The following is a 67,523-nucleotide window of genomic DNA, read 5'->3' on the forward strand; positions in this document are numbered from 1 at the left end:
GCTCCGTGCCCTCTGCTCACCAAGCACCATTAGAGTACTGACTGCCTAACCTGGCAACCTAAGAGAGCAGGACCTCACCAGCCTGATTTCTGGGGCCAAGGTCTCTGGAAAACACGCGCTAGTGCACGGATACATGATACCCTCTGCAGTCCTTGAGACTGGGCTTCAGTTTCAGAACCTGGAAAAGAATAAGTAGAGTTCTTTTATCAGTTGTGCTGCAGCAGTCTTGGCTGGTGCCGCTAAAGGGGAGCTGGTCTTACTTGCTATTTTTGTGTGTACTTAATACTGTCTGGAGACACTTCTCCACATCCCTGGTAGATGGGGACTGTTTATTCCCTGAGCAGGGACAGAAGGAGCAGCTGTAAGGTCCTGGTTCATCTCTCCAACCCCTTCTGCCTAGCCAGCATCATCTTTAAAAGCTGGTGAGGGAAGAGTCCAGCGTGAGGGCCAGTTCAGGACCTGGCTTTCCTGCTGATGAGGATTTCTACTAGACATTTCAGAGCATTAAGGCTGAACTTTTCCGGAGTAGCTACTAGCTTTCTGCCTGGCCAGAAACAGTGAGGTTGAGTAAACTGAGCTCACTAGGATTTCCAGATGACCAAGACAACTTAAAAATTGCACTTACTCGGGTCTTAGAAGGCAGGCTGCTGCCTTGTTACTCCCCCTCCCTCAATTCAGGAACCATGAATGCATGCCTAGAACTTGGCTCCAGGTAGGGTCAGTGCCAAAACCCTCCACCAAACCGAGTGTTTCTCAGCAGTCTGAGCACTAACCAGTTCATCACAGGCAAGGCTCACATGCCTGTTGCTCCTGGCACCTCTCCTGCAGGCTGCCCCTTGTAAAGCTTCACCCCAGATTTCTCCTTTAGCCCACAAGCTTTCTTCCTGAATGCAAATTGAGGGCTTCCCAAACAACATCCTGACCTCTTGCAACTACTTCCCTGTTCTTGGACTGGACTTAGATGAGGGATGGTTGATGCCACAGTGCCTGGCCCTCTCAGAGATGGTCCTGGGTTATGTTCTTGCACCTTTAGGTCCTGGTCACTCCCGGAAATCCGGGCCTGTAACAGCAGGGCTGAGTTACCCTACGTATCACCTTGCTGACATGAGGGGAAAGTAAACAAGATTCTGCTCAGCACTGCAGAGACCAATTGCTCCAGTGTTGCCTGGCAGATGGGGCCCAAGAGGGAGACCATCTGTTCCTGAGCGAGATCCTAAATTTCTCTCTGTGAGATCCTGGGCTGAAGATGTCCAACAGAGTTCAATGGGCGCAGAGGCACAGGGGAGCAGCCGTGACCTTGATTGCTGCTTCAGTCCTTGGTGAGTGGGCATCCTGAAGAGCGGAGCCAAGGCTCAGACCTCAATTCTGTGGGCTGCTGGATGCCTGAAGCGTTCCTATTCCCTACATGAAATTTGCTTCTTCTGTCCACATCTCCACCCTCTTTTCCTCCCTGCAGTCCTTCCCACATGTGTGCCATGCTTTACTACAGTACGTGTTCCCTGTTGCAGAACCGGGCAGAGCTGTGTAGCTCCTTTCCCTGCAGCCCTCACTAACTCTGCCTTCTACTCACCCTGCTCTCCTTGTCCAAAAAAGCGCAGCTGCCCTGTGCAGAGGCCATTTGCCTGATACCTGTCTGTTGACAGTTCATCTGGCTCCTCCAGCACGTTCTGGTGACACTGGAGGAGGTTAAAAAGAGGCACACTGGGGAGCTTGTGGAAATGCTGTTAGAGCTCAGGGAAGGGGCTGGCATCTCAGAGAGAGAGAGAAGGGGATGACATCCAAGGAAGGCTGGAGAAGGAAAGAGCAATCTGCTGATAGTCAGCATGTCTGAGAAGCTGGGAACATATTGCATTAAACCGATAATAACACCTTGAACAGCAGGGTGGTAGTTTCCATCTGGCCTCGTGCTGAGCTTGGTCTCTCTCATTTCTTCCCCCCTGCAGCCAGGGAATCTGAGGCATAGGGTTGGCCACAAGTCACCCAGCAAGACTGTGGCAGAGCAAGGATGAAAGAGAAGAGCCTTATAGTGAGAGCAGGGCACTGAGGAGCAGCAGCACAACCTCTTGACTCTCCTTTCACCACAACTAGACCCTCCTTAGGCTTAGGAGGTGGGAAGGCACTAGAGCTCTTTGCTTAATTAGTAGCAACAGCTGAAGCACTTGAGAAACAAAAGCTCCTCTTTCTCTCTGCCCCACTTTTACTTGGGTGCCTGGGGTGGGGAGCAAATTGCTTGGAAGCCAGAAAGCGCCCTGGATCTTGTCACCATGGCTGCACAGACACAGCCTCCCGTTATCTCCAGAGGAACAAAACCCTCCTCCCACCCTCTCCTGTCTCAGCTGGAGCTGATAAAAGAAGAAGAAATAAACAAAACAAATAATAATAATAATAAATAAATAAAAATACCCCAACCTAAACCAGCAAATAAATATCCAGGGAATAAACCATCCTTCTGCAAAACGTATTTGTTTCTGCAGTGGTTTCTGGGTTGCTGGAGAGCTGAAGGACTCAAATGAGCATTTCAGGTTATAAAGTCCATCTCACTAAGACTGGGATTTACAAAATCACAATTCAGAAACATCCCTGATCATGCCATTTGCTTCAGAATAATGATCTCTAGCTATAGATACCTAATTGTATGGTTCTGATTTATTTATATATATGGATGTGTGTACTATTAACATGATTATATATAATTTTTATGTCTTCTTGTTTGGAACCCACAGGGATCTTATCTGTAAGTTTTCTGTAAGAGCTGGAGTCTTGCCCTTTCTGTCTCTGTATTGCAGCCTGTGCAGGGAGAGGCACCAGAGGTAGCAAAAAGTCAGCGGAGTAACGTAGCAGAACAAATCAGATAATGTAGATTTTTGTGCTACCACAGTTAAACTGCTTCTGGTATCTGGGCACCTCCAGTCTTCACTGCAGTGTGGACAGGCGCTTTAGAAAGTAAAACAAAATGAAAAACAAAGTGGGACTTGGTTGTTGTGTTGTTTTAGTTGTGTTCTCACAACTAAAAGGCTAAAAATATGCCAAATAGCATAGCAGTAGAGCAGTGAAAACTAGCAACCATGTATTTGTATTTTGAGAGAAATTAGGGCTATTATGGTTGCTCCAGACGGGCTTCCTACATAAACTCGGTAGATAATTTCACTTGGTGCTTCATGCATCAAAGCTCTGACCATCTGGCTGAATGCGAACATACCTTTTAGCAACATGTCTCAGTTTGGCTTGGTGCCTTCAGGGCCACCTCTCTACAACAGGCACTATTTCAGTGCTTAATTGCACTCACTGTTAAAAAAGGACAACTTATTTTTAGTGTGTATCTCTCCAATATTGGCTTCTGGCCACTGAATATTCTACTGTCCGTGTACGCATATAGGCAGTGGTATGTTTAAATCAACCCGTGAACTGTGTGGGACATCAGGGGTCAGATGGCCCACAGAATGACTCTAAGTTGTCTTGGGTCTTTCAAAAATCATTCATATGTGACCAAACAAATGAAGAAGAATAACTGATAATTCAGAGTTTAACCTAGTTTTCTCTTTTTGGCACTGGCTGGCACACTCAGTTCTTTGGCTCAGCCACCTTCTTACTATCAATTCTAGCAAGTAAATTATGACTTTGTAATGCAATAAACATTTTGCTTAAATAAGTATTGTCTTTGTTTACAACTTATTCTTGCAACTGCCAAAGAATATATGATCGTTCTTTGATTCAAAAAGGCTGAAGAATGGCATAATAAATGGCTGATTATGTCTTTCAACTTTTCCACACGCCCATTTTCTCCCATCAGTAGTTCTTTGGCCAACTGTAGCAAAGTGTCACCTGTACAAGTACAATCTGGTCACAAAAGACCATTCAGTGTGGAGGTTTCTGCCTGGGAGACTTACAGGAGTGAACTCTTGCTTTTACACCTACCTGACCTTTCTTTGCATATCGACTTACCTGGATAAACTCATCTAGACCATGACAACAGCTTGCTCAGCCCATCCTGAAAAGATCAGGCTCTTATTGATAGCTCTGAGCACACAGTTTTTGTTAAAGAAAGCATGCTGCTCTCATGTTCTTCCACTTCCAGATAAATACGAACATTGTAATATCAGCAATGTGAATATTAATGATAGATACTAGGTGAGAACTGGGACTAGTCTCCAGTGCTTATATTCTTCTGGGTAACTGTCACCAGGACCTCTGAAGGCAGGCAAACACTCAGATGTCTTTGAGAACCTGGGTTAGGAGATCATTTTCAAGGAGTTGCTGATTTTTCCCCAAGCTCACCAATCAATGAAGAACTGAGTGTAGGATTCACATGTTCAGGTTAGATGTGGACTTTTAATGAAATTATGAGGGAAAAGAAATTACAAACCCTGGTCAACACTGGGGATTGCAATCCAGGTCTCTGGGGATCCCTCATACCTATCATACCCTGACTTGCTCTGTGCTCCAGAAAAACTACTGTCCCTTTGCATTTTTATTTTTTTTTTTCCAAGAGGAAGAGCAGTATTTCTGGGTACAAGAACTAAGTCCCTTAGTACAAAGGCCCCAGAGGGTCTCTGAACCTCTTTTCCCTTATATGATCGACAGGGCTTGTGCGAGTGCTCAGGGAGGATGTTATGGTTCAACATCATTGTCACCTTTTGCCTCATAACCAGTTATGATTAAAGACCAGTTTTGAAGGATGCCTGGCTGTGCTCTCGCACCCCTTGGTGTGGCAGAACTAGCTGATAATTTTGTTTCTGCAGAAACAGTGTTTGACCTCTCTGTCCCCTGCTGACCAAGTGCCCCCTTTTATGTATTAGCATCACGCGCTGGTTGGAGTGTCTGCCCCGCCGATATCACTCACGTACATACACCCCTCATCTCCCAGCACCCACCAACTCCTAGCATCTGTGCCACTTGCTTGGCCTCTTTTCCTTTATGCTGCTCCCCTCCACAGTCGTGTGACTGCTATTGTGTGGTCCCTGCCACACAAAAGCTAGCCTGACCTAATTTAAATCAGTGCTATTGAAGCCGTTCTTGTTTTATCTCCCAGCACAAGGGCTGTGCTCCCCATTTCAGAGGTAGCAGGAATGAATGGCTAATTGGGGGGGCATTGTGCAAGGCGTCGTTGTCTCCCGGCCCTGATTGTCAGCTCTCCTGCTCCACAGTGCTCTGAGCTCCCCTCCCTTGTAACAGCCATGCAGGCTGTTTAGGGAGTGGAAGGAGGAAAAGGGGAGAATGGGACTCTGTAGCCATCGCAGCGTGTCAGGCAAACAAAGCAGAGCATGGCCGCCTTCAGCGCACTGGTGAAAAGGCTGGCTGGGGGAGGGTTCCCTTGTTCAGAAAGGGCAGATGCTGATGATAATAGGAGAGAATATCCATCCTTCACCCTGCTTTCTTTTTCCTGGGTATTTATGTGACAGTCCTTCCTAGCGCTGTGGAGACTGTCCTTGGGGAGGGGGTGAGGCAGAGGGGGGTCTCATACGCGAGCAGTGCCGCAGGGGTGGTAAGTGTTGGGAGCAGAGGAAGTGGGATAGGTCAGAGGCTGGAGGGGAGGCTGAAATGCTGCCAGGCTCTTTGTCCTGTGGGGCAAAGTTTGAGCAGTCACTGACAATGGATCTTTGTGAGAAAAGCGAGAACATCCCTGGGAGTCTTTCCAGCAAGAGGCAACCAGCATGAAGAGGGAACATTGTCTGGACCCTCAAAGGCAGAGTTGCCCATGAGAGGAGGATCTAGAGCCCACAACCTATCTACATGGTATGTCTCAAGACTACCAGAGCCCAGTGCTGCCTTAACAAGGGACCACAGTAATATTTTAACTGTGCAGGTTTGGGAGTTAACACTGGCAGCACAATGGCTTTTGTCTTATTTCTCCCTCTGCCTCCCACAGGTACCTTCCAAGAGCCTCTTCCCTGGGGCTCTCCAATCTGCAGCTCTCCTTTCTCCACCGATCACCAGACTGAAAGAGATCTGTGGAAGAGAAGAAAACCCAAAGCATTTGAATCTTTCCATTGATGATCTCGAGTCACTTACAGATCCACTTCCTCCTGCCCTAGAGAGAAGACTTTGTCCCCAGCTATTCATTAGGTTTGCCCCTCTGGTGCACAGTGCAAAGGTTGCTACCAGAGTCCTCTCCTGTAGGCTTTGCCAGCTACAGGCAAAGAGAGGGCAACACCGGGATGTTTAACAGCAACATGAAGCAAACAAGTCTTCCAGTTTGTCATAGACTTTAATGTAATGTTATAATCTTTATTGCCAGTCAGATCAGAATAAAGTACTGGCAAGTCCTGGAGTTAAAGGACATGTGACAACTTCCCCTCCATACCTATTGGCACCCAATCAAGAGATTAGCTACAAAATTGTAAAATTAAAAGTAAGTTTTATTAAAGGTTTTAAGAAAAGAGAGGTTCTTCTTGCTTTCATCTGAATTTATGATTCATTTCTCCCTTCTAAGCTTATCGCTGCAGCCAGCAGAGCAGAAAACACACTTCAACAACAAAACAAACCAGGAATAATAAGTCTCATATTACCACCTGATTCAAAGGGCCAAGGTTTTACTAAAAAAAAGAATGATTGCCATGGGTGTATGAGTTGCTAACATTGCATTAAGATACAAGAAGAGGAACTAGTATATCTTGAACTAGACCATCTGGGATGGTCAACAGGGATTTTACCCAAAACCTCAGTGATGGGAAACTCACAACAGTGTAATGTTGGCATTACGTCACCTTGCTCTGTCCCATCCGCTTGCACAGCTCCCACTGCTTTGGAGAGGGACTAGTGATGAGAACAGAATCTAGCCCGTTGTGCATTAGAGAGGCTTCATTTGCAGGGAGGGAAAACTTTGCCCCAGCGAAAGGTGACCACCAAGGATCTACCCTTTGGTCAGAAAACAGCCAGTCCTCTCCCAGCTCCTGTCCCCTGGGCTGGATCCTCTCCCTCCTGAGCAGCTCTGCAGGGAGTTCCACTCCCTGTTGCCACTATTCTACCGACATCTGGTGGCAGCTGCTTCAGGAAGAAAAGATATTTCTTCAAAAACGGCCCAAGCTCTGGCACATCCTGCTCTGCTCAACCTCCGCCTGGCCCCGGGCTCGGCCGGTGGGCCCAAGGGACGTGCGCGGGCCTGGAGGGTGCGGCCAGTCCGGGGCCTGGAGCGGGGTGCAAGGCCAGGCCGGTGTGGGGTGAGCCCCTCCTGCTCCGCCTCAGCAGCAAGCTTCGTGGGGGGCTGTCCCCTTTCTGAGGGAAGCGCTTCCAAAACGCGGCCGAGCACGTCGCGGGGACACACACCCCAACCGCCTTCAGAGGGCGAGCGGGCCTCTGGAAGCACTAATTACTCATTAGCGCTAATCACCTGGAACACCGCACGGCGTGGCGCGGTGTTTGGGGTGGGTTTTGCACGGAGTTGCCGTGAGGTGAGGGGACGCGCTTGTCCCTCGGCGCGTCCCCTCAGCGGCGGAGTGGCTTGAACATCAGGTGCCGCCCGCCAACCCTTGCAGCGCGGGTTTCCGTAGTGTAGCGGTTATCACGTTCGCCTCACACGCGAAAGGTCCCCGGTTCGATCCCGGGCGGAAACACCTGTTTTTATTTTTTTTTTCCCTTCCCTTTTGTCTTTCTGATTAATATTCCTTTTCCCGCCGTCCTCCGAGGGTTCGGGGTCCCGCCGCGAGCTGGGAGGGAAATAACGGCACCGTGCGCCCCACCACCGGGCAGCGCCCGCTTCCCGCCGCACCCGGTTGGCGACCGCCGGGGTTCATAGGGGTAAAACGCAACCGAGTGGGGCACTTCGCGTGCAGGCGCGTTCTGATTAGCTTTGGAATCGGTGGGGAGCCGGAGAGAAAAAAAAAAAAAAAAAAAAAGTAAGCGTTGCGTTGGCCGGGAATCGAACCCGGGTCAACTGCTTGGAAGGCAGCTATGCTAACCACTATACCACCAACGCCTTACGATTAAAGTTTTCCCGACCTCCCTCAGCAACCACAAACAATTGGACCCAACCACTTTCCATAACTGGTTGGGGGTAGCGAGGGCCAAGAGCAGCACCCCAATTGCTCCCCGGCGGAAACAATGCTGAACTGGGGGCATGTCTTGGAGGCTGGATGGGGTAAGAAAATTCTCTTTGTGCTTTCTTTACCAGCCAGCCAGCCTCAATTCTCTCTCTCTCTCTCTCTCCCCCCTGCCTGGGGAGAATAGTTCCGTCCTCCCGCAGGCATTCCTCCCTCCCACGCAGTAGTTCCTCCCAGTCCCCGCTCTCCCCGCCGCCTCTAAGAGTTGGTACTTCCCCCCGCACCCCCCTCCTCTCCCTGCGCGCTCCCGCCATTTCCGCCGCCGGGTGAAAGGTCCCGCTGTGCCAGGCCGCCGCCCCCGCTCCCTCCCCCCCCCCCCCCCTCCCTCCCGTCCCTCCCTCCCCCGTTTCCGGGGCTGCCCAGTGTCCGGGACATGGAGCGAGAGTGACGGAGACGCCGCCGCCCCCCCCTTCCCCCCCCCGCCCTCCCATAGAGGAGCCGCCCCCCCAAACCCGTCAGGGGGAGGTCGCCGCGCCCCGGGGTGAGTGGGGTGGGGTGGGGTGCTCCGCTCCCTGGGACCGGTGGGATGAGGGGCTGGGGGGGGGGGGGGGGTGCTGACCCCGGGGAAGGAGTGTTTGCCCCCTCTGTGGGCCGCGTTCCCCCCTTCCCCTGGGCTGAGGGCGCGGGGAGGGGGGGGGGCCCTTAGGGGGCGAGGGTTGTATATTTGGCCCCCCGCGACTTGTATCCCCCGCCTCCAGGGTGTGGGGGGCGGCCACCTCTTGCTCTGGGAGGGTGATTGTTCTCCCTCGGTTTGCCCCCCCCCCCACCCCAGGCGTGGGAAGGCTGCCGGGCCCTGAGGGGGTTGTTTGCATTACGCTCCCCACACACACACACACACACACACACATGCCCCCCAGGAATGTGGCGCTGGGGCAGGACGCCTTGCCCTGGGAGGGGGGGGGTTGCTCCCCCACCAGCCTGTGCTCTACCCAAGCAGGTAAGAAGCTGCTCGTTCCTCTTTTTCCACAGGCAAAGAGTGGTCTCCGGGTCCAAGGAGGTGGAGGGGACAGGGTGCTCCGTCCCCTGGGCTCCCCCCTCTCCTGCTAGCCCGGCCTTCCCTCTGCAGCAAGGGCAGGAGCTCCCTGTCAGGGCTTTCAGCCCCACTCACAGTGCAGAGACGGACACGGGCTGCTGGCAGCCTTTGCCAAAGCTCGTCCCTCTCTAGAGAAATCCCCAGGGGTTTGTTCCACACTCGGTTGCTTTTATTTTTGGAGGAGGAGATCTTAAAGCTCCCAGCCATGACAGGGACATGTTTGTAAGGATTCCTCTAGGTGACTGTGTTGCTTTGGCTCTTCCTGAATGCACCAGCAGGCCCCTTGGGGTCTCACTGACAAATGAGTATCGTGATTCATGCCGGATTTCTGATCTCTCGTGTCTGTTTTGTTCGGTTTCATTTTTTCTCTGGGTTCAGCATCGAAGGATCTTATTGTTCCTTTTTTCTGTGAAATGTGTGAGCTGTGGCAGGTGGGATGAGGGTGAGATGTTCCTCTGAATCATTAAAATCACAGAATAACCGAGATTGGAAGGGACCTCGGGAAGTCTCTAGTCCAATCCCCTGCTCAAAGCAGGGTCAGCTGTGAGATCAGACCAGGTTACTCAGCATTCCTGAGCATCGCTCCTGTTGCCCTTTGTGCTTGCATCAAGAATTGCCCTAAAATTACTGGATCCTGCTACTTCATTCCTCTCTTTTCTCCTCTGTAGTTTAGGAGCTTCGCTGCTGGCACTTCTTTGTGATGCTTTGTCTCTCCTGTTCCTCTGTGAGTGGTTTTGGTGGCTAAATGGCTGTTTGGACAGAATAGAGGCCTTGGCAAAAGATACTGGCAGGTCTCGGGTGTGTCTGTGATTCAGAGCTCTCTTGAAGAGAAGACAAAGATCTTTATACTTTATTGTACTTGGGTAGAGAGGACAGTAGTGAAGGTAGCACCTTATGCTCATGGAAAATGGGCTTGTGTGGTGAGCCAGGGTTCCTCTGTGGCATCAGGCTGAGGCAGAGGGAAGTAGCAGTCTGGCTTAGAGGACAAATGTGGATTTTATGTCCCAGGTGGGACTGTGACACTGTTGGTAGTGGGGCTGCTGACCCTCAGTCTGACTGTTTATGGTGTCCTTTGTTTGACTCTTGTCTGTAAGCGTATGGACCAAACATCTGTTTCCTCAGTTCTTGGTACCTGATACTTACAAGAATTTCAGGATTTGGGGGAGGGGAGTGAAAGGAAGGGTCAGTACTGAGGGTTCTCAGATTTTAAGAAGAATTTTTTAGGAAAGAAAGAGACAGGCCACAGAGTTCACTGAGTCTCATTGTTCAGGTGAAGAAGTCTCTCAGATTTATCTAGGCTGTTAATACCCGACATGTGCTGGCAGAACAGATTTGGACTGTAAAGTGCAAACCAAGGATTTTGTTTGTGCCTCCCTGCTCTGTTGGAAATGTGACCTATGGAGGATGCTTTTATACAGCCCAGTTTGTATGACAGGAGAAACTGCAGTTATATGAAATTTGCTCTTTTGTCTCTTCCTTCCTAGTTTCCTGTCCTGCCCAGCTTGCTGAGTAGTTAATGCAGAAGATAAAGAGGGTTCGTCTGGAAAACGAGACTGCAGGAAGTTGGAGAAGGTATGTGTCCTGGTTACTCCCAGGGTCTTTATTGACCTTTAGGTTGTGTGGGACAGAGCAATAATCACCTCTGGAAGCAAATGAGATTTCTGAAAAATCCCAGGTATATAACTCTTCCTGGGGAGCTGTGTGTCAGGATCTGTGGGTCAGGAAGATAATTTGTTTCACTGACTTCCAGTTCCAAGCTTTACATTTTCCTTCCTGTGCTGGTGTCCCACCTGTGCTTGCTTGTTGTCTTCAGACTAATGTGTTTCTCCTGAAGGAGGGCTTGGTGGATGCGTGCCTGATCCATCTAACCTGGCCAGGAAGGGCACAAAGAACATGATAAAGACCTCCAAGGGACAGCTAGATGGCTTGGGGAGTGAGGTTAGCAGTGCTTCTGCAACACTGAATCATCTAAATAAATGCCTCAGCGTGTGAGGACTGTAACAGACAGTGTTTTTTCAGTAAGATGTAAATCTCAGATGCATTATATTGATGTTGAAGTTTCAAGACTGTCTAAGCTTAAGATGGGTAAAATTGGTGTCTTGATCCAACTCACCTTTAAATAATTTAATCCCAAAATTCACTCTGCAATTTCAGTTAAAGTACTCTGTATACTTGTTTACTGATGCATATAGTGTTGCCAAATACTTGCTATGTTTTGTCTGAGAGATGGTTGCAGCAATGGATGAAACAAGTGGATTTCCTTTTTACTCTTTATCACGTCAGTACCTAAGTTCCACCACACCCCAGCTGTGTTAGTGGTATTTCCCAACACTTTCATGTAACTGTGTGATGGCTACTTTGCCCACTACTCCACTCTTTTTCTAGTGTCAAAATCACCAGGATGAGAACAGTACCAAGCTAAAAGCTGTGCCTTTTGCTTCCCTGTGAATCATAAAATCATGGCAATGCAGTTTGAAAGGGGTTCCAGCCTCAGGTTCAGTTTGGGACAGTTACCATTATTAATTTGTGAATTGTTTTGACCCCTTAGAGGTGCAGCTTTCCCTTGTAAGGAATCAAGCTGGCTGAGTAAGACGGTTTCACCAGCTGGGTGAGAGTAACTCTAAGGGTCAGGCATCTTCAGACAAAGCCAAATTATTTTAATTGACTGACTTGACCTGCAGTGGGATTGGGTTGAGAGAATTGTACCCAGTTTATGGGGTTTTGTGGCCTCCCTTTCATGTGTTTCTGATAGGCAACACTTTTGGCTTCAGATGTGATTTTAGTTGCTGTAATGGAGATCCTGAATATAGACAGTACAGGCCACAGATACACTCACAGTCTTAGAACATCCCGTCACGCTCTCTTTTGTGGTTTTACTTGGGCTTCCTGCCTGGCTTTGATTGGAAAATACTCTTCTGTATTCATTTTCAAGCTGTGGATTTACTGCTGGGCAGTAGGTACCAGAAGTACCTACAGATTTATTTTGGGAGCTTGTTCTTGTGTTATTATTCGCACATTTTGTACAATTTAGGGACTTAGCAGTTTGAGGATATGGTTATATTTGCAGCCCTTGTACTGTGTGCCTGTAGTTTAAGGAAGTCCAGATGTACTTTGGTTTAGATTTTCTCATCTCCTTCTATAATTTCATAAGATGTTAAATTAGGTGAGAACTTCCTTTCAGAGAGTTTGTTAGAAGGTGCAAGCTGGTGGGGAATCTTCAAGATTCAACACTTGGGGTTCTCCTGAAGAATATTCATGGTAGAAAATGGACAGCAGCAAGTGTTTTCTTATGGTGATACAAATAACCATACTTCTCCTTTCTGCTGAATCTCTTCACTGCAAAAATAATTGATTGTGCATCTTACTGAGACCAAAGTCTTCAAGATTTGATTTATGTGTAATTCTTGCTTAATCCTTAAGTATGACAGCTACATCTCAGAAGCTGTTCTCCTGTCAGAATGCAGGTCACTGTCCCGAACCACAGGCAGCATTCAAGAAATATCTAATTTGAAAATGCAAATCTTGGGGCTCCTGAGAAGGCCTTTTGTTTTGGTGTAATTCTTAGTTTGCTGTCTTGGTGCTATGTCAAAGGTAGTGATTCTGTCTCCACAGAGCAAACTTCTCCAGCCTAATTTTTTCAGTAAACTGAAGTTCTTCTGAAATTCTTCGTAATGTTCTTCCAGGTACCCCCAAAACAACTAAAATGTCCTCATGGAGGGAAATGCAGCTTCTTGAATGGGGTGACAGAAACTGGTTTCCCTAGTCCTAGGCTCATTCCTGCTTTGCAATAGATTACATCATTGACCTTGGGCAAGTCTGTTAGTCCACCTCTCCTCAAATTAACATTTGCTGTAGTTGCATGTGGAGGCGTTTTTTGTAGACTCTTATTCAATAACTGCTAGCTTGGAAAGGTATGAGGAATGTGTGCCACATTTTGCAGGATATGACCAGGGTCTGTTACTGCTCTCTTCTTTCTGTTAGCAAAGACAGTTGCACAGTTTTCTTCCTGTTTTACCGTCTCTCCTACTTCATTCCTGGCTGCAATAGCTCTTCAGGTAAGTGAGGTGCTGTGCTTGGGCTTAAACCTCTCTAAGTGATGAGCAGGCTTTCCTTTAGAACAGGAAGGGCACTTCACTTTTGTGGTCTTCCAGGGCAGAAGTTTATGTGCCTTTACGACAGCTCATAGCTTTGATGACTTATCCATCCAAATTCCTGAGGTGGTTTTCCTTTGAGTCAAGCTGATTGTTTTCTGTACCAGAATCTGTTGCTTGTACTTCCTTTAACAGCTTATTTCTAGAACTAGTCCTGGGAGAGTGAGTTTTCTGAGGTTAATATCTTCATTTACAGGACTCAGTATGGGATGGGAGATGGACTTTTCCTTTCAATACATCGATGTACGTCTAAAATGTAATCTTTGAGTGCAGAGAATAGTAGTATCTGTAGTTTAAGGACTGCCTGTTCTCTTAAGCTTGTTGCATGCTTAGAGCTTTCTCTAAGCAACAAAATGAACCTGCTTGATTTTAAAGCTTGATTCTCTTCCCTCAACTCCTCCCTCAGTTTTTTGTCCAGTTCTGAAGGGGAAGAGAGGATGACTGCAGTGGACACGCTATCAGACAGCTCTGAAGTGGTCGAGATGGAGGATGTGCCTTCCCAATTCCAGGTGCAAAAGCATTCTTGGGATGGGCTGCGTGACATTATTCACAGCAGCAGGAAGTATTCGGGCATGATAGTGAACAAAGCTCCCCATGATTTCCAGTTTGTCCGGAAAACAGAAGAGTCCAGCCCGCACTCTCATCGTCTTTATTACCTGGGTAAGCCAGCATGCCAGATGCCGGGTGTGAATATGTTATGGGAGAGCTTCCAATCTAAACAGGCAAGGAAAAGGATGAGAGGCATCTCTATTTGAGATGGGGGAACTGAGATTAAGTAACATTGCTCAAGGTTTGCATGCTCAATCTATGGCAAAGCCTGGAACTGAGGAGAGACCTCTCCAGTCCCAGACAAGCACTTTGACCGCTTTCTGCTCAGTGACAAGGGGAACGGTTGGCTATCCAGACCTACCTGGTGACAGAGGTGTGAATGCAGTGTCCTTTGGCAACCCAGGTCAGTCCAGGTGATGGGGCAAGAGCAGGGATGTTCCTCAAACTCAGGACTAATGTGCCTCTGTAGCTTATGAGAAATGGGATTTACTTGATTGATCAACCAGACTGACTTTCCAAGGAGTTTGCTGGCAGTAATTACTTGCTGTATGTTGCAAGTTCTAGGTATTAATGGTGGGGTGATGGGTGTCTCTCTGCTTCATTAAGCACCATGTAGGTGGGAATAAACTATTAATGGTATTCGCAGGGAAATATCCCCTTCCTTACAGTAGGATTGAAAGACAGCAGAATGCTGTGTTGTACAGGTCCCTCGTTATAGTTGGAGCCACAATGTAATTAGTGACAGAGTGGTTGGATTTTAGTAACTGGATAATTTTGTGGTTGGTAACATGGGAAGCTTTATAGACTATAAAGAGTTTGTTATGCTCTGGGGCATGAACTGATCATTACTGGGCCAGTAAAGAAATTGCCTGATGTGCAACTCCATACAGCGACTGCTTTCCTGAAGTGACCCTGCTTCTTTTTTTTTATTTTTTCGAGTTGTTGAGCGTAGGGCACTGTAGGACATAGGTTGCTTGCTTTGTGGGACTGATATGTTTTGTCATTAAGCAGCTACTGTGTGCCAGTGACTTGATTTGTTATAGTTCCTTATACATTCTTATGACACAAGTGCTACTATAAAGGGCAGTATCCAGAGTTAGCATATCTTTCTTGTTGCGTCTGAACTGTGAGACTTCATTTAAAGCTGAATGTGTTTCAAGGCCACGTTGACTTTGATATTTTTTGATCTAGATGACTAAAGAACTAAGGATCTAAGTGGCTAATTTAAAAATTTTTTAATGTTCTTCTGTTGTATGAAATGGCAACCAGACCAGCTACTGGCTGATCAGTGTTCTGCACGGGTGTGACTGTTATAGGAGCCAGAACCAGGAATGAAGATACACGAGTGTCTTTTCAGTGTTCTCTTCCCTAAAGAAATGTACAGGGCATAGAGCAGATTGAGCCATCATCTCAGATCAGTACCTGCCAGGGAATACTGGGGTACTCAGGCATTCGTGATACAGGGTAAATCTTTTGCCATAATGAACATCTTTTGATTTGAATACTGTGTGCTGTTGTTAAATATTCAGAACCCATTTCAGCGGTTCATAAGTGTTTAACATCAGCATGCTATTACTATCCCAGCATTAAATAACATTTTAAAGTTTTTATGTGAATACTGTTAGTGACTGGATGCTGAGGAGTAGGATGAAGGCTTCTGAAGTATTTTACTGTAGGGGTTGAATACTTGTTTTTCACTTGGGAGCAAAGTATAATGTCTTTTGGTGAGGAAGGTAATATTTTTCTTGTAAATGCTGATTGATTGTAGTCAGCCTGAGGTTATTGTAGGAAGTACTAATATAAGGAGAAAGGAAGTTCAGTTCACAGTTGCATGAGTGTCAAATGTGTGTATAAATAGTAATTTGTTGCTATCTGCAGATTTTTCTGTTTGGACATCTTAAATCATTCATGGGCTGTCCCCGTAGAATTTTATGTTGTATCATGGCAGATGCTGCTTATATTAAACACCACATGCTCAGCACTTTGGTGTTTCTGTATCTCTAAGGATTATATGCTCACATATTGCTTTGCTTCCTGAGCACTTATTAATATTTCAGTTTTAATTTTAAGTAACTGTACTGCTGGGTTAAGCGGCTCAGAAATCTTTCTGTTCTGCCCAGAACATGTGCAGAGTAGACAATCTCAGGGCATGTTTCCCTGTGCGAAGTTCTGATCTAGGGAGTCTCTACAGCATACGTAGAGGGGAAGTTCGCGCTCTTTGATATTGTTGAAACTGCCAGAATCGTGTGTCAGGATATATTTTCTTTTTCATGGCTGTTTTGGAAATTGGATGAAGGCCAGTGGCTTATTTGATAACCAGTCAAAGGCTTATGTAAAATGACAGTCTTTTGACTCTGTAGTGTACTGTTTCACATTTGAATGGGCGCTGTAGAGCTTCCAAGCTTTTTCTTTGCCTCTTGCAGGCTGCTGCGTTGGCCTGAATGAGGTCCCTGTAGCAAATTTCTGGCTGAGAAATGTGGAGAGTAATGTTGAGTCACCCATTCAGGGAGTGTCTCTTTCAGAGTGGATCTAGGGCATGGGTTGAACAGTCCATAGAGAGGAAAGTTGGATGTAACCAGTTGTGAAGAGGTTGGTTAGTGTTAAATCTTGCTTAGGGAAATTTCTAAATAAATGAATATCTAAGTTTAAATAATTTAGGTATTACTCTGTGATTGAACTGTGAGCTGCATGGGAATGACAGCTGGTAAAAGCCTCTCCTCTGGACAGCCTCAACTGCTCTGCTATCAGGATTTATTTTTTTTTTTTTTTATTTCCCAATTTGATCTTGGTCCTGTTTGTCCTGGGTAACTAATCTGCAGTAGGATGATGCTTTTGTCCTCCTAACAGGAATGCCGTATGGTAGCCGAGAGAATTCTCTTCTTTACTCAGAGATTCCCAAAAAGGTACGGAAGGAGGCCTTGCTACTCTTGTCATGGAAACAGATGCTGGATCACTTCCAGGTAAGCCTGAGTGTGAAGAGCCTGGGTTGACAGTGCTTGGGAAAACTGGATGGTGGTAGGGCTGGTCTGGTGGGTACTGCTCTGCTGACCAGTAGAGATAGAGACGTGGCAGCGTATAAAACACAGAGATTGGTATTTGTAAGAATGTTGTATCGAGAATTGCTTTGCTTCATAATACAAGATAGTCACTTGTGTGTGCAACAGAGCTGGCAGTGAGTGTGAAACAGCAGTTGATGGGACAAGAGAAGGGCTGACCTAGCAAAGAGGACTCTAAACTAGCACGTAGTCTGCCTCGGATTATAAGGTATCAGGACAGTGCACCTTTCTTCTGGGCATCTTGTCAGGGCTCTAGCCGTGCTCACTGATGTGCTCAGTGAAACGCCTGTTTGTCATCTTTCCTGCTTTTAAGGAAGTCAGGAAGGTTGAATTTAAACTGCTGCTTTTGCCCTGCACTCTGTTGCAAATGAACCAGAAAGGGGGGGTGAATTTTCCCCTCCTTGATTTCAGTATCTTAATGTTCTTTGTCACTAACAGCATTGAAGAAGAAGGTGGAGGGTGTTTGTCTGTCTTTCCCTACTAAAAACGTTCCTGGTGGAAAAGAATTTAGCTGTCTTGACCCCGTTTGGAATGCTAGTCCCTTTCAGGGTAATTCAAGATCCCCGGAAGAGCTTTTGTTTGCAGTGTCTGACATGGAAACTGTTTGTGAAGGCTGTAGATAACGTCATTAAGTTAATTGGTTACATCTGATTTGCATAAGCAGAGCAAGTGCAGCTGTCCTCAGTTCATGCTGAAGTGCCAACTGCGGAAATGATAGATTCGCAATTCATCCCTCTTATGTAGGGGGAACTCTGGGGCATGTGGTTGGTTTAGTCCTCCTGGACCGCACCCCTAGCCTAGCGTACAGTAGTTACAGACCCGTGTGGTAAGGTTGCTGGCTGGTTTTGGCTGGTGTGTTGTATTACGGGCATTCACAGACTAGCTGGTGCCAGTCTTTGGAGGATTCTCGTTCTGTGAGTTTCTCTCCTTGCAGATTCTTTCACATTTTCCTTTCCTTCAATACTAGGCAACCCCTCATCATGGAATGTATTCTAGAGAAGAGGAACTCTTGAGGGAACGCAAGCGGCTTGGTGTCTTTGGTATAACATCTTATGATTTCCACAGTGAGAGTGGCCTGTTCCTCTTCCAGGCCAGCAACAGCCTCTTTCATTGTCGAGATGGGGGCAAGAATGGTTTCATGGTGAGTCTGTTAGGGATTTTATGAATATAATCTGAAATGGACTTAATGGTTTTGGCTGGAGATGATGGGAAGAACTTCATCTTGTTTGGTTATGGTCATTGCTCTTCTGTCCTCTCAAGGCTATGCTTGCCCTCATTTCATGGGCTATACTGTGTCTGTGGTTTAGGCTTTTTAAATAAGAAGCTGGAAGCTGATTTGGTACAGAGCTGTTTGTGTGTTGGTTGCTGCAGGTGTCTCCAATGAAGCCTCTGGAGATCAAGACTCAGTGCACTGGGCCACGAATGGATCCCAAGATCTGCCCTGCTGACCCTGCCTTCTTTTCATTCATTAATAACAATGATCTGTGGGTAGCAAATATTGAGACAGGAGAGGAGAAGCGGATGACATACTGCCATAAAGGTAACTGGTGCCTCTTGACAGATTCAAAAGGAAACTCCTTCTGACAAATTTGGGCTGGGAGGGCTTATGTCTTCATGGCTTATTTCTTACAAGTATATTCTTCTTTTGGCTCAGCTTTTTCCAAGGAGATGTAAATGCGGTGTTCTTTGTTCTTCTCCAGGCTTATCCAATGTTCTTGATGACCCCAAGTCTGCTGGTGTAGCCACTTTTGTCATTCAGGAGGAGTTTGATCGGTTCACGGGCTATTGGTGGTGTCCCACAGCTTCCACAGAAGGTCAGTCAGTGTTCTGCTTATTGAATTCTGATGCTGTAACTGCTGCTGGCCTCTGCTATGAATGATATTTTGAGCAAGGTTTTCCTTTGGCCTGGGTTTGGTCTGTTTCTGGGGAGGCCATCTGAAGGAACAAAACACTGAGGGATTATAAATGTGCTCTGAGGAGTATTTGGAGGTGGTCACTAGGGGCTGTGGCTGTACAGGAGATGTACACTCCGTACCAGAGTGTTCTGCCGCAGTGCTCCAGGCAAGTCAGAAACAGCTGGAAAACACTGTGGCAAACGTGATTACTGTCTGTCTTAGGTTCAGAGGATTTAAAAACACTGCGGATCTTGTATGAAGAAGTGGATGAGTCAGAGGTGGAGATAATTCATGTTCCTTCACCTGCCTTGGAGGAGAGAAAAACAGACTCCTATCGGTACCCCAGGACAGGTAAGTGAAATACCGCAGGGCTGCTAATGCAACTCTTGACTCCTGCTGGCAGCAGCAGTGGAATTTGTGCTATAAACTTTGCATGATTAATCTGGGTACTTAGTGGGATGTAGAAGCTGGTTGTAAATGTTGAGACCTAATTGAGTCTCTGAGCTGAAAATCTACTGCAAGAAAGGAGTGGGATTTAAAGTTTAGCTTAAATGAAAGGATTGCTGAGAAAATGGAATGTATCTGGTGGCATATCGTGGAATACATTTTAAATTCTGTCTTTCCTTTCCCTTCTGAGAACATGCATAGCCAACAAGGCAAGGCAAAAGCAAACTTTTCCCATACTTAGAATGACTCTTGTGATTACAGTGGTGTTTGCTCACATATACAACTTGATATTTGTATGGTCATGCACAGTCATTTTAGTGGGACCAGGGTCAGTTCTCTAGAAGCTGTATTCTGTATAATGATGGCATGTTCAAATTGGTCATCTTGGTATTCTTTCACTCCTCCTCTGCAGGCAGCAAAAACCCCAAGATTACATTAAAACTGGCGGAATTTAAAACAGACAACAAGGGTAAGGTAAGTGATAACGATTCAGAATGGGATATTACACAGGAGCTTCTGAAGCTCCCTAGAATTAAGACAAGGTCACCAAGAAATCCTAGATAGTATTAGCCTTTGTTTTCATCTTCTTGTAACAGCTGGATCTGTAATGTGTTTATCCAAGAAACAGAAAAACTTTAACACGCTGAAAAGTATTGCTCTGGTGGAGAGGCAGCTGGGAGAGGGGAGGGAAGCGAGAAGTAGGATTAGCCTGGTATACCACATTGTCAGTAGCAGAGCGGGAGGGCTGAAGCCCAATCTAATCCTGGGCTTCAGTCCCTGGCTCTATCCTTTTCTGTGGCTCAATGCCAAAATCATTTTGCTTTGAAGCTTGTTTTTCCCTTCTTTTCCTGTCCTTTGTAGAAAGGCTTGCTTCTCCCAGCCTGAGCCTTGCCAGCAGTTAAACTTCCTTATTCTCCCAATCCATTGAGCTTCCAGAGGCGGAGAGGTCTGGTAGCAGTCTGATTTGATATTGGACCTTTCTTTTGCTGCAGATCATGTGTGCTCAAGACAAGGAGCTGGTGCAACCATTTGCTGCATTGTTTCCAACCGTGGAGTACATTGCCCGTGCTGGATGGACCCGAGATGGCAAATAGTACATACGTTTTTCTTCCAAACTAACATTTCCACGGGCTTTCCTGGCTGAACCATGGCAGGCCCTCGACATGCTTCATATTGTAGTCGTGACCTGGTTTTAAAGCCATGAGTGCTGGAAATGGCACATGAGTATTTGTCTTCTTCAGTGTTATTCTGAAACTAGGAATTAATCAATTGTAGACCAGAGTGACAAGCTGTGGGGTTTAAGTCACAACCACAAAGCTAAATGACACTGATATGTTAAGTGGGCAGTCCAAGGGAATTCTTCTGAGTTGAAGATAACACAAGTACAATATGCTTCCTGCTGAAAATGAGAATGTACTGTAAGCAGTTTTACCATTGTTCGTTGGTCCAGTTTGTGATCAATGCTGAATATATCATGGGAAGGCAGGCAGTTTGTGTGGTGCGAAGTCCTTCGTGCAGCGTGTACAAGGGGCAAGATTCTCTGTGACCAGTGTGCTCCCATAGCTCGCTATTGCTCCAAATGTGGTCCACAGTCTTGTGCTGGCCAGCCTTGCCTGAAGAGTTACAGAATTCACACTGCTCTGATTGGTTTGAAATTTGGAAGCTCTTAATTTTTTTATCCTCAAAAGCTTGCTTGACTGTTAGCTAGTTTCTGTGCAGATTGAGCTAAGGTGACTTAATCTTTGAAGATTGCATTCTGTAACTCATCATTAATTTTCTGCTCTGGAAACTAAATTCATACAGCTTTACAGAAAGTAATCCCATAGGTGATTCTTGTGTTCTGCACCAGAGCTTATCTAAATGTGCTGAATATATCAGTTTATGAAATCCAGTCACTGAGATGTTAGGGAGAACTGGCTCTTTTGAAAGTCTGTCTTAATGATGAAACTTCCCTTGATGCACTTCCAGGCCTTGAGGTAGCCGCACTATGCAGCGGTGGCTTGCCATCTGTCATGTTGAGAGGCCTGCAGTGCAGCACCACTTCAAATGACTCTCCTTGGAGAGGAACAAGGCTGAGACTGAAGCGACTCCTTCACTTGGCAGTTGTCTTAGGTCTGTGCCTTTCCCTGATAGTGCAGTGTGCGATGAGGAAGTTACAAATGGATCACGTTAAGAGTGATCACTTCAGCTGGTTAGGAGCTTGCTGGAAAACAAACAGTGCTTCCTGATGGAGGGGCTGTCCAAGGCAGAGTTACATTGTGGAGACAGGGTTCTGTTAACAGGGCTCCCTTGGAATAGACACTCTGGCAAATCTGTCAGACATCTTGTCTGAACGATACCCCTGTGAAATACCAGAGCTGTCTGGCAATACATGTTTGTTGGCAAAGCTTTCAGGAGATTAGAAAGCAGCAATGATGAGAAAGGCTTTGCATTCAGATGCCTAAACCCTTTCTGCCAGCGGGGGGAAAAAAGGTTGCATGTTCTGAGTGTTATAGAGAGACATCTATTTTGTGGTACTGACATTCACCTCCAACTTCTTTCCCCAGTGCCTGGGCTATGTTCCTAGACAGACCTCAGCAGCGGCTGCAGCTAATCCTTTTGCCTCCAGCACTCTTTATTCCAGTCCCAGAAAACGAGGAGCAACGCGCTGAATTTGCCAAAACTGTGCCAGAAAATGTCCAGCCATTCGTGATCTATGAAGAAACCACTGATGTGTGGATAAATGTAAGAGGCTCAGGGCTGGGAGGAGAGCACAGGCTGCCCCTTCCTCCCCCACAGTTAACCATTTTCATGTTGGCTGTGTGTCCAGTTCAGTCCATGCTCTAGCAGACTGCTTTGCTACTCAGCAGTGCCAGATTTGGTGTTAATTCAAGAGGTTTGATAAAGCCAAGAGAATGACTTTCCATGTACTCAGTATTGGAAGAGATGATGATCCTGCCATCTCCTTGCAGTTGGAACTGTTAATTTAATTCTTGGTGAAGACAGGCACTTCAAACACTGACACTTTTGGGTGTAACACCGTCATTCTTTTGGGGGTGTTTTATTAGAAGATTAAATGGCTTCTTGAAGCATGAGCAACCCTAATCCCAGGAATTTGTTGTACTTTTTTAGGTAGGTAATGGACATAGGAGACAGGGAATAAACTTCAGCCTCTAAGATTAAGCATCTTGGTACTGAAGTGACAAATGAGCCTGGAGTTCGCACTGTGGCATTCCTAAGGTGTTTGAATAGCGACTACCTAGTGGAATTCACACAGCTGAGATACCCAGCTCAGAGGCAAGACTGGTGCTGGTGTCGGTGGCAGCCATGGAAAGCCCAGAGCACATGGTCTTCTGCATGGGCCCAGAGTTTTTGTGGTAATAGGGAAGTATGGAATGCCTTTTTCCCACTAGCTGCTCATCTGAGATCTTTCTTCCCCCTCTCCTTTTCTTTGAAAGCCCAGTAGTTCAGCACCAACTCCCTTGCCCGTGTCTCTGCTGTCTCAGTACAAATCACTCGTGGGTCTTTTGCCTTGTGTGACAGGTTCACGATATCTTCTATCCTTTCATCCAACCGGAGGGAGAGGAGGAGGAACTCACCTTTATCCGAGCCAACGAATGCAAAACAGGTTTCTGTCACCTGTACAGAGTCACAGCTGTCCTGAAGCAAGGCAGCTACGACTGGGTGCAGCCATATGTGCATACTGAGGGTAAGAGCCGCACTTTGTCGGCGTTTCAGCTTTGGGAGCTCCCTCGCTGATTTGCTTGTGTTGCCTTTTGGGAAAGGCAGTGATTTATTCTCATGTTATTTCTTCTAGATGATTTCAAATGTCCTATCAAAGAGGAGATTGCCCTGACTGGTGGGGAATGGGAGGTGTTGGCAAGGCATGGATCGAAGGTAGTGGTTATTTTTATTCTCTCGCAGTGTTACAGCTCCGCATCATCTGCCCACAGTCCTGGCCTACGCCCTCTGTTATGCTTGGGACCAGCTAGAACTACTTAAGCTTCATTTTGTTTCTCTTTATTGCTGCCTCTGCTTTCCCCAGAAGTGCTGTAGCCCAGTGCACATTGAACTGATTGCCTTTTTAATCAGACTTCAGATTGCTCTTTAGGTAAATCCCATGAGTGAGTCAGGCCATAAAAAAGGATACAAGTCTGAGGTTCAAGAGCAACAAAGAACTATTTTGTGGAGAAGCTTGGGATTGCTGCCTTTGCTGAAGCATTTTAACCCCAATGAGTACTTGTGAATTGGAAATGTCCTCACACTTAGAGTGAACTCTTGGTCTCCAGCTGATCCCTCAGTAGAGCCTTTAGGAAGAAGGCAGCTAGGGAGTATAAAGCAATTTAGAATATGGAGAAACTGTATCTGTTATTGGTTGCAGAATAGCCAGAAATGAATTTTTATTAATCTTGTAGAAACCTAGTTCCATTTTTGCTTCAGGAATTAACTCTGAGTCTGATCTTTAATGCTCCCAGGTGATTTCTGTCAAAATAAAGACCTTGTCTGTTCATTTCCTATTAATCTGGATTTTCACTTCTCGCTTTTTAAAAGGCCTACAGCTCTCTGCATTTGGTTTCTGCTGCTTTTCCTCAATCTGCAATTAACCTGCTGTCCCTCCCCATGTGGATTCTCACTGTACATGTTGTTGATTTTGGCCACAGCTCTTCCCTGCATGTGTTATGGCTAAAATTGTGTTAGCAGCAATTATTTTGATGCATTTGTTGCTCCACAGGGCTCTGCTCGGTTTTTCTGGCCAATTGAGTTGGATATTTTTTTCCCTTTGCTGTCCACGGTAGTCTTCAAACTGTGGGTTAGCCAGAAATAGCATTTGAGCTTTAGCATTTGGAAACTATAAGGTGGAAAACAGTTCAGTTACTGTTGCTGGATCAATGCAGTATTTAAAAGATGCAGTCTCTATTCCTGGCTGGTCAGGTGGTTTTTAAAGCAGCTTTATCTGGACATTAAAAACATATTTTAATGTGCCTTGAAATTTGGTACTGTTAGAGCTATTAGACTGATCCTTCCACAGATGGGAATTCATTATCATGATTGCTGGAAAAAATACACGTATACCCTCATAATCCAGACATACTACGGGAACACACCGTATTTAAGCACAGAATCTTCCCAGTTTCACCTATGGGGAACAGAGCCCAACTTTTTATGCTCATTAGTAAGCAAATGCTTTGAGTCTCTTAAAAAGAGCTGAGCGACTGCTTTTCATTACTTCATTGGACTATATGCAGTTCTCCATAAGTGCTGCGTGTGTGTTCTCCAGCCTATCATATCAACAGGCATTGTGTACGGTCCCTAAGGCCGTGAGCAGTCTGTCATGGTCTATTTGTGTTTTAAGCTGACTCTGCCTGGGGACAGACTGTTTGAACTGGCAAAGGAGCAGTAGTTGTCATCCTTCTGTCACTGAGCCCTCTCTTCTCCACATAGATCTGGGTCAATGAGACTACGAAGCTGGTGTATTTCCAAGGCACAAAGGACACCCCATTGGAGCATCACCTCTACGTAGTCAGCTATGAGTCTCCTGGAGAAATTGTGCGACTCACCACTCCGGGCTTCTCCCACAGCTGTTCAATGAGCCAGGTTTGTTGTTTCCTAGATACAAGATGCCCTTGTCTGCTGACTGACGGGGATCCTAGCTAGGAATGGTAATGAATCATGACTAGTAATGAGTCCTGAGGGCTGCTTTGTCTTGGTTGCTTGAGATGTGGGAGCTCTTGTCTGAGAACTGCTTGGAAGAGATTAGATGTGGGAAATGAAAGACCTTGTTCCCTTAACTCTTCTCTTTCTCCCATCTGTAGAACTTTGACATGTTCATCAGCCACTACAGCAGCGTGAGCACCCCACCTTGTGTGCACGTCTACAAGCTCAGTGGCTCCGATGATGACTCGCTCCACAAGCAGCCCAAGTTCTGGGCTAGTATGATGGAGGCAGCCAGTAAGTTCCATAGAACGTGTCAGTACTAGGTTACGTCTCTGATACACTTCCTACTAGCAGTAGCCAAAAGTGATGGAGAAGTGGCCTAAGTAACTTCACTCTAAGGGAAAATTAATTGTCTTATCTTGCGAGGGGAGATATCGGGTAATGGCATACGGACTTTTAAGATGTTACTATTTAATTCTTTGAGTGAAAGCAGTGCTCCAGGGTGCAAGGTTTACATGACAGTGGGTTTAGGTGCTTGTTTATTCATTATTTCTCTGAGGAAGGAGGGGACAAGTATCTGGGATGCAGTGGTTACTTCATTCTAAGTCTGTAGGCTTTATAAAGTTTTACATACAGCTCACAGGAGCGTTTGAACCCCTCCTGCAAATGTTTTCTCCATTTGACCCATCTCTGTTCTTAACCTTCCGCTTCTTGCTGTTGTGGCATAGAGTGCCCTGTCTGAGAATACCCCCAGCTGATGATGTTTTCTTGCGTGGTCACTTCACTCTTTATTTGCCCTGTTGCCCTTTGCAGGCAGATAGAGACCCTGTGTTTCACAGTGAGGGGCTTCTCTGAGAGGCACTGCCAAGGCTTGGTATGGTTTGCTATTGAAAGAGCCCTGACTAGGGTCAAGTTTGAACAGAATGAGCTTGTTCAGGCAGGGTAGGAGGCAGAGCCTGCTGCCAGTTACTGCACTGCTAGTGTCTGAACTTCCTTCTGCAGGTTGTCCCCCGGATTATATCCCACCTGAGATCTTTCACTTCCGCACTCAGTCAGATGTTGAGCTCTATGGAATGGTCTACAAACCTCATGATGTCCAGCCTGGGAAGAAGCATCCCACAGTGCTCTTTGTGTATGGAGGCCCTCAGGTAATAATCCAGATTAACTGCTAGTGTCAGTCATGGGACTGCTGCCCAGGGCAGAGCTCTGTGTAGCTCGGTCACGCATCAAGACTTACACTTTAGTTAGCAATGAGCACTGGACCTCTGCTTCAAACCTCAGGTGATTTTTCCAACATTTAGTCCAATTTGCATGGCTCTGATAGCTTGATTAGTGGCTGCTGTCCAGCTGAGGATCCTACACAGTGGGGCAGACAGAGGAAGGTACTGGAAGGCAGCTGCTCAGCTCTGAAACTTTTCTTTCCTCCTCCCGCAGGTGCAGCTAGTGAATAACTCCTTCAAAGGAATCAAGTACTTACGGCTAAATACGCTAGCGTCCCTGGGCTATGCAGTGGTAGTGATTGATGGAAGGGGTTCATGCCAGCGAGGACTCAAATTTGAAGGCGCCCTGAAAAATCAAATGGTGATGTACTTACTTTTGTTGATGAATCTCTGCTCATTTGCTCTTTCTAAGGTTGCCTGGCTGCGTGTTACCTGTGTGGGTGTTGCTCTTGTCTTTTCTGTCTCAAGTTTCTAGATTTAGAAGGCCACTAACTCGAGCTTCATTGTTGCCTTTTAGGGTCAGGTGGAGATAGAGGACCAGGTGGAAGGTTTACATTACGTAGCAGAAAAATACGGGTTCATCGACTTGAGTCGGGTGGCCATACATGGCTGGTCATATGGGGGTTTTCTCTCCCTCATGGGTCTTATTTGTAAACCCAATGTCTTCAAGGTAAGTCTGGACATGGAGCTGTCATCTTGGGACACTTAGCACTCAGCTTCTGTAACTCTTGGCATCTGGAGCTGGCTTTTCTGCTTGATGTTTCTGATGGACAGGTGAAAATGTCCCTCAGTCCTGCTTGTAGCTCCTGGCTACAGTCCTGCATTCTGCTTACAGATCATACCTGTCTGATGCTGTTGAGGCTGGGCTGGGGTCGCTCCCAGTGACTGGCAGTGGAGGCCTTAGCCTAGCATCCAATGAGATAACTGATGCACTGTTCCTAGTCCCCTTCTCAAGTCCCCAGCTGAGTTTCTGGATCATTCCCTTCTTGAAAAGGGGAAGCTCTTAGTGCTGGTATGCAGGAATTTGTCCCATTGTGACCATAAGAGGAAGAGTCTGGGTTTTACATGGGTTTGCTGTAGAAGAATCCCGCTCTGAGTGACAGTACAGTCCAGAGCCTCTTTTTCCTGCCTCTTCAGGAAAATGGGGAACACTTGAATTCTTTAGCATGTGATAATTGAGGCTATCTCCTGCCACCTATTTGTTTGACAGATTGCTATAGCAGGTGCTCCTGTCACAGTTTGGATGGCATATGACACCGGGTATACTGAGCGGTACATGGATATCCCAGAAAACAACCAGCAAGGTTATGAGGCTGGCTCTGTGGCATTACACGTAGAAAAGCTTCCCAATGAGTGAGTACTGTGGGGTTGAGTGATCTGCTAAAAACCTGCTCCCGGGTCCTGCTCGGTGCCACCGGTTGCAGCTCTGCTGAGTCCCAAAAGAACGGGTGGATTCTGATCCCATTTAATTTTAACTCGCGTGGCTGGTCGCTGCCTTCTGCAGCAAGCTGGGGCGTTGTCCCCCATTCCCCCTCTGCCAGGGAGGGGTTGAGGACCATGTCCACAGCCTTACGCCATTCTGACTGCTCATCCATTGCTCGTTTTTGGCTTGCTGACTGGTAGCTCTTTGCTCAGACCCACTACAGAGCTTTTTATGTAGTTTCTTCATCCTCTCTCTCATCTCCAGGCCAAATCGTTTGCTGATCCTCCACGGCTTTTTGGATGAAAATGTGCACTTTTTTCACACCAACTTCCTGGTATCACAACTAATCCGGGCTGGAAAACCTTACCAGCTGCAGGTAGGAGGAACAAGAGTGAAGTGGGAAGGCCCCTTAAATCTGAAAAGAGGAAAAGTTTTCTGCTGTATGTTCTGAGGGTGGGAGGAGGCAGATTCTCCCACACCTTGTTTTGCAATGTAGGTGACAGTAAATGCCTAGTTTGACTCCAGGAGGTGGCCGGGAGGTGGCACTGTGACTGTTTCATTGCTGGCAAATGTGGCCTGTATCTAAAAGCATTTGCAAACAGGGCTCCTGCCCTCAGGCCTGGAACTTTCCTTCTTCTGTGTTCCTTTCCTCAACTGTCTCACTTGGCTGGTGGCAGCAGAGGTGGCTGACTCGCCCGGCGGACGAGCAGCGCACGCCAGCACGTTCAGGGAGCGGGGAGCTGATGTTCTAAACCTTCCCTGGCACCTCTTTGTCCCGATGGAGACTGGGTTGAGGGAAGAGGGCTGATGTGAGGGAGGCTTGTCCGTGCTGAATGAGCTGCTCCTGGGTAACTGCCCTCTGTCTCTGCTTCTGCAACAGATCTACCCCAACGAGAGACACAGTATTCGGTGCCCTGAGTCAGGAGAGCACTATGAAATCACGCTGCTGCACTTTCTACAAGAATACCTCTGAGAGCACAAGCCTCTGCAAACTGGACACTGACAGCTCACCTTCCCCCTCCTGTGCCCTGCCACTACCACCTCCCTCGACAGCCATCTAACCCAGAGCACAAATGGCTGAGTGCCCGCGTCCGGGCTGGGTGTCCCCCCGCCTTGAGTGAGGGGGGAGTGTGGAAGGCACCTTCCTTTTGGACAGTGCCACCTTCTTTCACTTTCCAAGCTGGAGGTCTGCCCCTGCTCGGCTGCTCGTCCTGTTCCTCTCCTCCGGCCTGGCTGTTAATGCTTTTTTTGCTGCTACTCCCTCTATCCTGGGAATCAATGGACAGTGGTCTGTCTCCCGAGGCTGAGGTTTGTGTCCATCTCTCTCTCCCCCATCCTTTTCCCCTTCCACTGCACCTCTGCAGTTCCCATACTCTTACCTGCAAGAACTCAGTGCCTGTGTTGAAAATGGAAGAGCTGAATCAGCAAGCTGCCTTAAGCCAGGAGCGGGAGGGGAGAGAGAACTACCTACTGTTAAGCCCCAGGGGAGTTCATCGCTGCTGCTGCTGTGTCCTGGCCCTGCTGCAACAATGTGGAGCCCTGGGATGTGAAGAGAGCTCTACAGAAGCATGCAACACTAGTCTTTTCTATTTTTCAGTTTAATTTTGCAGAGCAGATGGAGGAAGTGGCTGGGGTCGGTAACAGCGTCCTCTGATACCTTTCTCTAATGGTCGCTCACAAGCAGAGTTGTGCCAACAGGTAGCATGGCAGCTGAAGCAGCTGGCTACAACCAGAGATCATCTCTCCAGAGATCACAGCAGCATTTGGGTTTTTGCTACACAAGATGGATGATATTTATGCAAATCCTCCCTCCCTCCGTTCTCTGTGCTGCCTCCTGATCCCACCTTCTCCTTCCCCGACACCCTGAGCTTTCAGATGTGCACTGAAATTGGCTGTGCTTCAGTTCTCTGCGGGTCAGTGACTGTTCCCCTTGCCCGTCTACTCAGCAAAAGCTCTCTTCTGGTTTTTATTTACCTGGTCAACAGGAACTGCAGTTCTGGGGAGGGGGGGATTGAGCAATCGCACCTCAGGGGAGCACATACCCCCCTCAAGCCAAGGGTTCTGCCAGGGGCAAAAAGGTAAAAAAAAAAAAAAACAAAAAAAAAAAACCACCCAAATGAACCACGTTGACTTGCCCTGGAGTATTTTAAGTGCGTATTATGAAAAGAAAATATTTTTATGGATTCTTATTCTTTTATAATTATGAGTGTAAGATGTAGCGACTCATTAAAATATTGGAAAGAGACGTGGTGGCTGGCGTTTGTGCCTGTTCTGGGAGCGCAGGAGAGGGCTCGGGAGGAAATGGCAGCTGGCTCACGATAGCCAAAGCTGTGTCTGTGGTAAAAGCAAAGCGCTCTGTTCGGTTTCTGTGCTGAGCAGTGGAGAGAATATTAAATCCCTCATGGTCCTCGGGGGAAGCATGATCCAGGCAATTGAAGATGCAGGGTGGAGAGTTGGGAATCCTGGACTGTGTGCTTGGCTCTGCCATTAAGGCGCTGCATGACCTTGAGCAAGTCAGCCATCTCGTGCCTGCGAATACCAGCCTCGGCGCCCCGACTCCCTCCGATGATTTTTTTTTTTTTTTTTTTTTTTTTTTTGGGGGGGGGGGGGGGGGGATGCAGCTGCTCTGATCCGAGCACTTGCAAGCGCTCGCAGCTCTGATCCCACGCTAGGACACGCAGAGCTGCTTTTGGCAGGTGCTGGGCCTGCCTATGCTCGCCCTCTCTGGAGCTCAAAGCTCACAAAACCTGGCCTTGCTGTTTTCCTTTCCATAGGAGAGCCAGGCATTAATTAAGTTGCTATTAAATGCCCTGAGGATGCAAGCTGGAGGCTTCTGTTTTAAATGAAAAGCATCTTACAGCTGGAGCGTTTGGCTTTCTGAACATAGATGCGAGTGTATTTGTTGCCCCTCTCTTGTCCCCACGCCCACATAATTGTCCTGACTATTGCAGTTGTGTTTTAGCTTCTACCACGCACCCTGTTAAGTAACCCCTGGTGCAGCTTTTGAGGTCGGAGGGGCGGAAGGGGAGGAAGTTGCACATCTCTGAAGTTTCCTTAAGAGAAATCTACAGACAGAAAAGTCGCTCCCCGTTCTCCCTGCCTTCTTTAGAGCCAGGTTGGTGCCAGTGGATGGTAAGAGGCTTTATTTTGCAAGGTTTGTTTCTTTTCAGTCTTCATTTAAACTGCTTTTTCCTGTCCCAAAAGAGCAAGTGTTTATTAAAATGTCTGCAATGCACTCTTAAAACGCTTTTGTCTAGGAGAGTTTACAAATGTCAGCTCCTTTGATCCCCCCAAGCTTGCTTCTGAAGCTGTAGGATTATTTGACGCCATAGAAAGGGGTTGGCTTTCTTCTTTTGGGGATTGAGAATCCCGAGAGGCATTAACCAGGAAATCACCTACCCAAATCCTGAGCTTTTCAATATGTAACAGGCTCTGTTGGGGATTGAAAGACAAATAATGTGGGAGGCCTCCACCCAGCTGTCCTGCGGGAAAGGTAATGGGAGTGTGAAGGGTGGTGCAGCTGGGTTGGTGGTATCTCTTTCGGATAGAGGATTTGCAGCTGTAGCCTGAAGTTGAGTTAATTTCCTGAGCGAGCAGTAACGGCCGGAGGAAGCAGCGGGTGCTGTAACTGGTGCTGGGGAAACCGAGCAAAAATGACTGTTCCTCAAGAATTGGGATTAAGCATGAGAGTGGCTCGGGAAGCATCTCTCCCACAAAAAAACCCACATGTGGGGCTTTATTTTTAGGTGAAGGATGTGGAGGGAGAACAGATGTTCTTGATGACTTATTTTTAAAACAAAACCACTGCTTGAGCTACAAAATTAACTCAGAAAAGCCACTGCTTGCTCTGAAAGATGCTCGAATGGAAAACTTTTCAGTATCTCCATTCCCAAAGCACGTGGAATAAAGGTGCGACAAGGGCTCTCGCTCTTGGAAAGCCACGTCAGTGGAAAGTGTGTTTGGTGATTAGGGGTGTCTCGGGCATTTGATCTCTTTCCTCTGCAGAGGCCCTGCTGTGTGCTGCGTGGCTTTGCAGAGCAGCACCCCCAGAATAACTGAAGTTACTCAGAAATACCAGGGTCCATCAAAGGAGGCGCAGGGCGTGTGACGGCGATGTGAGGAAGACAAATGGCTGCAGTGGAGGGGGGGCTGGTGGGGGCAGAAGCCGGGCCGGGGCTGGGGGAGGGCTGCGTGCGTATGTTGGGCAAAAGAAAGGGTGTAAATTGATACTGGAAAATCCTCACGGAGGGATTTTGCTGAAGCACGTACGCACGGGCAATCCCGCCTTTGTGCTGGGACAGATGCGAGGCTTCAGTCATTGCCGTGGAGCAGCGGCTCCTCCGCCTCCCCACCTCTGCAGAAAAACCTCTTATCTCTGGTTCCAGCTCGAGCCCCTTGCTCTGTGGCTGGTGCGGATTTCTGCTGGCTTTCAAGGGAAAACTGCTTTGTCCTGGCCCAGTGGCTGCAGCTTTTGCTTTGCCTCTAGTCCCAAAGCCACTCTGGGTTGGAGCTGGGAAGCTGAGTTGGCTCCAGCGAGCAGGCAAACCTTGCTCTGCGGGGGTCCAGCTATGACCCTGACTTCCCCACTCATCCTTTTGCTCGAGGCTCGATCCTGCTGGGTGCTGAGTCCCCGAGCAGGGGCAATTAGCTGTGTGTTCTTTGTGGGTGGTGCAGGGATTACTGCTGCAGAGGGAGAGATGCTGCTGTGGGAGGGGGAAGAGAGGGATGGTCCAGTGGCGGAGGAAACCAGCAGGATTTTGCAAATAAAACGAGCGGGGAGAGGCAACACCATCCCTGCTGCTCTTGCTGCCCTTTTGTCTGTGTTTGCCTCCTCCTGCCATCCAGGCTCGGCAATCTCGTGAAGTTGCTTGTTCCTCTCCTAAAAAGGACAGTTAAATGCCACCCAAAGGACAGCTAAGACCTCCTAAAGCTCCTGTCAAAACAGCAGTGTGGCCACGCAAAAGCTGATCCAGCTGGAGGCGCCGACATCTCTTCCCTCTGGCTTGGCCGCTTTGTTTGCATTTCTCTGCCTCCTCCCTCACCTCTAATCCAGGCTTGGAAGGGCTCAACCTGCTCCCAGCCCGTGGCCCCGGCTGGTAACCATGGGGCTCAGCCTGGGGCCCCCCCCAACCCCGCTCTTGCTGTTTCCCCCCCCCCCCAGCTGGGTGCCATGGCCATGCTGCTGGGGCTGCTGCTGGCCCTGCTGGGCTGCACCACGGCGCCGGATCCTGCCCTGGAAGAAGCCTGGGAAGGGTGGAAGAATCTCCACGCCAAGGAGTACCCAGAAGTAGGTCCTGCTTCCCCCCAGGCCTCCTGACACATGTGGGGATGGCTTTAGGGGCCGGGGTCTAACACCCCATCCTGTGTCCCCATGCTCCCCGGGGACGTTTCTGATCCTGCCGCCGTTCTGGCTCGTGGCAGGAGGTCGAGGCCACTCGCAGAGAGGTTTGGGAGAAGAACCTGCGGCGCATCCAGCAGCACAACTGGGAGGAGTCGCAGGGGCAGCACGCCTTCCGCCTGGCCATGAACCACTACGGGGACCTGGTACCCGTACCTTCCCCTCCCTGCACCTGGGGGCTGCACACCCCTCTTTGCGCCCAGGGCCTGATCTGGGGACCAGGGACCTCCCGATGAGCCCAGGGCCTGATTTGGGGACCAGGGACCTCCCGATGAGCCCAGGGCCTGATCTGGGGACCAGGGACCTCCCAATGAGCCCAGGGCCTGATTTGGGGACCAGGGACCTCCCAATGAGCCCAGGGCCTGATTTGGGGACCAGGGACCTCCCGATGAACCCAGGGCCTGATTTGGGGACCAGGGACCTCCCGATGCGCCCAGGGCCTGATTTGGGGACCAGGGACCTCCCGATGCGCCCAGGGCTTGATCTGGGGACCAGGGATCTCCCGATGCGCCCGGGGCCTGATTTGGGGACCAGGGACCTCCCGATGCGCCCGGGGCCTGATTTGGGGACCAGGGACCTCCCGATGAACCCAGGGCCTGATTTGGGGACCAGGGACCTCCCGATGCGCCCGGGGCCTGATTTGGGGACCAGGGACCTCCCGATGAACCCAGGGCCTGATTTGGGGACCAGGGATCTCCCTGTGCGCCCAGGGCTTGATCTGGGGACCAGGGACCTCCCGATGCGCCCAGGGCTTGATCTGGGGACGGGCTACCCCCAACCCGTTCTGCTGGGAGCTGCAGGTGCCCCTGGGGCTGGGATGTTTCCTGGGGGTCAACTGGTTGGTGGGGAGCCGCGTTTTGCCAGCCGGGCGCTCGTGGTATCACATGAGTTTTCCCTCGGTGACCTGCAGACGGATGAGGAGTTCAACCAGCTCCTGAATGGCTTCACCCCAGCGTGGCGGGAGGAGCCGGCGCGGCTCTTCCAAGCGTCAGTGGCCCTGAAGACCCCAGCGGAGGTGGACTGGCGGGCGAAGGGCTACGTGACACCGGTGAAGAACCAGGTGGGCACAGGGTGGGGGCTGGCCAGGGCTTTGCGATGGGTGCCCAGAGGCTGGGCAGCAGAAAACAAGCAGCATCATCCTCCCAAGCACCAAAAAATCTCTGGGCAACCCGGAGAAGCAGCTCCCATAGTTTTGGCTGCTGCCGTTTTGCAGCTGAGGTGCTGGAGAGCAGCACTGGAGGGTCACTGCATCCTTCTCCAGCAGGTTTCAGGTCAAGGCTGTGACCCTCCTGCTGTCCCCATCTCACCCAGGGGCACTGCGGGTCATGCTGGGCATTCAGTGCCACGGGAGCCTTGGAGGGGCTCGTTTTCAACTGGACGGGGAAGCTGGCAGTGCTGAGCGAGCAGAACCTCATCGACTGCTCACGAAAGCTGGGCAACAACGGCTGCCACGGCGGCTACATGACCCGCGCCTTCCAGTACGTGCGTGACAATGGTGGCTTGAACTCGGAGCACGTCTACCCCTACGTGGCCACGGTAAGGGATGGCAGGTGGCCCCGGGGACACGGCAGAACGGTGCTGGTGGGTCCCAGCCCCGGTGTCACGCTCTCCCTTCCCTCAGGACACCTCCAGCTGTCAATACAACCCTCGGGACAGGGCAGCCAACTGCTCTGCCATCTGGCTGGTAGCCCAGGGCAGTGAAGCGGCGCTGGAGCAGGCGGTGGCAGCCGTGGGCCCCGTGTCTGTGGCGGTGGATGCCAGCGGCTTCCACTTCCACTTCTACAAGTCGGGTATCGTCTCGTTCTTTGTGGTGTGGAAGGGCAAACTGAGGCAGGGTTCCCTCGCTGCAAAGGGTGGGCTGCTGAGCCCTTGTTGAGCCCCAGAGTTTCCCCAGCATAGGATCCACCACCCTACTTTCACCCAAAAAAGTGATCAGGGCTGGCCCGCGGCTCACCTCAGCTCTGCTCTTCCCAGGCATCTTTAGCAGCATGTTTTGCAGCCAGCGGGTGAACCACGGGATGCTGGCCGTGGGCTACGGAACAAGCCAGGAGCTTGGGCGCAACGTGAGTTACTGGATCTTAAAGAACAGGTAGGAGCTAAGGGTGGCCCCCAAACCTGCTGCCCCTTTCACCCCACAGGCACAGCCTGTCCCCCCTTTCCTGCTGCGTGGCAGGAGCATCCCTGTCCCAGGGGGTGCTCTGGCTCCCGTGCCCGTCTCGCCCTCCCCAAGCAGGGCCGGTTCTCCGTGTGTGGGAACGTGGATGTGCTCATTCTCCATCTCTTCCTCCAGCTGGTCGGAGGTTTGGGGCGAGCAGGGCTACATCCGCCTGCTGAAGGGTGCCGACAACCAGTGCGGGGTGGCCAACCAGGCCAGCTTCCCTGTGCTGTGAGCCGGGACATCCCTCCCTCCCCGGGGGCATCTCTCCCTGACCCTGGCTGCGGATCCACGGCTGTTTCCTTCTGGAAAAGGGCTTTTGTTTGTGTGCGGTGAGGAGCAATTAAAAGTGGCACAGCTAATCGCTCTGCGCCTGCAAATGGGTGGCCAGGCAGGGTTTGGTGGCGGAGGCGAGGCTTCTCCTGTTCCTGGTGGGGAAGGCAAAGCTCCCTCCACAAGATGCTCGGCGAGCGGCGATTTCTCCACGCCTTTCCTCCCAGCCTGGCCCTTTCCTTCCCCTCCTGTGGCCCCTTTTCTTTCCAGCTGAATCCCAAATGCCACCAGTCAGGGATGGATTTTCTGGCTGTGGCTGCAGCTCTATCCGACCCTGCAGCGGCCGAGCCCCTGCACATCTAGCTCTTTAAAACAAACTAACAAACAAACAGGTTTTTACCCCATTAAACCTGCGTGACAAGGCAGAAAACGAACCTTTCGCCCTACCCTGCTTTTTATTTCCTCCCCCCCACCCCCCCCGAATAACTGTGGGGGGGGTTTGGTGCCCCGCACACACAGCTCCGCAGCCTCGAGGGTGAGCTGGGGCAGGAGGCGCTGCAGGGACCTGGGACCCCGCCTGGGCTCCCCAAAATGCCCCATGGCTACCCCGTAACCCCCAGTGGGAGCACCCACACGGCAGAGCGTGGCCGCCGGGGCCCGGGCTGAGGAGGTGGGCCGCGGCCCCCGAAGGGTTAATCTGCCCGGGCACCTTGCCCACACCCAAGATGGCCGCCGGGGCGCCCGCTGAGCGGCCGCTGCCCGCGCTGACCCCTCCCGGCCGCCGTAGCCCGGGCTTCCTTCCCAAGATGGCGGCGCCCAGCGGGAGGAGCGGCTGGGCGCTGTGGGCCGCGCTGGTGCCCGCCGCCCTGCTGTGCCTGGCGGCCCGCGCCGCGGAGGAGCAGAGCGCGGCCGACTTTGACGTGCGGCCCGGCGGGGAGGTTCACTCCTTCTCCCGGAGCCTGGTGAGGGGCGAGGAGGGAGGGAGTGAGGAGAGGGTACGCGCCTCGCCCCGACTGGCCGCGGGGCACGTCGCTCCCGCCTCCCGCCACGGGGATTGGCTGCCAGCGAGGGAAGGCGGGACGAGTTGATGGAGGTGGCGTGGGGGGGGGGGTGTCGCTAGGGACGGGGATCCCCAAGGGCAGGAGGCTCCCAAGGAGAAGGGGGAGCCCCCGCGGAGAAGGGGGTCCTCAAGCAGAAGAGGGTCCCCAGTGTGGGGCGGGCGTGTGTGTGTGTGTGTATGTCTTCGGCAGAAGGGGTCCCCGAGGAAAATGGGCCCCCCGAGGTGGGATTGTCTCCGTGGTGGAGACCCCCAGGGAGGGAGGCTCGCCATGGAGAATGGCCCCCGGGGAAGGGGATCCCCAAGGGGGTTTCCAAAGGGAGGAGGTGCCCCAAGGGGAGGGAGGGGTCCCCCTGGGAAGGAGAACTGCCCAGGGGAAGGGGCCCAATGCAGAAGGGGACGGTGGGTGCCTGGGGTCCCCCAGAACAGGAAACCTGGCCACAGGGTCCTGTTGACACCCCACGGGGGATGAGGGTCGTGGGGTCCCTGGCTCTGCACTCTGCCGGGGTCCGGACGCGGACGTGGCCCACGCTCCTCCTTGGGCACCCCTGGGCGAGACCGCGGGGGGCTGCACTGTGCCGCAGGCCTTGTGATTCCCTCGGGTGTCACCAGATCTCACGTTACCGCCGAGAAGCGGCTGATGGTGAACAAAGAGAAGATCTTGCTCGAGTGAGGTTGCTCATCATTTTCTTTTCTTCCAGGGGGATTACACCTGCACCTTCACATACTCAGCTCAGGGAGGAACGAACGAGGTGAGTTGGGCAAACCTCTGAGCGTTTCCCTTACATTTGCTCTCTACAGCTTGCACAGCGTGAGAAGCTGTTCAGGACAATTTCGTTCGTGACAAGCTGATTCCAGGGACCGGGAGCTGTGAGGAAGGAGGGTTGCACCATTTTCAGTGCTGTATGTTTGCAAAAGTAACTTGTTGGATTTGCTCCCTGAATGGAAGCGTCCTTCGCGTGTTGCAACGATGCAGTGGTTCATGAGGCTGTGACATTTGTAAGGCTTAAGAGATCTCTGGGCTGGATGTCTCTGGAGAACAGGGAGTGACATTTTCATACCCCAGTTGGTAGGAAGGACCTCATAGGAGTAACTCTTGCCTTCTTTAGGAGGCTTGAAAGTTTTTTGCAGCTCGTATTGCTGCTGCAGTAAGTACTGTGCAGATACACAGTTTGTACTTTGTTATCTGCAAGTCCTGTTAGAATCAGGTCCTTTTCTTTTAGCGTAAAGGGAAATGAGATGTTAACTCTTTTCCATAACTGTACTGATGAAATTGTGGAGAGAGGGCAACTGCACAACCTTTGTGCAATGTAAAGTAAAAGGGGCCATTAGCCAGGGTTGTGTACTTAGGGTGTGTTATTTTAGAGTGGTTGAAACTTGTCGTGCCTGCAGCTGGGAGGGGAGGTGACTGGCCTTGGGAGTGAGCAGGAAGACCGAGGCTTTTACCCACATTAACTCTTTGGACCTTTCCCCTCTGCAGCAATGGCAGATGAACATTGGAGTCAGTGAAGACAACCTGCTTTTCTCCTGCTCCATCTGGAGGTGTGTTCTTTAATCCCAAACTCTCTGAGGCAAAAGCAACCATAAGGCAGGTGGGATCTGGGCCAGGGACCCTGCCTCCGGCTTGGTTTTGCCTCTCTGCAGGGCAGCACCGGAGGGCTTTCCTCTCCCGAGAGACGCTGTGACTTTGGGTGGGCTCTTTAGCCAGGCAGTGGTTTATAAATGCTGTGTTCCCCCCTCTCCACCCTCCTCACTAGAAGGAACTACAAGAGAGATAGAGGTGGTTGTGGGAGTAGGAAGCCACGAATCCTGAGCTCATCTGCACCTCTACCCTCTCTGCCAGTGCCAAAGACTCTGCTTTCTTGTTTCAGGCCCCAGGGGAAGTCGTATCTCTTCTTTACCCAGTTTAAAGCTGAAGTGAAAGGAGCCAAGATAGAGTATGCCATGGCTTATGTAAGTCCCAGCTGATCACTTGGAAGCAGGCATGTAGGAGGCTGCTATAAAACATGAATTGCACATGGAAAACATTTATTAGACATCTGTGCAATAAAACGTCCTCCATCGCATCCCTAATTAGAAAGTGGTGGCAGTCAGGAGAGTGGCTGCAGGTAGGCTCCTGTGCACCATTTTATTTCTGCTCCCTCAACACCATCGGTTTGTTGCTGGCTTTGCCAGCACCGGTGACTCCAGAAGACACCATCCTGCCAAGGTGTACTGCACCAGGGGTCTTGGTTTACCTCAACAAATTGCATGTGACAAAGTAAATAAAACCTCTACTGGTGCTTTTGTCTGGTTCATTCTTCCATTTCCCAGTGGTGAGGCCTTCAGTCACCTGAAGGAGACAAGTTCATGGTTTAATAGGAAATGGAAAAATAGCCAGAGATTTTCCTTCACATTTCCTTTGTGGATTTAATTCTTTCACTCCATGTTATTAAAACACAAATTTGTTCTTTTTCAAAATCTGCTGTTTGTTTGTTTGCTTTAAATATAGTAGCTTCTTGGATTGCCTCAACTGCTTAAACCTTCTTCCTTCCCATTTCAGTCTCAAGCTGCAGTGGGTGGACAAAGCGACATCCCCTTAAAACAGGAAGAATTTGAAATCACCGAAACAACAGGTCTGTGACCGAGAGAACTATGTGAGAAAGGGGCTGGTGTGGGAGACAGGCCTGGCTGTCTACCAGGAAATGAGTATTCAAGGTTAATGCAGATAGGAGGACAGTGCATGTTATGGAATCAGGGGTATAGTGTTCTTGATCCACAGCTGGCAGCAGGATTTTGCAGGTCCCGTTCCAGTGTAAATGTTAAATTAGCATGGGGGAAGAACGGGATTATCACAACATGCTTGTCGCATGCATAAGAAGGAAGTGCAATGCCCGACTCGCTGGCTTTATCGTCCTGGAAGGGAACCAACAGGGCTGTTTTGTTCATGCCTTACCATCTGTTTATCCTCTGCTTGTTTTCTCTCTTTCTAGTGTCTCACAGGGACGGCAAGTTCCGTTTTGAACTGTCCAAACTCATGATTGTAGCAAAAACACCCCGTGACGAGCTGTGACCCCGAGGCCAGTGTTGGGGTCGGGTGTTTTGGCTGGAAGAGCATGGCAGTTAGAGAGAATTACTTGTTAACTGCGGGTTTTTTTGGTTGGCCAAACCTTTTATGTTTTCCATATTGAAATGTGCTCGGGTCCAACACAAGTGAGGCTTGGAGGTGTTAAGACAGATGCATTCTGTCTTGTGTCAGAGTAACAGTGTGCTTTGCAGCTGGAAACCTCCTCTGAGACTCCTGATCTGCAGCCAGCCATTCTGTCACCCGCTTTCTGCTTGGTTGATCTGCTGAACATGGTGAAGCTTCCCTGAATGGGGGCTCCTTATCTCCCTTGCTAGGAAGAGCAATGCAAAAAGATAAGTGGCTGGATTTAAACATGGTTTGCTAAAGGAAAGTTGTTAACTCTGTAGTCTCTGGAGGGGAGACAGGATTTCTTTCTCTGCAAGCACGACAGGAAGAAATAATTAAATTGGGTGGGAGGGGGAAGGAAGGGATGGAGTTGGCCAAAGCTGTCTGACTCCTTGTGGAGTGCAGCTACCGAAGACCAGAGCTGGCTTTGCTGGGGAGGATGTTCTGGACCTGTCCTAGTGCAGAGCGCGGGTTGGGATAACTTGATGTGGGGAAGGCAGAGCTGCTTATTCTGACACAACTCAGGAATCAATCCGAGCAACACTTTCATGTCTCAGTACAACTGCAGGACTATTTTCTACGTACAGAAGTGATTTTTTTCTTATCTAGAGTAATAACAGTGAGGGAATGTGGAATTCCTTTCCTGTGTAAATACAACACAAATAAAGAAATAAAGCATCGTGCTCTGGCCTGAGTTTGCTCTGCTCTGTGACTCTTGTCCTCTCCAACTGGATGCCCAGGGAGCGGCGTGGCCTTCGGCGTTTCCTTGGCCGGGAGGAGCCAAGATGTCACAGGGGAGTTTGGAGGCTGCAGAGGCTTTATGGGGGTTCCCCCAGCTGAGGGGAGTCCCAGCACGTGAGAACAAGGCTCCAGCTGTAAGTTTGCTTAACCCAGCACTGTCATGACAAGTGCTTTTGATGCCTGGTGATGGTTGTGGACGCTGATGGCTGCTTTGCCCATGCGGGGTGGGGGGGGGAGTTTCCTATTTTTTCGGCAGTCTGGGGGTGCTCTGCACTGGTGATTTTACAAGCTCTCCTTTGCAGGCTGTTCATAAATGCTTCTTTCTCCGCTGTGCCGCTCCTGGATCTGCAGATAACCTGCAGGGCCCAGGAGTGTCCCCAGTGTGCTCCTACCCGAGCTCCAAGCTTAGGGTGCTGATGTTGCAGGTCTCTGACCTTCCTCCCTGTTTAACCAGTCGCTTGGAGAGAACCAGACCAAAGGGAGTTGCAGGGGCTCGTTTGTCCCAGACTTGTACAGCCAGGGTTGGGATGGGAAACGCAGGCTGTAATACGGCTTTTCTAGCAGCGTGTGCGCTGTCCGGGGCAATTCCAAGACAAAAAAAGTTTGGGAACGAGGTGGGTGTTTGCCGTGAGGGGAGAAATTACAGATTAGGACGTGAGGGAAAGCTGGTGCTGGGCGTTTGGTGGGTTGTGTGGTCCTGGGGTGTACGAAACCCTGGGGACAAAGGGAACAGCCGTGAGCCGGGGCTCATCTGAGCAGAGATGTTTCATGCAATTAAGGAGCGTCTGGCAGCTGGTGCTGACACGCGCCTCGAGAACAGCCCAGCGAAGCGTTTCTGGCTGTCGGTGCCGCCGCCGCACCCGTCAGCCCCGTTCCACTTTGCCTGCTCGCCGCATCTGCCGGTAACTCCGCCGAGTCGTTCCCAGCTCCGGCTCCTCTTCAGCACACGCCTGACAGCTGCCGCGAGCCCGGCGGGGACGGGAACGTCTGTTCTCAAATGCCAAGCGCCAAAAACCGACTTCGCCCTGTCCCCCTCCAAGGGACCAACACCTCGGTGGACCTTGGCCGTGTTCTTCTCCATGCACACCTGTAAATGTGCTTCACCCCCCGCCCCGGGCTGCGCCGCGCCATTCAATTAGCTGCGATCGCTGCAGCCAGGCCTGTGAAACCACAGAGATAGGGGCTTTATTTCTTTTATTTCATCTTTAAGGCTGAAAGTTATCGGTGCCTCGAGCCAGCGGTGGAAAGGGAGCAGCGAACGGGAGCCGTGGAGCCGTTCTCTGCCCGCGAGCGTTGGCAGCCTCCCGTGCCTGGAGACATCCCATGGAACAGGAGGCACAAGAAGGTCGCGGAGATAAGGCCGGCTGAGATTGTGCTGCGTCTTGTATGCTAAAAAGGGCAATTTTCGGTGCTCAGAGCCCCGATCAGCATGTTGGAAGCGGGCCACGGCGGGTGCATCCACGCTCTGAGAGCACAGCGCTTTTACAACGTGCCTGCATTGAATTCTGCAAAGTTGCCCGTTGCTTGCTGCTATCAGGGTTGTGCTTTTCCAGCTCCCGCTGTGCAGCGAGGGGACACAGGGCTGCAGAGGAGCACGTGTGGGTGCCTGTGTGGGAGCAGAATTTGCTCCCTTCTGGGACCCCAGACATTTGCCATCGGTTTGTGCTGGGTTTTGTACCATGTTTCCTCCCACCAGTTCAGCGCCGGCCATGCAAAGCTGGGAGCTGCTGTGCCACGGAGCAGGGGCAGCCTGGCCGGCAGCGATGCCAGGGAATGGAGAGTAAAAACCCCAGGTTGCAGAGAGAAATTGCCATTTAAAAGACAAAACCAACTGCCCCCAGCGCTCATTTTATCACTGGCAACCGCCTCTGTAACAACCGCATGGAAGCACCCAGGCCAAACAGGTGAGTTTATTTAAATAACTCATCAGGGCTACAGAGTTTGCTAAAAAATAACAATCATAACTCAGTCGAGGACACGTAAAACATATGAAAACCTAGGGAGAGCTTTGGACAACCACGGAGGAAGGCTTCAGAGCCACTGCGGTGGTACCGTCCCGGGAGGCTGGTGGGGGGAGTTGGGTCTTGGATGAAGGGGTGTGCCTGGGGTGCAGGGAAGGAGTGGGTCCCTCCAGCCCCAAGGGACAGCAAGGTGGGATCTTTCTGGTGTCAAGGACTTGTCTTTCAGGAGGCCAAAGCCCATGCTAGCCTTCCTACCCTGGGCAGCACGAGCCTGGCCCGTGGTTTGCTCCCATCATGTCATGGAGCTGCTGAAAGACAAACCATGGGGCTCCACGACCTGTTGGTCTTAGGGTCTCACAACCGTTCATCCAAGCAACTGCCCACCCGCTTAGAGGTGTTAACACACCACGAGTCTTTGGTTTGGTTTTCCCCCGGGAGAGTTACAATAGAGTTCAAGGTGAGCAGTCCAGTTCCTTGGACTCTAAGCTAAGAGCACTTGGTGGGCAAAGGAAATCAAACTGTACAGCAGGAGCCCAGAGGCCCAGGATCACCTGGAAAGGACTCAAGCCCAGTGCAGGGAGGGTTTGCAGACCCCGGGCAAGGGTTAGACAAAGTCAAGAAGTTCATTCTTTTGTAGAAATGAGGAGAAAATCAGTTAGCACTACAGAGGAGAAGAGGACGACAAGCCTCATGGTGGTCAAAACAGGCATACGTCCCATCCTCGGTCTCACAGGAGGCAGAGTCCAGCAGTCACTGCCAATGGCCCGTCTTGGCCAACTTCATATGTTGTCCTCCTCCAGCATCTTGTTAACCCCTTCACAAATCCTCTTCAGGTGGGTGCGGTAGGGCTCGGATGGCCCGTAGAGAGCCGAGAGGAACTCATAGTCCGCAAAGTGATTGAAGACATGGTTGATGCGGGAGTGGGATTTGGCCGTCAGGTGCCCGTTGACAGCCTGGTGCAGCAGGTCCCGGCACTCTGTCAGCACGCCCGACATGACCCTGCGGTCGAAGGTGAAGTCTATCTGGTGGAAGCTGACAGCCGTCATAGCTAAGGTGTGCACCTTCTTGCGGAAGCGCTCCATCACCAGCAGCTCCTCGGGACTGAACTGCCCGTTGCGGTAGAGCACGCCCAGCTTCATGACGATCTTGATGAGGTTTTTGATGATCTTCTGGGCCTCTTTGCGGTTGTGGGTGTACTCCTTGGTGGCCCGGTAGAGCTCATCCAAGATCTCGCTGCTGGTGTCATCAATGAAGACGTTGGCTATGGTCTTGGTAGCCATCTTGCTCAAGAGCTTCTTCTGGGCCTGCAGGGCCAAGTTCTTGGTGCTGAAGGTGTCCATCTCTGCAGAGGGAAGAGGGACACACACACAGTTCAGCCCATGCCCTCGGTCGGTCCCCATCCCCTCTCCTCCCCACGCAGCCTTCTGGAAGGAGAAAGAGCATCTCTGGCCCATGGCAAGCTCCTGGGTGCTGAGGCAGGCGAAAGCTGAACTCACGCCCCAGGTTTTGTTGGTGGGATGAGTTACAGGGTGTTCCCACCTTCCTTCCCCCGAGCTCTGGGGAGATGCTGCAGCGCGACGGGCAGCATCGGGGGCGAGCGAGGTCTCCCTACCTGGGAATTGTCCGCGACCCTCCACCCCCTTCTCCCAGCTGTGACTGGTGCTGCCCTCCTCCTGGTGCAGGAAGGACTATTGCCCCATCATTTTAACATTTTTTCTTCCTTAAAACGTGACTCATTTCCTGCAGGGTGAGCTGGGGACAGCCCAGGTGATGGCTGAGTCACCCACCGCAGCGGGCACAGCCACGTGCTGGCGTACAGCCCGGTGCTCACCGAGGCTGGAGCGGCACGGCCACTTTGCAGCACCCACCAACACGTGTCGAAGCCTTTTTCTCCGGCACCGCCTGCCCTGGTATGCCCACGCCGTCGGAGCTTGGACTCGTTCTGCCACCATCTCGGCTTCCTCCAGAGCCGGCACGAGCATCGCACGGAGGTGAATAATTCAGCAAGCCAGAAACCTCACCCCTTGCTCACCTACAGCCTGACTCCCCCCACGCCAGCAGGACCAAATCAATCATCTTGGGCAGATTATGGCTTCAAAAACCGCCGTGAATGAACAAAATGCCACTGACCCTGGAGATGCATCTTGCCCCGGGAAATCGCAGAGCTACAAATCACGGGGGAGGCGAGAACAGCATGATAACAACCGGCTCCTGCGCCAGGATGGATGGCCAGAGATGGGGGTTGCTTATGCAAGAGCCTGCACGTGGCACGGTCAGCCTGGCAAAGCAAGAGCAGGGAAGGGATGGGATCACGCTATAAATACGTCACCAGCGAGGGAGAAGAGCTATTTAAGCTAAAGGATGCTGCTGGTGTGAGAATGGAGGGGGATAAATTGGCCAAGGATAGAGAGGGGAAAGTTAGGGTTATTCCAGTGCAAGAACCGAGTCTGTCCCCATTGGGGGCAGCCCTGTGAAATCCCCCCCAAAGCTGAGCCACCACGGGGATCCTTGATCTCGCCCCTACCACCACGGAGCACACACTGGGCTCTCGGGACAAACCCCGGCTTCCCACGGGGCTCGGGTACCCCGCCGTGGCCAAGGCTCCGTCTCACTGCAGCCGGTCGTGCAAGAGCAATGGTGCAAGGGCGATGGTGCAGGGGCAGTGGTGCAAGCTGAGCGCCGGCTTCCCCAGCACCATCCAGCCGCCGGCTCCCCGAGGGCGGCCGAGGCTCTGCGAGGGCGTGAATTAAGCGAGCAGTAACGGAGCTGCCGTCACCGGTGCCATGCGAGCCGCCGCATGCAGCGTTATTTACAGCCCTTAGGAAAAACACAGAGGTTTGGAAGTATTTCCTTCGACGTGAAAACATTGATTTTTGCCAGCGTGAGCTTCGAGCTGAGGCTCTCGCGCTTAATAAGACAGAAATGACAAAGCAGTGGCTGCATTTGCAGAGCTGTCGGCAGCTCCCAGGCGGGTCGGGCTCATTTAATGCCGATGGCCCCGTGCACGAGATGCTGCCGGAGCCGAGCCTGGGGAGACGGGCAGGATGGGCAGAGGCAGCGTGGCTAAATCTTCTCTCCCTTGGCTGTACGGGGGACTCGCTCTGCCCATGGCGGGCAGCCTCCTCCGAGCAGGACTTTGCCGTGGTGTTGGCACCCTGGAAGTCCCCTCCTTTGCGTCCCACCGTGGCTGTGGGGTGCCCTGGGCTCCCCTGCCGGGAGCGGTGTCGAGAAAAATAGGAATTCCCACACCTGAGCAATCTGTTGGGCGACCACAGCCATAAAGTGAGTGCAAACCCCACCTGTGGAGCCCATAAAAAAATAGGAAGCGCCGGCTCCTGTGAGCTGCTCCGCGTGCCCACGGCTCCCAATTAGCGACTGTAATAACATCAACCCTCCACTCCTGGCACCGAATAACGCCTGGCTGCCCCACAGCCTCCTCCTGCCAAGGATTGGGGAGATTTCCCGCCCGTGGGGGGAAACTGAGGCACGAAGCAGTGGCTGGGGGTCTTTCCTGGACCCTAAAAACATGACCTTCTCCCTCTCCAGCGCCCGTGGGCTGTTTTGCAGGTCGCTGGCTGCAAACCCCAAGGAAACCCAAGCTCACCTCCCAGCGCATTCGCTCCCGCTCAGCACCAGGCCGGTTAACCCAGCACCCTCCGCACCACGCTCTGTCCCACCAGGACCTGCTGACTCAGCACCAACTGGGAGATTTCACTGGAACGAGCCGTTTTCCTGCCGGGAAGGGCCCCGCGACCCCATTGTTCGTGGAGGGGCTGCTATCGGCGCGCGGAAGAGGCAAGCCTTGCCCCGACGAGCAAACTCGAGACTGAAATAAACCACCCCATTTCCTTCCTGTCGCTGAAGTTTCCAGCCCTGCTCAGGACTTGTTTTTTTTTTCTCCCCCTTCTTCTTTTTAATGAAAACGCCCTCAAAAACCAGCTTCTTCTACCAAAACAGAGCAGCCGGGTGTTGCATTCACTGAGTCCCTCCCTGCTCCGGAAGAGCGCGGTGGGGCTGTGGTCCCAACGGTGGCTTTGGGGACAGTCACCGCCCATTTTGGGGGGGGGTTTCCACCCATTTTGCAGGTTTCAGGGTGGGGTTCACAGCGGTGGGTGCGAGGGCTCGGCTGAAGGTTGGGACATCTGGATGGGGATGAGGTGACATGGGCAAAGTCCCTGCCCTGGGGACGGACGGGTGCCAGCACCGGGGCACAGCAGCATCCCAGCCGCGCCGAGGGCCAAATCCAGCGCTGGCAGAGGATGGGCAGCCCCGCCAGCACCTCCACCAGCAGGTTTGGCGTTCCTCCCCACCTGACCAGCACCCACGAGCATCTCATCCAACACCCAGCTGCAACCTCAGCCCCCATCCCACGGGGATCCCCCCCCCTGTAAAACATCTCCTACACCACGGCGGGCGCAAGCAAGAGCAGAGTCCGGCTCTCTCAATAAAAAGCATCAATTTAAGCTCCTGGTTTGCAGGGGGGTGAGGGGGGTGGAACATGAGACCCTGTCATCCTGCCAGCACCTGGGACCGCCGGCGCTGGCACGTGCCGTGGCAGAGCCGCCACGTGAGCAGCTCATTTACACCACAGGGGCCAAACCCAGCAGCGATGCCATCCCAGGGTAATTTCTACCTGCTCTTCCCCGACCGTCCCAGTCACCGGGTGCCCACCAGCGGCTCTGTGTGCTCGTGTGTCCCATTTGAGTCCCCCCCCGACTCCCCTGGCACCAGGCTGAATATTTCACACAGGAAAATAAAAGCACTTAAACGATTTATGGAGCAGCACAGAGCAAGCATGTGGTGTGAGGGGAGGGCTCCGCAAAGCTCCAGCTGAGAACAGAGGCACCTCTGCCTCCTCTTCCTCCTCCTCTTCCTCCTCCCCTCCAGGGCCATATTAACTTGTAGCTGTCTTGCTACAAGTTTCCTCCGACACAGAAGCATCATCTTCCCAGCTAGGGTAAATATTTAATGGTGGACATCTCCCCAGTTTTCCCTCCATCCCACATGTCGTTTCCTCCCGCTGCTCTGGAAAACATCCCTGGCTCTGCACCCCAGTATCCCCGGCCGCCCCAAACCCTTGGCCAAACACAAGGAGGGGTAGATGGGATCCCATTGCTCTGCTCTCTGTCCCCCGCCACCGCTTTCCACCAGCTCCCTGTGCCTCCAACCCCTATTAATTAATTAAAACCTGCCGCCGCGCTGGATTACAGGAGACGGGTCGGAGCGCCGGCGTGGCACGGGGATGTAACCGGAGAGCCTGACCGCCGTCACCAGCCCGTCCCCCCACCGCCCGTGACCCCGCCAGCTTCCAGACCCCATTTTACCAGCGCTGGGGCAGCAGAGGAGGAAGAGGAGGAGGAGGAGAAGGAAGGACGCGCACCGCCTTTTGCAATAGCCGTCCCTCGCACGTTGCCATGGGTGCAAACACGGAGAGCCGCCGGGTCCGGCGCGTGTGTGCCGAGCGGGGTGAGGCCAGAGAGGAAGCCACTGAGTAAACACCTTGCCTGAGGAAAAACTAATTTCTTGGCAAGGATGGCAAAACCCGCGGCCAGCACGGCTCCGGGAAGGAGGCAGGGAACGCTGGCAGCGCCTCGGCTGGGCACCGCACGGTGCATCTCGCTCCGCTCGCTCCTGGCACACGCGCCAGCGGCGCTGCCAAGCGCTCGGCCATGTCCCCAGCATTGTCCCCACCACCTCCGGCACCGGGATCTGAACTTCCCCCCATCCCATTTTCTCCTTCCCGCAGGTGCCCGCGCCACAGCTGCATTCGCAGCCCCGGCACCTGTGGGAAGGAGCAGCAGCTTTTTGGTTTCTCCTTTGCACCAAATCCAGCGTGCACCGATGCCTGGGAACGCCGATCTGCTCCGGCAACTCCGACGTGTCTGTGCAAAGAGCCGAGCGGCCGATCCGAGGGGGCTCCAGCGATGCCAACCCCAAGCGTGGGTGGTGAATCCCGCCGGCGTTTCCCGTTTGCCGGCACCGCATGGGAACGGGATCCTGGCACACGGAGAGGTGCCGACCACAGTTGCTCCGGCGGGGGTGGGGGGTACCCCCGGTGCAATCCCCGGGGTGCTGCCTTGTGCTGATTCAGGATGGGGGAGCTGAGCCAGTGCCATATCAAGGAATTCCCCCGGGACTACTGTGCTCCAGGGGGGAGGCAGCTGCAGCAGGGAGAGGAGGAGGAGGAAGCGGGGGTTATTTTACAGAGAGGAGAAGGAAGGGGGGGTTATTTTGAAGCATCTGTCTCGCCTTCCATTTCCTCCTTTTCTTTACCAAGCTGCCATCAGGCTGCTCGCTCCAGCAGCGACTTCCTTTCTCCTTCTTTTGGAGCAGACGGAGGCTCAGGAGACTCATGGGGAAGTGGAAAACGGAGATGAGGGGGGGAAAAACAGAGGCCAAACCACCGTCCGTCTGTCCATCCGTCCCGTGGCGGGGGCCTTGGTGCATCACATGCTTCCTGCCGGGGGATCGGCGAGGACAAAGCTGCTCCGGGAGGGAAGAAAAGCTCCACGGGACAATTTGGATCCGGTGCTGGGCTTGAGGTCGGCAAAGAATATTTATGGCCCAAATCCTTCCCTGCTCCAGAGCTGACAGAGCTTTGGTGGGTGGGAGTTGGGAAGTTTTACACCCAACTCTCTTGCTCCCGGCAGGATCCAGCCTCCCCAATGGGATTCGTCTCTCTGGGATTGGAGGAATTTCATCCTTTGGAGCCCGGGGGACGGGCAGCGGCCGGGTGCGGGGGAAAGACGGGGCGATGCTCGGTGCCGAGTGCTGCTGTGGGGCACCCGTCCCTGCTCTCGCACGTGGGCTCCGCAGGCGTCCCCATGGCGGGGGGGGCTCCAGTGCCTTCTCCAAACTCCCGTTAGCCGTCGCCCACCGGACCCAGCCCCTCCTCGGATTTCCCACTGGTTTTGTGGGGGGAGATCGCTCTTTCCCTGTGTTTTACCCCCGTGGGGAAACTGAGGCACGACCAGGGGCTCCCGGGAACAGCTCCGGGCTCTGCTCACTCAGCAGCTCCTGCCCCTTGGGGTTCCCTGAACCCTCGATCCCCCCCCACCCCTCGGGGCTCCCCGGGGCTGCGTTGCCCCGTGGGGCAGGTGGGGCCGCCGGTGTCCGGTGACACCGGGAGGGGGGGGGGGGACACGGCCGATGCCCCGGGGGTGAGGGGTGCGCTCGCCTCCCGGGACGAAAGGCTTCGTCCCGCTAGCGGTCCCGGGGTGGGAAACACGAGCCACGCCGGTACCGAGTGCCCCGCCCCCCACGGACCGGTGGAACCGGAAGGGGCCCGATCCCGGCAGCGCTGCACCGGCGGGCAGCGGAGCCCGGCCGGCCCTTACCTGCTGCCTGCCTCGGGGGAGCGCGGCGCCGAGACCGGGGCTGCTCCGGTGCTCCGGCGGGGCGGGACGGGGCTGGCCGGGGAGGGGGGGGAGGCGGGTTCGCTTACCCCCAGCGCCTCTCCCTGCCCGGGCGCGGCCGTGCCCCCGCAGCCGGTGCCCGGTGCCCGGTGCCCGGTGCCCGGCGGGTCCGGGCCTCCCGCCCGCGGCTGCTGCGAAGTCCCGAGCGGGGCCGGGCGCGGCGGCGGTGGGGGCGGGACCCACGGGCGGCCCCAGCCAATGGCGACGCGGGGCTTGCTACGAAGCAGCCAATGGGAGCGCGCTATTGGGGTTTCCCCCCCCGCCTCGGGGGGGGGGGGGGGAGAGGGACCGGCGGCGGGCCCGGCCCTGCGGGACACGGCGTGCGTGGGCCCGTCCCGTTAGCGCGGCGTGGATCGGGCACGGCGGTGGCGGGCACGGGGGCCTCCCTCGGGTCTGTACGGGGCCGCCTGGGTGACGGGGATCCGGGTGGGTGAGGGGGGCGTGCGTGGGTGAGGCGGTCACGCGTGGAAACGGCGTGGGATGCTGGCCAGGTGCCGGAGCGCTTTTGAGCAAGAATTTAGGAGGGCGCTGATAGACCGGGCTGAGCGTGGGCAGCACCGGGGGGGGTGGGGTGGGTCTCGCAAAGTCCCCTCTCGCCTGCGCGTGGAGGACCCCGGGTGTGCGACACCCGTGGGAAGGGGGCGACGGCGTGGGGGGTCCGCGGGACGCCTGCTCCGGTGCCAACATCCCCGCACCGGGCCCCTTTCCGCCCCTCTCCCGCCCTTTGCTGGGAGCAGCGTGCTGGGGCGTGGGGGTGGCTGTTGGGGGGGGGGGAGGTGCGGGGGAGGTTGGGAAGGGAGGGGGGTGCCCCCAGACCCTAAACCCGCGCCCCCCCCCACACTCCACCCGCTACCGCCCCCACAAACCGGGGACAGGCATCTCTGCCGCTTGGCTGGGGGAAGTGGGGTCTGGCATGGTGGGTGGCGAGTGGTGGCAGCCCCCACGGGTGGGTGCAGGGCTGGTTTCTCACTGGGGTGTCGTGGGAAACCCCCCCCCCTTTCGAGGCGGGCAGCCCGGGCTGCTGTCAGCCTTGTGGTGGGGTTTCTAGGCTGGGGTGAAGCAACCGGGGGGGTCGTGGCTGTCAACTCGTCCCTGTGCTGGGGACCCCCCCGAGCCCCGTGGTCCCACAGAGCCGTGCCGAGGTTTGCACCCCCATCCCGAGCTCCCCAGCATCGGGACTGTCAGAGCATCCTCCTCCTCCTCCTCCTCGCTCAGCGGGAAGGAGCCACCGTGCAGGATCCTAATTCTGAAAGGTGGCATTAAACAGATTAAAGGTGGGATTTAGAGCGGATTAAAGTCTGGATTAACCGCAGTTTTGACTTGTATCTCGGTCTCACGCAGCGGCTGGGAAACAAATCTCAGCCCCCCCACCCCGATCCTGCTGTCCCCCCCCACCCCACGGTGGTGCCTGACATCGCCCACTCCCGCTGCCCCCCCGGGATTTGCTCCTGGCCCCACGTTGTGCTGGAACAGCCGGAGCAGCTGTTCCCGCTCTCCCCAACAGTTGCGGCGTCAACCTGCCGGGCGTAAATCACCCTCCCGGGCCCGTCTGTTCCCGGTGGCCACTTGCAGCGATGGGATGCAAGCCGTTAGCCGGAAACAGCGCGGCACGGGCCGGCGGGCTGGGGAGCCGTGATAGATCAGGGGGAAGCAGGGAATGGAGCTGGGGAAGCACCAGCAGCACGTAGCGGCTTCCCAGTGGTGGCTTCTGCCCCATCCCCTGTCCCCATTCCTGCCCCATCCCCTGTCCCCATTCCTGCCCCATCCCCTGTCCCCATTGCTGCCCTGTTCTGCGCCCCCATCGCTGTCCCATCCCATGTCCCCATCGCTGGGACATCCCTGCAGCCCTGGCTGCTGTGCTCACCTCACCCCTCTCAGGCCACTGCTGAAGGTTCTGTGGAGGGTGATGGGACGGGATGGGTGTGTGGGGGGCACCCTGCTCCCCCCAGTACACCCCCAGTGTGCCCAGCATGCAGACCCCCGCTTCCCTGTCTCCAGCCCCTCCCCGGGAGCATCTCGGGGTCAGTCCCCTGCATTGCACAGCTCTCCACTTCACTCCCCGCCCCGCAGCTGCACCCCAAACCCTTTTGGGGTCCCAGCAGCAGCTGAGGGTGGTGCTCGGCTGGGGACCACACCGGGGCTCCCCCCATCCTTGCGGGGTGGCACAAAGCGCTGCCGGCGTGGCTGGAGCAGCCATTGCCGTTCAGCGGAGAGGATGAGGACTGGCGCTGCAGGAAAACAGAGAATAAAAAAGAGAAGAAACAGGATCTGGGCCAGCTCGCGTGCTGCCTCGCTCCCCCCTTTCCTCCTCTCGGCGAAATGAAATGGTGGTTTGTGACGGCTCCCGCACGCTGAGCATCGCCCCGCGCTTGGGGAGGTCGCACATCTCACCCCGCTCCCTCTCGCACTCGGTGGCCAGCACACGACCAGTGGCACCAGTTCCTGCTGCTCCCCACGCCTGTGGCCCCCCAGCTGGGTGCAGGGGGTGGGGGGGGCATCCTCAGAGAGGCAGCGCCTGAATAATTCACGACAGCTCAGGAAAGCGAAAGGGGAGCTGCTGCCCACCGCGTTGCAGAGGGAAGACCACGGAGCCGCTGTCTGTCCTCCCCTTCGTCCCCAGCGCCGCTTTGTCACACCACTTCAAGGTCCCATCTCCATCAGGCTCGAGAGCAGGTTGCTGGTGGCACAGCCTGGGCTCCAAGGGCACCCAGTCGCCGGGAGCACCCCCCAGCACCCAGCACTTTGCTGAGGGGGGTCAGCCCATGGCTGGGTGGGGACGAGGTGTCCCCAGCACCCACCTGGCCCCGTTGGGGCATCACACGCCAGACCCCCCACAGCTCCTGGGACAGGGGATGGTGTTGCTCCCCATAAAGCCCCTATTGTCACTGGGGCATGTGCAGGGTGGGGAAACACCCTCGGGGGGCGGTGGTGAATCCCCCAAGCCTTTCCCATCGCCAGCATTTTGCATTCCCATTGCTCCCCTCCCGCCCCCCCCCGCGCAGCTGCACCTCACCACAATGGCCCCTTCTTGCCGTGTTACCGGCACCGGCTGTGCCGCCTCGGCCCCTTCCCCAGCGCTGAGCTTCCCCGCCAGCAGCCGAGGCAGAAAAAAAGTCATCCCTGTTAAAAACAAACCCCATCCTGGCAGCCACAGCTCCAGAGGAGAACTGCAAGCCGGGGATGTTCTCCTCGGCACACCGGACCAGTTATTCTGGAGATGCACTGGGATATTTAGGTGGTGTTGGACGGGGGAAAAAGGGAGCGTGGAGGTGTCACTTAGGGGTGCTGACAGCTTTAGGCGCAGCACCCAAAGGGTGGCTGGCAAGCCTACGGGGCTGTCCTAAAGCCGTGGGGACAGGCTGTGGCTGTGGCAGGACCATCCAGCTCCTGCATCCCAGGAAAGACGAGGTGGATGATGCTGGGACAAGGGTGAGGCTCATCCCCGCCTGGCCCAGGGGAGAGAAACTGCGGTGAGAAATAAGGATCCCTTGGACCCACGGCTGTGTTTTCTCCCTGCCACGACCCTGCACCTGGCTCCCGCAGTCTCTGGAGGTGATTTTTCAGGAGGTGTTGGCTCACTTGCTCTCTCCTCGCCGCCTCCGGATGCCGTGTGCTGCTGGACACAAAGACGGGGCATCGCTGGCACGGCCCCTCCTGCGAGGCCGAGGGTCCCACTTGGGGCTCCTAAACCCCCCGGGGATGGGCCCAACCCAACAAACTTCATCAAGGAGGAGGTAAAAATAGTCAGAGCTCGGCTTTGCCATGAACATCCCGGTGGCATCGGTGTCACCAGGCACAGGACCCATGGAGGGGTGTGGGGATGGTGACGTGTGGCCCCCTCAGGAGCCACTAATTAGAAGCAGCAGTACAAGTATTGCCATTAACACTTGGGACTGGTAATTAGGGGTGTTGCTCTCACTGCACCTTGAGGATTTGCCGGTCCCCAGGCTTCCGTGAGCGTCCGCTGTCGGTAATTACAACCATAACCCAATCCTGTGTGTCCTCTCCCTGGGGTCTAGGGCCAGAGGAGCCCTTTCCCAGGCTGGGGGGGTGCACCCAGGCCCAGTGAGTCCCCCCCAAGGGGCTCGTGCTTTGATTTGGAAAGATTTAAAGAGACACCACTGTGAGGACCAGCTCCGCAGGGTCGGACCCAGGCAGAGGCGGGGAGTGGTTGGGGGGGGAACCCTCCAGGGATGGGATGCAAAGGGGGACCCAGGACCCGCTGAGCCCGAGGGATGATGCTGAGGGTGCTCGATCACGGGGTGGGGGCACCTTTGGGGTGGTGGGTGCAGCCCGATGGGAGACGAAGGGTGGTGGGGCTGGGTGCTGATGGGTGTCCCCGGGGGTGGAGCAGGACACGGCCATGTGTGCTGCACCCCAATATCACCTTGTCACCATGCACTGGGGGAACACTGGGAGCCAGTCCCCAACCCAGGGGTTTAACCCCTTTGCTCCTGGTGCTCCTTTTTGCAGAGACCCTCCCTCCCCCAGAGCAGAGGAGTTTCATGGGTCCCCAGGCCCACATCCCCGAGCAGGGCGGTCCCCGCTGAGCATCATCCCCTGCCACCCCTCCTGGATGCTCCCCTCCTGCACATCTGGCCTCCATGTCACAGCTGGAGCGGGTGCCTTCTGCCTCTGTTTGTTTGCTCACGGTACAGCGGCTGCGAACGCCGAGGCTCGTTATTAAAGCTCGTATTTATTCATAATTAAAGCTCGGTCGATGCTGTCGTTAGCGAGCGCCACTCTGTGAGAGGCTGCCGAGCCCCCCCGTCCTCCTGGGAAGGGATGGAGGATGATGCTCTGGGGGAGACACCCTGGGGAAGAGGCTCCTGCGATTAACCCCCCAGGAGGAGGTGAAACACCATCCCCATCTTGGTGACACCGTGCCACGGCCTGATGGCATGTCACCATGTCACCACCTCCCTGAGCGTGACCCGCTTACCCGGGCTCGTTAGCCCCGCGAGGGGCAGCGAGGCTGAGCCCCGGCTGCTTAATTTGGGTTTGGGGGCTGCTGAGAGGGACCCCAGGGCCGGGGGACGTGCTGAGCCGTGGCCGTGCCGAACGCGGGGCCCCGGGCGCGCTCCGGCTGCGCCGGCCAGGACAAAAGCAAATGTAGGTTAAGCACAAAGCGATGCGTCTGCCACGCACGGAGCCCACTCGGCCACGCCGGGGGGGGCCGGAGCAGGCACCCACGATGACCTCCTGCTGCAATTAGCTAATTGCTCCGTATTCCTGCGCGAGGGCCGGGAGAGATGCTATTGTTGCTCGCTGCTGCACTCTCCCTGTACTAAAGCCGCCCCAGGGGGACATTGCCCCCTCCCTGCCTGCCCTCCATGCTCCACAGCAGCGCTGGGGGGTTTGGGCTGGAAGGAGGGGGAGCATGTTGCCCCCCAAAACTTGCTGTCCCCATCCCGGCTGGATGCTGTGACCCTGATGTCACCTGCTGGGGATGGTGGGGACGATGCTTTTACTTAGCACCGGGGACGGATCTGCCTTTGCCCCCACGTTTTGGGGGTGCCCTGCCGCACCTCAAGGCTTCAGGATCCTTCATGGCCTAAATCTGCCCAACCTGTCGAGCGGGAATGGGCAACGCCCCACTCAGGTGGCACCTGGGGTGAATGTGGGATCCTGTGACATCACCACGAGCCTGCGTGACAAATGACATCATCAGACAGACTGGGCCCTTGTTGTGTCACCTTGCTGGGCACAGGGAGCCCCCCAGCCTTTTGGGTGATGGCAGAGAGGACAGGGGGGCTGTGGGGGCAGGCAGGATGCTGATGACATCATCAGCATGATCCATGACATCAGATGGTGGCAATCAAGAGGGGACACAGAGAGGGGTCCGGGTGTGCTGGAGCGGCACAGGGGGTGGCCAGGGTGTGGAGGAGGATGCTGGCCCCATGGAGCGGTGTCCCCAGCTCGTGGCCGCAGAGCCTGTCCTTGTGCTGGTGACATATTGACAGACAATTCTTAATCAAGTGGATTATTAATTAGCAGAAGAAGCCGGCTGTTTAATCCTCCCCGTCCTCGGCTGGGCTCGGTGCCGGTGTTTTATGCTAATAGAGCCTGTTACCGCGGCGCGGTCGGTCACCGAGGCCAGGAGAGCGCGGCAGCAGCCAGAACCGTAACCGCAGATTTCACCGTTCGCCTGCGCCCCGCACCTCCACCGCCCCGGCACACCGGGACCCCCACACTGGCCCGGGACCCCCCAAAACTGGTGGGTGTCACCACAGGACTTGCCCTGGCATGGCGGGACGGGCAGCCGGCTCCCCACATCCGTACCCACGGTGCTGGTCCCACGGCATCACCAAGATCTGGGCTCTGAGCATTTTGCTCGCCATTTCGGAACAGACGATTTTATTTTGGTCCTAATCCTCTCCAGCGCCGGGCTCGCTTATCCGCACGGCTGCCGGCGGAGATTTCCCGTCCCTAATTAAAGCTCAGCGCTTGCAGCGGCGATTCCCCCGGGGACGCTTCCCTTGCCTCCCCGTCTCCCGTCAAGATCAAGGGGATAAACCAACGTTACCAGGAAAGTTAACGCCGTCAGCAGCCGGGGAACGGTGACAAACACCGAGGTGGCAGCAGCCGTGGCTCCGGAGGCGAATCCCCCCCGCACCAAGCGCTGCCTCGGGGCCTGGTGGGATGGCAGCAGGGGCTTGGGGCTCGTGACACGAGTTGGGCAGGTCTCAGCCCAGCGCTGAGCTCCGTCTGTGGCAGCTTCTTGTGGCCTTGCTGGGTGTGCGGTGTCACCGGACAGCCGACTCCCCCCACCCCCCCCCCACCCCACCCAAGTGTCCCCAGGCCCTGAGTCTAGAAGGAGGGGAGGTTTTGGGGTGCTGCAGCCCCCGCCGGGCAGCACCTTCTGTCATCCCCCCTTCCCGCTCCCCACCTGCACCCCAAAATGAACCCCTCATGGCTCAGAGCGCCCCGCTGACCCCCTGGCACCCAGCCTGGCGAGCCGGGAGAGCGGAGCTGCCTCCTTGCCTGCACCCGCCGAGCACCCAAAGCCCCGGGCACCGGCGCTCACTCCCGGCTGCCAGGCAGCTGCCGGATCCCCGCGGTGCCAGCCGGGGTTTGGCAGGGGAAGGAGGCACAGCACCCAAAAACCCACCCCAAGCCCCAGGAGGTTATTTCCCAGGCCTGGCAGAGGTGGGGGGGGACACACATGTTGCAGGCAGGGATGCTCCCCGCTGCCTGGCACGGCTGCTGCCTGCTTAATTGCGCTGAAAGCACAACAGATGGCAGAATGGCTTCAAGATGTTCTTTTGCAATATTTCGGTGCTGCCGGGCTCCTTCGCTCGCCTTCCTCCGAAACAGCTCCAAGGAGGGAGGGTGGGAAGAGCCCTGTGTGCATGGGGGGAGGCGGGGAAAAGGGGGACACGGAAATGACCCCAGCCGCGGTGGCCGAGCACGGGGACGCTCTGAAGCCGGGGAATTAAAGAGAATTAAAACATTTGCTGGCCTCACACTGCATCGCTTTCTTCCCGCTGTAATCCCTGGGTGCTCTGCCCTTCCTGCCTGCACCCCCGGCACCTGCCTGCGGGGCCCAGGGGACAAAAGCCCCTTTGCCCGCGGTGGGGCTGTGCGCCCGTGGCAGCTGGTGGCAGCAGCCGGGTGCTGGGGGGTCACCTCCGTCCCAGCCAGGGATGGTCCCAGCTGAGGTTTTGGTGCCGGGGGGGGGGGGGGGGGGGGGGCTGTTAAGAGACCTCGTGGGTTCTTCCAGCTGGGCAGGGTCCTGCCACGCTCCCTCCTGCGGGAAGGATCCGGCCCCGCTCCCCTCGCTGAGGCCGATGGCGGGTCCCAGCCCCGGTGGTACGGCCACGTCTCCGGCACTGGGAGCAGCACCAGGGCCCAGCACCCAGTAAGCACCCCGGGGTGGTGTGTCACCCCCACCCTGAGTCTTGCTGGTGCTGGGCCTCATTCTGCGCGGCTGTGCAATGTCGGCACCCAGCATCAGCGCCCAGCACCCAGCCCGGGCACCCAGCATGGCTGGGCTGCACTGGCACCCAGCACCCAGCTAGCTAGCTGTGCTGGACCAGTACCCAGCACCAGCGCCCAGCACCAGCGCCCAGCATCAGCACCCAGCATGGCTGTGCTGCACAGGCATCCAGCACCAGCACCCAGCACCCAGCTCTGGCACCCAGCACCCAGCACCAGCACCCGTCACCCAGCCCTGGCACCCAGCACCCAGCACCCAGCCCTGGCACCCAGTATGGCTGTGCTGTACCAGCACCCAGCACCCAGCCCTGGCACCCAGCACCCAGCACCAGCACCCGTCACCCAGCCCTGGCACCCAGCACCCAGCACCAGCACCCAGCACCCAGCACCAGCACCCAGCACCCAGCACCAGCACCCGTCACCCAGCCCTGGCACCCAGCACCCAGCCCAGCCGTTCAGCTCCTCCACCTGCCTTCCCCGCGGCGCACAGGGGAGAGGTGTATTAACACGCGGCTTTGATGAATTATTTATAAGGCAGGTGACCTCATTCATTCAGATTGATTTTCCTCCGTGTCACTCCAATTCCATCGTGCTCCTGGAACGGGCGGGCAGGCGGCACGTCAGGTACTGCGCCGCGGGGACAGACGGGGACAGCTCCTCTCCTGGCATGAGCCAAAGGCCCTTTGCCAGCTCAGGAATAATAATAATAATAATAATAATAATAATAATAATAATAATAATAATAATAATAATAATAATAATAACACCAAGAATAACAATAACAATACCAATACTTTTATTAATATTAACAATATTATTTTAAACACTATTAATAATAATATTATATTAACGTTAATAATTATTATTATTCTTGTTATTATTATTATCGTCATCATCACCATCATCACCATCATCATCATGACAACAGAGGATATAAAAATATATATAAATACATAATTCTTATTAGAACATAAATGCAGAATAAAAATTTAAATATTATTATTAATATCAGTACTATTATTAACAGCATTGAAACTGTTACCCTCCTCCTGCCCTCCCCAGGACCCCACACTGCCCTGGGCTGTGCCCACCCTCCTTGGTGGCGCAGACAGACCATCGGGTGCCCAGGCTGGTGCTGGCACGGCTGCCAGCAAGCAGGTGGCCCCGGGGCTACCAAGGGCCATGCTGTCACCTCTGCGGGGTGTCCCCAGGCGGGAGGGTGGGGGATGGCAACCTGGCTGCTCTCCATAACCCAGTGCCTTAAGGACGTGGGCTACAAAGGCACCATCAGGTTAAAACTGGAGATATATGGAGATATATTTACATGTAAAAAGAAATGTTCTTCTCTGTGTTCAACCAGATGCTTGAGTTTATTTAAAAAAAAAATATATATATAAAAAAAAAAAAAGTGTGTGTGTGTGTCTATGTCTCTGTGTGTATGTATGTGTGCATATATATATATATATTTGGTCCTGCCAGCACAGCTGCTGCTGGGGTTGCTCCGGCCCCATCCCCACCCAGCACCCGTGAGGAGAAGATGGAGGTTGGGGGCCGCATCCTGCCACCCTGGCTGGGGGTTTCGGGGGGGGGGGCAGCTGCTCTAAGGGGCTGCTGGCTGTGGCCGCAGTGGGCTGGAGCAGCCCCTGCCCAGCCGCTTGCTGCCTGTGTGAGGGCTCCGTGCCTCAGTTTCCCTCCCGGGTAGGCAGGAGGGAGGCTGTGCCTTCACGGGAGGAAGGCTGGAGGAACGCTCGCTGCAACCGGGAGATTTGCCGGTGGGGAAAGGTTGATCCTGGGGATGTGACGGGCAGCCGCACGCTGTGGGAGGTGATCGGGGGGCTGGCAGTCTCCCCGGTGCCGCTGGCCTTGTGACACGGGGCTCCCATGAGAGAGCATCATCCCCATGGCCCCCTCGCCCTCCCTGATGCCCTCAGCACCCCGCTGGCAGAGCATCCCCCCGGGCCGAGCATCCCCCCCGGGCCGAGCATCCCCCGGGCCGAGCATCCCCCGGGCCGATCACCCGGCACTGGCTGATGGCCAATTCCCTTAACGAACCTGCCGATACCCCAAATTCCCCCCTGCGCCAGCGCTGGCTAATGAAGCCGGGCCCGCAGCGGATCAGCGGGGCGGCTGCCCATCGCTATTGTCACCTGACAATGAGAAGTGCCTGGCCCCCGCTCCCCGAGAGCGCTATTAGCCCAAATATTTGCTTCCCGTCTCCAGGGTGACGGGGTTGCCAGCGCTCACCCACATCCCTCCTTTGATCATTTTCCTCTTGATCTTCAGCGCGCCACTTCCCCGCGCTCCTCTCCATCTCCCTCGCCTCGCGGGGCTGCGGGAGCTGGTGGCAGCCGCAGCATCCGAGCGCGAGGATGATGTGGTGGGGATGAAGGCAGGGCTGGGGGGTTGGGGAGGAGGGCCAGGGGATGAAGGCAGGGCTGGGGAGGATGGAGATGGGGGCTGGCACATGAAAGCACAACTGGGGGATGAGGAGTGGGGGATGAAGGCAGGGCTGAGGGGAGGGAGAGGAGGGCCAGGGGATGAAGGCAGGGCTGAGGGGAGGGAGAAGAGGGCCAAGGGGATGAAGGCAGGGCTGGAGGGAGGTAGAAGAGGAGTGGAAGATGAAGGCAGGGCTGGGGGGATGGAGATCCTCCTTGGGGAGGGCCGATGGGGAGCAACGGGCTTGGTCTAGAGGATTCCTGAATCCTCTGACAAAGGGGTCATAGGCAAGCAGCTTCCCTTTGCTGCACCTCCAGTTTTTCCCCTTTTTGGCCCATTTTCACCCTGCCTCACCTATGGAGGCTGCAAAACGACAGATGGGGCTGTGATCCCGCCTGCTCAGGGACAGATCCGCCGGCTGCGGGTTCAGTCACTTGATGCAAACCCCACGGCCACAACCACCACCTCCCCATGACCACAACCACCCCCCCACGGCCACAACCATCTCCCCATAACCACAACCACCACCCCCCCACGGCCACAACCTTCTCCCCGTGTTACAGCCAGGCCAGTTCAATGACCAAGGACAAAAGGACAGACGTTTATTGGTGGGACCACGCTCCCTCCACCTTGCCGGGACAGCGGTACCCAGCTCAGCATCATGGCAGAAGCTCCGGGGAGGATTGATCCAGCTTCTCCCTCTCCTTTCCCCCCTCCTACGCGCCCTTCCTGGAACAGGTTTTTCCCAGCCCAGGGAGCCAAGCAGAGCTGTCAGCAGCCCAGGCTTGTTTCCATCCCTCCCAAAACTCACCCGGGTCCAACACCAGTTCTCAGGGTGGGGGATGGAGCTGGGAAATTTCCCCCAGAAAAAGGGAAATTTTGGAACCAGATGGGATCAGCTCCAAAATCTCCAGGGATTTGGCAGTGGCAGGGGAGGGACCGACAGCCACGAGCGATTTCTAAGCAGCGTTTTTAAAAAACAAAGCAAAGTCTTTGCCAGTAAATGTTATTTCGATCACTTCGGCAACCAAGTTGTTTTGAAGCAGTGCTTTGTGTTTGGAAGTGGACCCAAATACAGGAGATGGGGTAGGAAAAATGCCTGGCCCAGCTTCCCCCTGCTTCCCAGCCCCTCGTGCAGGATCCATTCGGGTGGGATGGGCAGTGGTCCGAGGGTGGGGGAGAGCCACTGCGGTCCCGTGTGGGGCTGGAGCCGGTGTCACGGGGTGGGATCAAAGCTGCCTGGAAATCCCACGGGAGCTGGGATGGAGCCACAGTGAGGGGTGTTGGGGTTTGGCAACTGGTGAGGCTGGATCTGCACCCCACACACACACCTTATCCCCACGTTGTGGGACCGCGGTGGGTGCTCAGGGGGTGCCACCATCCCTGCTGACAAACCATCCCCAGTGTCCCCATCCCTGGGCAGGCGGTTGGGGGATCCATGGCCCCATGGCCTTTCCCTTGCAGACACAAACCCCTTTGCTTTGCAACACCCCAGTCCTGCACCCCAAATCCCACAGGGAAAAGGGCAGGATCCGGTCTCCCTGAGAAACATCAGTGGTGGCCCAGCTGTGGGCTCTGGAGATGGGCTCTGAGGCGGGGGGGGGGGGGGTTGGCTGCAGTATCCCCTGCCTGGGAGCAGCATGGGGCCAGAAGGGACCAGAGGTGACCAGGAGGGACCATCATCAGTGGGCCAGGAGGACCAGGGGGGATCATTTCTCAGGGCCAGGAGAGACATTGTCACGTGGGACCCAGAGGGACATTGCTGGAGAACCAGGAGGGACATCACCTCAGGGCCAGGAGGGACATGGCTGGTGAAGCAAGAGGGATGTCACCACAGGGCCAGGAGGGATGTGGTTGCAAGATCAGGAGGGTTGTTGTTGCATGGAGCAGGAGGGACCAAGAGAGACCATCATTGCGGGGTTGTAAGGACCAAGGGGACATCACTGCTTGGGACCAGGAGGGACATTGCTGGAGAACCAGGAGGGACATATCACAGGGCCAGGAGGGACCAGGAGAACCTAGAGGGATCATGAGGGACAAGGCTTTGGGACCAGAGGGATGCTGTCACATCAGGCAAGGAGAGACATCATCAGAAGAGCAGAAGACACCAGGAGGGTCATTGTCACAGAGCTGGGTGGGACAGGGAGGGACAATGTCACCAGGTGGGAGCACCTGAGGACACCACGGCCACGGGGAAGCGGCAGCACAGGTGGTGGGAATGGCCGTGGCCGGGAGAGATGTGCTCGCCAGCACTTTGCTGCATGACGGTGATTAAGTTGCTTCCCTTCGTTATGGTCCCTTGGGGAGGTGTTAAACAGCTGCTAATAAAGACGGATGTTTCTGAAGTGGCGTCTCCGGAGCCTTTACATCCATCGAATTTAGGGAAAAGCCACCGAGGTGCCCGCAGCCACCGGCCACAGCTGCAGCACTGCTGTGCCAGCAGCACCGCGGCGAACACCCCGTGCCAACGGTTGTGCCTTTGGGGTGAGATCTCCATCGTGCAGGTAATGGGGGGTATGCTGCAGAAGGTTTGGGGGAGAGGGAGGGGGTTCGGAGGATGCCAGGGGCTGGCTGTGAGCCTGGAGATGCCCTGGGGAGGAGAAGGGTGACCCGAAGGGCTGCGGGGGCGGGGGGGAAAGCAATGGGAAGAGGAGGAGAAACCTGGCAGCAACTGCCCATTAAAATTCATGAAACCTGTTAAAAAGCAGAAAGCAGCGCGAGCGCCTGGCTGCTGATGACAAAGCCGGCGAAGGAGATGTTGGTGACAGCTCCGTACATCTGCAAACTTGGGGGTTAAACCCCCATTCTCAAGCCGGGCTCCGGTAACGAAGGGCGGTTCGTTAGTGCCCACGCGCTGCCGGGCAGAGGTGATGAGTGGAGGTGCCCAACCTCCACCTCCAGGCACATCCCCGGAGCACGGGCACCCCTTCCCCTCGCAGGGGACCCCCAACCCCCCTCCGCTCCCTGGACAGTGATTTGCATCTTAGAACTCACTTATTTTCTCTTTTCCCATATATTTTTAGCCCCCCCCCACGCATGCAACCCCCCTCCCAGCTGCCTGTGAACGGGTTTAACAAGCCACAGCGCATTTCCCTCACCGTAATTAGCAACGTTTCTGCAGGCAAATGGCAGTCGGGAGTAGAGGTGGCATTTCCTTAATTAAAACAATTAATTAGGGTGGGGGGAGAGAGAAGGTAAAGCATCTTCCCTATAGAAATGACTCTCAGGGCCGCTGGTTCCCCACGGTGGTGTCAGGGCTGTGGCTTCCCCAGGGTGATGATGTCACGCGTGACCCTGTGGGTGCCCACCCTCGGGTGCTGCCCCGACCGCTGAGCACCCCAGGATGCCCCTCGAACCCTGATCTCAGCTCCTTGGCTTGCAAGGACTGGCTGCTCGTCCCAAAATGTCACCGTCCCCGTGCTGGCCAGGCCCCAGCCAGAGCATCCCGGCGATGCCGGCAGCCTGCCGGCCCCGATTCCTCGCCGGGGTATAAATATCCGCATGTTACTTAGCGACTAATTGCACAGAGCGCAACAGCGGGGGGGGGGGGGGGGGGGGGGGTGCCAGCCCCTAATGAGGATCTGGAATCACAAGCTGCTAATTACCCCTGTGCTGAGCTGCTGCCTGGCTCCTGCTGGGGTCTGGCTGTCCGGCCCAGCCGCCCGGCTGCCACCCGCATCCCTTACAGCATCCCCCAGCCCCACCGGCCTGAGAACCCTGTGCCAAGGGGTTTTGGGGCAGGTGGGAGGCCAAGTCCACGGGTCTTCCCGTGTGGATGCTCTGTCTGAGGGCAGGCGCCTTCCAGCACCCACATCCCGGGATGTTCCTGGCTCCACCACAGACCCGGTCGCATCCCTTTGGGCGAACGGCCGCAGCCGGGCTGGTGTTTAAGGACGGCGACCCCCTGGGATGGGCTCCGTCCCCACCTCGGACTTGGTGACAGTGGCCGGGGAGATGTGGGGCGGCACGCTGGCACCCCAGCAGCTTGTCCGTGTGTCCATCTGCAGGACCCACGGCCAGGGGGGCTGCACTGCTCCTGCTTCTGCCTGTTGTCGGGTGCTGGGGAGCGCGTGGGGTGTGGGTGTGGGAGTGCAGGGGTGTGAGTGTGCAGGGGTGTGAGCATGCAGGGTGCGTGCAGGGGTGCCTGTGGGTCCGGGGGGGTGCGCACACGCAAACACGGTGCGGGGGCGTTTTAAATCAAGGCCCTTCCACATGCAGGAGGAGCAGCCCCAGCCAGGCCGGTGGAACCCCCCGGCGACGCCGACCCTTCCCCGGCGGCACTTCTCTCTCTTTCCAAACTCATCCATCCCCCGGTTCAAACCGGGGCCTTTTACTTAATCCCAGAAGCACCAACACTCATGGATTCCCGCTGGCTCCCCGCAGGACGAGGCTCCGGCGCTCCCCGGCACAGGATTAACCTCCGGCTGAACCGCCACGCCGCAGCCGTACCTGGTTGCCTTTCCCTGGAGCAAGATGCACAGAATTGAGGGTACCCAGGAGCATCCCTCTGGGCTCAGCATCTCCCCGGGGGGGACACATCATTTTCTAGGCTCTGGGCATGGCGTGGATGGTGAAAAGCAGGTCCCGAGTAAATATCTCCCAGCGGGTACGTGCGGGGATGCTGCCTTCACAGGATTTACAGCTTCAAAGCCTCAGCCTCAAAGCCTGCAAATATCTTTTCATCATTTCAGCCGCGGTCTAATTACCCAGCTGGCCGCCGGCGCTGGCCGGCTCTCCCAGGTACGGCCTCCCCTTAATAGCTGGGATTTATTATTTAAATGTCATTTTTCAGCTCCTGTTTCCCATCCGGGCTCTGAGGGTGCCTGTGGGGTGCAGGGGGTCTGCACCCCAAAAGCTGGGCGCCTTGAACCACCAGCACCCGGTGTTCATGCCCTCAGCCGTGCCGAGTTATTAATTAAAGGCAAAGTATCGTTCCCTGCTTCATCTTGTGTAATTAAATTGAGGGGATGCCGGGAAGCGGCGCTGGTTAACGTTTGCGGGAGGGAGATGAAGGGAACCGGAGTCATCCCAGCCCAACCGGCGCATCCCGGCACTGCCCGTCCCACCGTGGATGCTCCCCATCCCCCCGCCAAATTTGGGGGGTTTCTGCTCCTCTAAGGGACCAGCTCGTGGCGGGGGGTCAGCGAGCGGCGGTGCTGGGCGGCATGTTTTGGCGCAGAGCCTCCGTGCCGGTGATTTACAGCAGGCACCAACCCTGCCGGCCCCGGGGCCACGTGCCGTGATGGATGCGGGGAGCAGCCCCGGCCGCTGGCGCCCGTTAATTATTCGCTTTGGATTGATGAGAAATTGCAGCCCCCGCTAATGATGGCAGCCAGCTCACCTCGATTTAGCCACGGCCGAGGGAGACGGCGGCGATGCCGGGGTCAGCGCTGGCTGTGCCACTTCCCTGGCTTTTCGGAGGGGCTGCCTTTCCCCGCAGCCGGCTCAGCCGGGAGGATAATTTATGGTTTCGTATCAGCGCCACTGATCTTGGAGCCTTTCCAGCCTCCTCTTCCCTCTCCCCGCAATACTGTTCCTCGAAAGCCGCCTTCCCAGGATGGGATCCAGCTCCTCGCCGGGCCATCATGGTCCCCAGTAGCCCCAGCCGTGCTGTCCCTTGGGGACCTGGATCCCCCTTGTGATGAACTCATGTGTGTGCTGAGCTGTGACAGGGCTCAGCAGGTCTCTGGCACTGCCTGAGCCCATTCCTGCTCCCGTTTAAGGATGCTCCGGTGCTCCAGCCGCATGGATGGTGTGGGATAGCACCGTCCCCATGGTGTGGGAGTCCTCTCCCAGTCTCCCAGACCCCACCGGGGACACGTACCCACCCAGGAGCCCCGTGGGAGTGTGAGCACCCCAGAACCCGTTTGCAGAACATGATTTTAAGGTGCCAAATTGCCTTTTAGCAATTAAATGCTCCGTGGAAGTGGGGTGAGGGGTCTGGGAGGGGATCTGGCAGGGGAAGGTCAATGACAGGCAGTGGTGTCCCTGCAGCCAGGCAAACAACCCCAGTGCCACCAGCAGGCTCCAGTTTGGGCAAGTTTTTGGTGGATTTCTTGGTGGCTGTCGGAGCTCTTCGCAGCAGGAGGAGGAGTGGAGAAGTAGAGACGGGGAAAATAGGCAGAGTCCTGGGGATGCAGCGCCGTGGTGGCGCCCAGAGGCTGTGGTGATGGGCACCAGGTGGGTGATGCTGCCGGAGAGCCGGGTGACTGCCATGGCACGGGCAGGGTTAAGGCGAGTGGCTGCAGGCAGAGCCCTGCTGGGGGGGAGCTGGGGGGTGGATTAGCCATGTCCCTCCGGTGCAGGCAATTCCCTGCCTTGTCCATCGATCCCTGCGAGGTGTTAAGAGAGGCTGGAGCATCGATCAGAGCAAAGCCCTGGACGGCAGCGAGGCCGAAGGCTTCCCCGGGCAGGAGGATTCAGGATCCGGCCTTGGGGGCTGGAACCCAAAGCGGGGAGCGTTCCCGGTGCGATGCACCCACAGACGTGCTCGGTCCCCTCCCCGGCGCAGACCCCCCTTTGGGGACAAGGTGTGCCAGGGTTGGGGACGTGCAACGGCCACGGGAAACGTCGGCGAAACCTCTCGGCGCCTGCCAGGCGCCCGCAGCGTGCCGGCTTGGCACCTCACCGCCACAAACCGCTCGCTGGACCGCGTCCCGGGCGCTCACGGTGACAGACGGGGACGTTAAACAAGCCACGGGCTGGTGCCCAAAGCAACCGGCCCCGCGGCTCCCATGGCACCAGGGGTGGGTTTATCCCCCCACCCCGGGATGAAGCGGGTACCGGAGCATCCCCCCCTCCCTTCGTGGTGTTGGGTACCGCACCCCCCGGCGTAAAAAAATAGGATTCCATTTTCCTGAAAAGAAAGGAAGGGCTAAAGACAAAAGAGGCCGTTTACCAACCAGCTGGAGGCCCAGGGAAAATTGCTATCAAGGTAAAAAATCACAGATTAAGGAAAGGAGAGATCTGACCTTAAATCCAGTCCTTAGACAGGGAGGAAGGGCAGGATTTTCACAATTTAATTGGGGTTTTTTTAACTGTTTAGGGTGGTTTGTTTGCTCCACCTCAAAGCTGGGAGTGCATCATTTTTTACTAACTTCCTGTAATAATAGCATAAATAAATAATAATTTTTAAAAGCAGGTTCTTTGACTCTGACTGTCCTTGAATTTAGTGAGTTCGGTTGTTGTTCAAGAAATAGAGCTTCATGTGTGTGCCCTGCTCCAGAAGTTTTATCCTCTCAGAGAGGGGACATTGGAGCTTCAGGTCTGGGCTGAAAGCTGGAAAATAGCTGATGGAGGCGGGGGGGGGAAAGAAAACAACAAATAAATGGCAAGATGAGTTCAGCAGTCAGCTCCAAGTTTGTGCCATTATTTTGGGTGAAATTCTTGTGATTTCTTTTCTCTCCTGGCTGTGGGAGAGGATTCCCCCCTGCTCCCCTCCACCCCCGAGGTCTTGTCTCTGCAGGCGGGTGTTGCCTGAGCTACCCGGGGAGGGGGCAAAAATGCTTTGGCTTCGGCTGTGCCGCCCGGCGA

At 54.2% G+C, this 67,523-nt stretch overlaps 4 protein-coding genes and 2 non-coding genes across 12 annotated transcripts; 4 read left to right on the plus strand and 2 right to left on the minus strand.

Moving 5' to 3' along the window:
- Positions 1–7,477: 7,477 nt before the first annotated feature.
- TRNAV-CAC lies at positions 7,478–7,550 on the plus strand. The gene has a single exon. It is a non-coding gene; the product is annotated as a tRNA-Val (tRNA).
- Positions 7,551–7,840: 290 nt separating this feature from the next.
- Positions 7,841–7,912, minus strand: TRNAG-UCC. The gene has a single exon. It is a non-coding gene; the product is annotated as a tRNA-Gly (tRNA).
- A 423-nt stretch (positions 7,913–8,335) lies between these two features.
- DPP9 (dipeptidyl peptidase 9) lies at positions 8,336–29,689 on the plus strand. Of its 2 annotated transcripts, XM_042795098.1 has the most exons (22): positions 8,336–8,517; positions 10,554–10,641; positions 13,627–13,729; positions 13,826–13,880; positions 16,617–16,729; positions 17,793–17,966; positions 18,197–18,365; positions 18,526–18,639; positions 18,943–19,071; positions 19,580–19,641; positions 20,160–20,260; positions 21,714–21,891; positions 22,690–22,855; positions 22,964–23,043; positions 24,589–24,741; positions 24,960–25,095; positions 25,804–25,949; positions 26,236–26,382; positions 26,539–26,691; positions 27,232–27,374; positions 27,709–27,820; positions 28,325–29,689. In XM_042795098.1, the coding sequence occupies exons 2-22, from the start codon at positions 10,586–10,588 to the stop codon at positions 28,415–28,417; spliced, it is 2,583 nt and encodes an 860-aa protein (XP_042651032.1). In that variant the 5' UTR covers positions 8,336–8,517; positions 10,554–10,585; the 3' UTR covers positions 28,418–29,689. The 2 variants fall into 2 exon arrangements, with proteins under 2 accessions (XP_042651032.1, XP_042651031.1); XM_042795097.1 differs by having other exon boundaries at positions 13,627–13,880.
- Positions 29,690–30,363: 674 nt separating this feature from the next.
- LOC104368744 (procathepsin L) lies at positions 30,364–35,704 on the plus strand. Of its 3 annotated transcripts, none has more exons than XM_032994637.2 (8): positions 30,364–30,598; positions 32,606–32,731; positions 32,866–32,988; positions 33,753–33,902; positions 34,154–34,378; positions 34,464–34,632; positions 34,817–34,931; positions 35,133–35,704. In XM_032994637.2, exons 2-8 carry the CDS (start codon positions 32,615–32,617, stop codon positions 35,230–35,232), a joined length of 999 nt encoding a protein of 332 aa, XP_032850528.2. In that variant the 5' UTR covers positions 30,364–30,598; positions 32,606–32,614; the 3' UTR covers positions 35,233–35,704. The 3 variants fall into 3 exon arrangements, with proteins under 3 accessions (XP_032850528.2, XP_032850527.2, XP_032850529.2); XM_032994636.2 differs by having other exon boundaries at positions 30,364–30,576; XM_032994638.2 differs by having other exon boundaries at positions 30,364–30,559.
- A 336-nt stretch (positions 35,705–36,040) lies between these two features.
- MYDGF (myeloid derived growth factor) lies at positions 36,041–40,193 on the plus strand. The gene is made up of 6 exons (XM_042795110.1): positions 36,041–36,232; positions 37,029–37,079; positions 37,808–37,869; positions 38,199–38,280; positions 38,870–38,942; positions 39,300–40,193. The coding sequence occupies exons 1-6, from the start codon at positions 36,077–36,079 to the stop codon at positions 39,377–39,379; spliced, it is 504 nt and encodes a 167-aa protein (XP_042651044.1). The 5' UTR covers positions 36,041–36,076; the 3' UTR covers positions 39,380–40,193.
- A 1,941-nt stretch (positions 40,194–42,134) lies between these two features.
- TNFAIP8L1 (TNF alpha induced protein 8 like 1) lies at positions 42,135–49,739 on the minus strand. Of its 4 annotated transcripts, XM_032994640.2 has the most exons (3): positions 45,806–46,081; positions 44,332–44,479; positions 42,135–43,543 (listed from the first exon to the last, which is right to left on the minus strand). In XM_032994640.2, the coding sequence occupies exons 1-3, from the start codon at positions 45,815–45,817 to the stop codon at positions 42,981–42,983; spliced, it is 723 nt and encodes a 240-aa protein (XP_032850531.1). In that variant the 5' UTR covers positions 45,818–46,081; the 3' UTR covers positions 42,135–42,980. The 4 variants fall into 4 exon arrangements, with proteins under 4 accessions (XP_032850531.1, XP_042651042.1, XP_042651043.1 ...); XM_042795108.1 differs by lacking the exons at positions 44,332–44,479; positions 45,806–46,081 and adding an exon at positions 49,539–49,739; XM_042795109.1 differs by lacking the exons at positions 44,332–44,479; positions 45,806–46,081 and adding an exon at positions 49,646–49,698.
- Positions 49,740–67,523: the final 17,784 nt, after the last annotated feature.

This window comes from Tyto alba, unplaced genomic scaffold (genome assembly GCF_018691265.1).
Source record: "Tyto alba isolate M040663 unplaced genomic scaffold, T.alba_DEE_v4.0 Super-Scaffold_20000042, whole genome shotgun sequence".
In the NCBI taxonomy this organism is placed as follows: Eukaryota; Metazoa; Chordata; class Aves; order Strigiformes; family Tytonidae; genus Tyto; species Tyto alba.

Bases quoted from the DNA above. Each gene is read 5' to 3' on its own strand.
- DPP9 (XM_042795097.1), top strand. From the start codon at position 10,586: ATGCAGAAGATAAAGAGGGTTCGTCTGGAAAACGAGACTGCAGGAAGT. The intron at 21,892-22,689 runs GTAAGAGGCTCA...CTTGTGTGACAG, and splicing joins CCACTGATGTGTGGATAAAT to GTTCACGATATCTTCTATCC. The intron at 25,096-25,803 runs GTAAGTTCCATA...TTCCTTCTGCAG, and splicing joins TAGTATGATGGAGGCAGCCA to GTTGTCCCCCGGATTATATC.
- LOC104368744 (XM_032994636.2), top strand. The intron at 32,732-32,865 runs GTAGGTCCTGCT...GGCTCGTGGCAG, and splicing joins ACGCCAAGGAGTACCCAGAA to GAGGTCGAGGCCACTCGCAG. The intron at 34,379-34,463 runs GTAAGGGATGGC...CCCTTCCCTCAG, and splicing joins TCTACCCCTACGTGGCCACG to GACACCTCCAGCTGTCAATA.
- MYDGF (XM_042795110.1), top strand. From the start codon at position 36,077: ATGGCGGCGCCCAGCGGGAGGAGCGGCTGGGCGCTGTGGGCCGCGCTG. The intron at 36,233-37,028 runs GTGAGGGGCGAG...CTTTTCTTCCAG, and splicing joins ACTCCTTCTCCCGGAGCCTG to GGGGATTACACCTGCACCTT. The intron at 38,281-38,869 runs GTAAGTCCCAGC...TTCCCATTTCAG, and splicing joins TAGAGTATGCCATGGCTTAT to TCTCAAGCTGCAGTGGGTGG.
- TNFAIP8L1 (XM_032994640.2), bottom strand. The intron at 43,544-44,331 runs GTCAGTGGCATT...TTCCCTCTGCAG, and splicing joins GGGCAAGATGCATCTCCAGG to AGATGGACACCTTCAGCACC.